Raw genomic sequence first — 72,089 nt, 5'->3', positions numbered from 1 at the left:
GGGTTTATATTTTATCTCCATGAGAATTTTATGAGTACAAAAGGAGGGACTGATGCCCTTGATATTCATGATCTTCCATGCGATAGCCTTCTTATGGTTCTTAAGAACCTTAAGAAGTTCGTCTTTCTCTTCTTTAGAAATGTGAGATGAAATAATTACTGGGAGTTGAGAGTCTTTTTCTAGAAAGGCGTATTCGAGATGGTTTAGTAGTTCTTTTAACTCTAAGGTTGGTGGTTCTTCGATTGATGGTTTTAATTTTTCGTTACATTCAGTTATCTCACATACTACTTTTGATGTTTCTAGAATGTTGTTGACAGTATTGAGATTATCGTTTTCTGAAATGGGTTTGGTAATAGTGTCAGTTAAGATTTGTGTTTCTAATGAGGTATTAAGGGAAGACTTCTGCATATAGTAACTCATGATAGAATCGATGATGTCTACACAGTATAACGTGTCATCGTGATGTTGCGGATGTTGCATAGATTTTCCTATGTCAAAAGTGATAGCCTCTTCGTTGACCCTGAGAGTGAGTTTGCCGGTGCAAACGTCAACGATAGCCTTTGCAGTGGCTAAGAAGGGTATTCCTAATATCAGAGGTACACTTTGTCTTCCTCCATATCTAGAATTACAAAATCTAGTGGGAAAACAATATTGTCAATTTTGACATGCATGTTTTCAACAATGTGCCAAGGGTATTTGACAGATCGGTCAGCTAACTGAATGCTCATGCGGGTGGGATTTGGTTCTCCTATCCCTAGTTATGGCAGCTTGTTTTGGAGAACAGCTGAACATTCTTCACTCAGGGTGACATGTGATAGCTCCTCCAGCTTCCTTTTGTTGGTCAGCATCTTTGAGAAAATTTTCATAATTCGGCATTTGAGCAATGGTTTTGACGAAAGGGATGTTGATGTGAAGTTGTTTGAAGAGTTCTAAAACTTACTATACTGAGCTTCCAATCTCTCTTGTTTCAGCCGTCCAGGGTATGGAATAGGCGGAACATAAGTTCTGACTAGTTGCTTAGGTTGTACCGTGTCTGTTGGAACTAGTATCTCTTGCGCTTTGTCAAAAACTTCCTTCTCCATGACTGGTTCTGATGTTGGTGAGGCAACAGTGGTTGTGCCACTTCTTAATGCGACAACATTGGCTGTCGCATTTGGATTGGTTATGGTGTTGCTTGGAAGAGTGCCAGGTGGTCTTTCAGACAATTGTCGGGCAATCAGTCCGATCTGAGTTTCTAGATTCTGTAATGATGCTTGTTGACTTTTAAGGTCAGCTTCATGTTTTAACAATACTCCGCTGATATCAATGGCTCTTGAGTCGGCCTTCTTCTCTGCTTCATTTGTTTTGGTCATGATTTGGATAAGCATTTCTTCGATTTTTGAGTAGTTCGGATTTTGATGGCTACTGGAACTTTGATCTTGGAATTGTAGTTTAGGCTGGAAGGATTGGTTCATCAGTCTCTTTTCGAATCCGGGTAGGGTTTGAGTGTTACCTCCGTCTTTCCAACTGAAATTCGGGTGGTTTCTCCAACCTGGATTGTAGTTGTTGCTGAAAGCGTTGTTTTGACGGACGATGAAGTCAACTTCTTCCATATCCATGATAACTTGTTTGCAGTCACTTGGCTTATGATTTCCTCCACAGGTGTCACACGTGATCTTGGTTTCTAATAGTTCGGTTTGAAATAGTTTGAATTTCTTAGAAAGGGCTTCAAGCTGTGTGGTGACAGGAGTGTTGGCATCGACGTGGTGCAATCTTTTATGCGTTGGTGTAGATGTTGGTGGGTTATAAGAGAAACTCTTCTTTTCTTCTTTCTCCGTGATTTCAAATGCTTCGTTAAATGATTTGGATCCCAAATCTCCATTGGCGACTTGGTCGATAGCCTATTTGTTTTGACTGGATTGTGCGTCAAAGAAAGTTTGTACATGTAACCATACGCTCAGTCCATGATGTGGGCATCTTCTAAACAGTTTTGAATTTTAAAGGTTACGCATATTCGTAATAATTGAGATATATGAGAAAGAGGGTCTTCGTCAAGGAGACCATGAAATTGAACTGAATTTCCCACCATATGAATTGTGCTTGATTTGATTTCGAAATTTTCAGTGATTTCAGGTGGAGCCACTCCATTTCCGTAGCCTTCGAGAGTTGGCTTGGCATACCGGCTCATGTTTGGTTCGTTGTTTTGGGCCGCCATCATTTCTTCGGTTTGATTTTATCTTGATGTCGTAGCGTCTACTTACTCGTCTTTGATTGTTTCAGAGGTTTCTGCAATCCGTTTACGTGATCGTCGACGAAAGAGTCGTTTCGGTTCAGAAATTGGAGAAACACGCACAGGTCCTAATGTAGAGGAAATACATGGGATTAAATCAAATTGAAACTTTTTAAATTAAGCTAAAGGTTAGTTGAAGTTAAACTAAAAGTTAGGCTAAGCTATTATAAAACTAAACTAATATATAAGTTAATTAAGCTAAAATAGAAATTAGGCTAGCCTTAAAAATATATAATTTAATAGTTAGTAAAAAAATTAAATAAAAGTTAAAAAAAATAATTTTGTACAGTTATAAACAATGATTAAATTAAAACATGGATCGTTCATAGAAACGTACTGTGTCCCTGGAAACGGCGCAAAAACTTGATGTGGGTGCGTTTGAGCGCTTAAAATGATAACTGGTTGGGGTTTTAGCTTTCGCACAAGCTCGTGTTTTAAATTTATAAAAGTGATTTCTACTAAAACTAAACACACACAAAATAGGCAAGTGTACCTATCGTATATGTAGAATAGTATTGGTAAGAACCAAGTATCGATCCGTTGACACAAATGTTTCTAATAATAAATCTTCGTCTTATTTTAATCGGAAGGTTTAATCATTTTGAGGTTGATTTTTAAACTTTTTATAAAATAGAAATACTTATATATAATATATAGGTGACAAGAAGAGAAATTCTAAGTGAGTAATTCAATTATATGAAGTTTACCATCTAAAATCAAGAATCCACTCCATTATTCCTTAATGATTATTAAATAAACATGTGATAAACTTGTCCTAATAATATATGATAGAATAGTCCATCATTTCTAAGTGAACGTATTCTATGACATAAAAGAAAGTAGCATGCGCATTTTAAAGTCCATCATTTCCTAATGCCATGCTACCACGAGAATGTCAATTTAAGTATACAAGCAGTTTGGTATAGTAGAACGATTAGGATTGACTTCGATTTCTCAATTACCAATTCTAACAACTTTGAGTGGTTGTAGTTAACTCACACAACCTCCCATTGGTTGATTTAATTAGGTTATTATTACACATTCCATTAACATATGATTTCTTTAACTAGCATGATAACCTAAGCAATCATGTTAACAATGTTATTTTAGAGTTATCAAAACTAGAGAAATAGATCATAACTTATATCTCATCATTTCTAAGTACAACATAAGGATCCATGTTTTTTCTTGAATAAGTTATCAAAGTATTCTTTTTACCATTTCTAGGTTCCAAGAACATGAGTTAACATGAATGATTATTAGTCATCAATCTTGATGTATTGGGTTAAAGTGATAAAACATTTATTCATCAAAGGATAATTGCAAAATAACCATGTACTATACCAAACTAAACCACATGTTTCACATAATCATCAAGTAAAACAAAGCTTCTTCATAGATTATAGATGGTAAATGGAGTTTAGCTCATAATGAGCATTGTTATAAACATTAAAAGGGATGATGATAACAAACACATGATTAAACTAGAACAATCTAACCAAATGTGGATGAATCTTCCTTCTTAATGATGATGATGATGGATGATAATGATGATGGATGATGATGATAACCTCCAAGCCTTCAAACTCCTCACAATATTTTCAATATGAGTGTAATGTGGGTGTTTTTATAAGAGAACCCCGTTTAGAGATTTTCTTCAAGCACATGTGCTTTTTAATGACATGTGCTAAATCTTTTTGTCTTATCTAAAAGGTGACCACGGCCCCGTGGTTGGTTGAGCACGGTCCCGTGCTTTTGTGTCCAGCATTGGTCTTTTCTTGTAGATTTTTGTCTTTTCTTGTGTTCAGAAGCATGGGGTGTGGTTCTTGGAGCGCGGGGGCGTGGTTAATGTTTTTCTTAGGTTTTCTTTCATTTTTCTTCGTCTTTTCACTTGTTTCTTTGTTTAAGGCTTGGGTTTACCTGAAATTGCATTTTAATGTGATAAGTAGCCTTCTGAGCTATATTATTTGATAGAAGTTGCAGTTTTTAGAGATTATTTGATACTAAAAAGATGTATAATTTTATGTACATCACGTACAATCACTATATTAAATTCATTGAGAATTTTCTCAATATAATGTGATTGAGTCATAACAAATCCTTTGTTAACCCGTTTGGTTCTTATGCCAAGAATAACATCCGCCTCCCCCATATCCTTCATTGAAAATTTTGATGACAACAACTTCTTTGTTTCATCTATATGATTTTGGTTGGTACCAAATATCAACATATCATCTACGTATAAGCAAATGATTACACCAGCTCCAGTAGCCTCAAATCTACTATAAACACACTTGTCACATTGATATAGTATAAACCCATTTGATAAAATAACTTCATCAAATTTTTGATGCCACTGTTTTGAAGCTTGTTTTAGCCCATATAATGATTTGATAAGCTTACTTACTTTGTTCTCATGATCGGGCATAACAAATCCCTCAAGCTGTTTCATGTAAACTTCCTCATCAAGATCGCCATTTAAAAACGCTGTTTAAATATCCATTTGATGGATAATAAAAATGTGAATAGCAACTAAAGCAACTAATAATCTAATTGTTGATATTCTAGTTGATGGTGCATAAGTATCAAAATAGTCTATTCCAGGTTTTTTTCTAAATCCTTGAATAACAACACGAGCTTTGAATTTATCAATTGTTCCATCAACTTTCATTTTCTTTTTAAAAATCCATTTGCTACCAAGTGGTTTACAACCTGGAGGCAAATCTGTTAATACAGAAGTATTATTTTCAAGGATAGATGAAATTTCATCATCTATAGCTTCTTTCCAAAAAGCTACGTCTCGAGACTCCATAGCCTCTCGATAGGTTCTTGGATCATCTTCAATACTATAAAAATAATAGTATTTCAAGCCAACCTCTTCTCTTGAACCTTCTACCAAATAGAGTTGATAGCCAGAAACAAAATTTTAGCAATTCGACCTCTTTTGCTTTTCCGAATTGGTTGATTTTTCGTATCTTTTGCATCATGCGATGTTCCTGAACTTTGTCCTTCATTAGTTTTAGGAATCAAATCCTTAGGTTTAAGAATTGAAGAAAATCTCATTTCATCGAAAATAACATCTCGAGACTCTATTACGGTATTAACCGAAATCGAATCGTTAGGTTACATAACATAGAACCTATGCGCTTTGGAATATTCTGCATAACCAATAAATATGCAATCAACTCCACGTTGACCCAAAGTTTTTAATTTAGGTTCAAGTAACTTCACAACAGCTCGACAACCCCATATTCGAAAATATGATAGATTTGGTTCTTTATTGAATCAGAGCTTGTAAGGGGTGATTTATTTTTCTTGTTTGAAACTCTAATAAGTACAAAACAAGATGTCAACAAGGCTTCTCCCCAAAAAAACCTTACCTAAACCAGAATAAGAAAGCATTGAGTTGATCATTTCCTCAAAACTCTATTTTTACGTTAAGCAATACCGTTTTGTTGAGGTGTGTATGGAGCACTTGTTTCATAAATAATACAAACTGATTGAAAATATTGACGGTCCATATACTCACCTCCTCGGTCGGTTCTTAGACATTTTATTGATCTACCTAATTGTAATTCAACCTCGGTATTATAAATTCTAAATTTATCCAAAGATTCATCTTGAAATTTAAAAGGTACACATAACAAAACTGAGTAGCATCATCAATAAAAGTAATAAAATATATTTTATTACCTAAGGAAGGTGTAAAATAAAAGTCACATAAATAACTATGTACTAGTTCTAGTATTTATGATTTCCTATTAACTTTTAGAAAAGGTTTTCTTGTAATTTTTGTGAGCATACAAGTCTTACAACTTTCTGTTTTTAAATCAAATGCTGGAATTAAACCATCTCTAGACATATCATACATTTTCCTATAATTAACATAACCTAAACAAGCATGCCATAAAATAGAATCATTAACCACTAGTGTGTTAGATGTTATAAAAATAGAATTCTCTACTGGAACTTTTTTATGATCAATATTTAATTTAAACATTCTATTTCTACTACAATAATAACCAAAACCAATAAACATGCCACATTTAGATAACACATATTTATTAGATTCATACACTTGCTAGTATCCTTCACAATAAACAAGTACCACTAACTAGATTCTTACGAAGTTTAGGTACATACACAACATCTACTAATTTAATAGTTTTCCCATAAGTAAAAGACATATTAACAACACCAACACCACATATAGGTTGACTCGAATGATCTCCCATATTGACAAAAGATCCATCATCTATCGGTGTAAATTTTTCGAACCAACACCGATCTTTACAGTAGTGACTTGTTGCACCCGAGTCAACCAACCATTCATTTTCATCATCCTGTACAAAAGGATTGAGGAATTAGTGAACAATAATAATTCTTGACTGAATTATTAAGATTAATAATTTACCTTCATTTTCCGAAGCCGGGTCTTTAGACCCGTTTCCAACCCCACTAGTTCCACCACCATTGTTGTAAATTTTGACTTGACAATCACGTTTTAGATGTCCCAGTTTGTGACATCTCCAGCAAACCAAATCCTTATATTTCTTATTCGGTTTATTGTGAGAAATAAACTTGTGTTTTGATCCCTTTTCCTTTGTTGGTACAAGTCTTTTTTATCTTCAACCATATGAACAGAAGGTTGTCCAGATTGTTCGGAGGGATGTCCAGATTTAACATATTCAATTTTCCCTTTACCATTGCCATTTTCTTGTAATCGAAGAGATTCTTCAATACGCAAATGACTTCCCAATTGAACCATAGACATCTCCTTTTTTTGATGTTTAAAGTATGTTTATAATCTTTCCATGAAAATGGTAATATATCAATTACACTAGAAACAGCAATGGACTCGTCCATATTCATATTATGTTTTGTAAATTGACCAAGGATACGAACAAGTTCATTATATTGTTCCATTACGGATAGAGAATCTACCATCTTATAATTATTATAATCACTTACTATGAAATTTTTAGAGGATGCGTCTTCTGCAATATACTTGAATTCAAGATCATTCCACAGTTCTATTGCACTTCCCACAAGTTGATAAATATCGAACAGAGAGTCCGACATACCGTTCCATATATGACCCCGACATATATAGTCGTCGTTTTCCCACTTGTTCCGCCTCCTGACTTGTTCCAGCGTGGAATTTTCATCAATTTCAGGAACATGAGTAGATAACACACACACCACCTTCAATGTTGTTAACAGAAAATGCATCTTTTTCTGCCAATGACGGAAATTGTTGCCATCAAATTCGTTCAATTTGTTGATATTGGATGTCATCTCTTTCACAGATTTAGCCATGAATACGAAATTGTTAATCAAGATTGTTAGAAATAAGAGTAGAAAAAGAAGATTGTAAAAGAATAGAGACTGGATTATTTAGTAAATCGTGTATGAAATCACTTTCCTTGATTAACAATTCGACCCTAATTGCCTGGGTTACATGAATTTGATTCTTGGGATAATCTACTAAAACAACTATGATTGAAGGCAATCAATCAGAGTCCAAAATTTGAAAACTGTATATTGTTTGTGTTACGAGAGTGTGCCAATATATGACCAAAACCATAAATGCAAAATTGTCGTTAGCAAACGGTTTTCTTTGTTTTTGATAACTACCAGAAGTAGTTATCCTTATCCAAATAATTATGTATTTCAAAAAAATAAAACCACGTTTCCAAAGGAATCTATAAGAAATATAATAACAATATGGTTTTATTAGATTAATATTAATTAATATATCTATATTACCTTAAATCAAAATCATATATATTAATTGAAATCAATATATTATAGAGCATTTAATATGTTAGTGATAGAATTTAAATTAGTCTTACATACAAGTGTGCACTCCGCACAAATCCGGTTGCATCAGATCATAATTTAAATTCTCATTGACACTCGTGTTTATTCCAGTTACATAAAATAGCAAGTGACACTAAAATCACTAACAAAATCTTCAAAAGTCTATGAAATTTCAATCACGTATATCGTACACGTTAGGTAATTATAGGAATTACAGCGCCGCACGCACAAATACCCGACATGACGATTGGTGAACACTAAGTTAAGTCTTAATCATGCTAAATTTAAACAAGTTGAGTATATAGCTTAAATAAAGAAACTGGTTCCTAGGTGCACCATCAAGTATTTAAATAAAGTCTTAATCATGCTAAATTTAAACTAGTTGAGTATTTAAACTAGTTAAGTCTAGTCTACCATCAAGTAAAAGAAACTGGTTCCTAGGTGTTGCATGCAAGCTAACCAAAGTGCATGAGCACATGCATTAACCAAATTCAAGACTTTCACGACTTAGTGATTAGTGTGAAAAAAGAGGGAGCTAACTTTATCCTAGGATGAAAGGGACTATAAAAGAGTATTATTCTAAATTTGGATTGAGAAAAGTCAACAATGAGAAATTATATACAAGCAATACCATTCTTACCCAACCCTCCCAACTTGTGACCCTTTCCTTTTCTCTGAATACAAACGAGGCATGCATGTATGTACCTTGATATATTAAAATAAACATGCACCAAAAATGTAAGAAACATAACAGGTAAAAACACTATTACCACCCTTGCACAAAGTGACTACCATATTAAGGCTGTATGTAGTGGGCGTGAGTTTGGGCGACTTTTGGACGCGAAGGGGCTAGAACACCCCCCCCCCCTGGCGATTTTTGGGCGAAAAGGGACGGGGGTGGATTGCTATTGTCGCCTAACTTGTGAGAAAATAATAATATTTTATTAATTTGACCGTTTGACAAGGGTCAACAATAAAAAATAATAATAATTAAAACAATATATTTATAAATCTATATAAACATAAACCTTCTTCTTCATTTCATATCCATTTCATATTCATCTCATATCTTTTTCTCCATTTCACATCTATATAAACATACACCTTCTTCAAAAAATCTAACAAAATGAATCCTACAAACAACCCGAACCAACCGAATTCCGTGGAACTCACAGCTACCCAGAGAGAAATCATCAAAAAACACAAAAAGTGTGTCGTGGAACTCAACGAGACCATGAGAGAAAGCAACAAACAACACGAAAAGATTGTCGCTATGTTGAAATTGCGGGAAATGAGTGAAGAATACGAATCCCTCAAAGCGGCCGGGTTACACGAAGAGGCCGCATTATTGCAACGACAACGAATTGAAAAAATGCGCGAATATTATGGATATTAGTTTTTTTTAGTTGTGTATTTTTTTAATTTTTAGTTATGTATTTTTTTGTATTTCTTTAGTTGGATATTATTGCAACTACAAAATATGGTTTAAAATGAATAATAATAATAATAATAATAATAATAATAATAATAATAATCATAACTAGGTAATAAACCCCCGCGTTGCGGCGGCGGGACACGAATTCAGTTGGTATCGGTTAAGTTTGTTACGACGCTAGGACTAAATAAAAATTAAGTTTCTAAACGCCTAAAAGAGTATGCAGACACATACAACTTACAATCAAAGTGACCCGAATTTGGTTGCCATCGATTAGGTTTGTGCCGGTGTATGCATTACGTCCTTAAAAAACTAATAGACGCCCAAAATAATATTGAAACTCGTATAACATTTGATACAAAAAATAACATATTTAAAATGGCGTTTATTCGGTCGATAAAAGAAGGGCATTGCAGTGGCAAATTGACCCGAAATCGGGTGGTATCGGCAACGTTTGTTACGGTACCAAAAATAAATCAAAAAACTAATTTCATCAAGTTAACATATTTAGGAAAAACACGGCCGTTGTGTCGGCTAGTTGGCATGAATTCGTTCGGTATCAAACAGATATGGAACTAAACCTAAGAACAATTATTATATTCCAAACAAAATACCAAAACATATTTTAAACAAAATAAAAAACATACTTTTATACATAAATAGATAATCAAACACATAAAAAGAATAACTAAAAAAAACTTGTAGTCAAGGGACCCGATTAAAAAAATAATCATTAATATAACAATGAAACAATACTTAAAGATAGAGATGGTCAAAAAAACCGGTTGGGGAACCGGTTTGCCGGTTTAAACCGGAAACCGGTTTTTACGAAAACCGGTTTTTTAAAAACCGGTTTGACCGGTTTACAAACCGCCGGTTCGTATTTCGGTTACAAGTTTTAGAGCCAAAACCGGTTAACAAACCGGTTAATGAAAAAACCGGTTTTTTTTAATAACCGGTTATGGAAAAACCGGTTAACCGGTTTTTTTATAAACCGGTTTTTGACCGTTGTGGAAAAACCGGTTAACCGGTTTCTCCATAACCGGTTAACCGGTTAAAAACCGGTTTTTGACCGTTGTATAACGGCTATATGGCCGTTTTTTTTTTGACCGTTTTTTTTTTTTACCATTTTACCCCCACAAACATCTATATATAGTTTAGGTTGGGTATTGGTTAGATCACACTCGATTATACAACTCCAAACGCTCTAAACGTTTATTTCATACGCGATTATTTTGTTATCTCACGCTCAATTATACCACATTACCACTCCATACGCTCTTATTTCGTAGTCGATTATCATGGCCTCCCAAAGTGCTGCTTCATCCGTCAACATGGGTGCCTCGAACACGGGAGAAACGGTCGTTCGGGTCATCCCCACGAAACGAAACCAAGATGTTTGGCAACATTTCGACCTATGCGAAATGTCTAACGGTAGCCAAAAAGCTCGATGCAAACATTGTTTGAAGTTTTATGGCAAAGATGCAAACTCCACTTTAAAAGCGCATGTACAAAGGCCCTTTTGCAAGGCCTTGAAGGACGAATCGGGAAGTAGTTCGCAGCCGGAGATGACGAATCAAGGAGCGGTGTTTACGTACGACCTTGAAGCGGTACGTCAAAAGTTTTCAAACTTTGTGATTCAACAAACACTTCCTTTCAACCACTTCGACAACCCTCAATTCACGGAGATGATGCAAAAGTATGTTCAACCACGCTACCAACACGTAAGTCGTTCGACCCTTAGAAGAGATTGTCTTAAAGCATGGAAAAACGCTAAATCCGAACTAATTTCATACTTTTCAAACTTACAAACTGGTGTAAACTTAACAACGGATGTGTGGTCGGTACCTCATGGTTCGCCCAACTCATACATTTGTGTGACGGCTCATTGGTTGACCCCGAGTCGTGGCAAATGATGAAACGAACCGTTGCGTTTCAATTGTTTGATTACCCGCACACGGGTAGAAATATTTTTAAACTCTTGGATAAAGTCATTCGACAATACAAGATTGAACATAAAATCTTTTCAATTTCGTTTGATAACGCGTCCAACAATACGGCCGCGGTTGGCCATTTAAAATTAAAGTATAAACCTATTTGTGATGGAGCGTTTTTTCATAGCCGATGCATTGCACATATTATCAACTTGGCCGTGCAAGATGGGTTAAACGTGATCGAAACGCAAAGAAACAATTTTAAAAGAATGTTACGAGATGTTTTTAGCAACAATAAAACATTTTCAAGATACAAAAAATTTTGTGTAGAAGCTAATTGTCAATGGTTGGGGCCAAATTGGGATTGTCCAACAAGATGGAACTCGACTTGTGATATGTTTGAGAAAGCCATCCAACAAAAAGAATCATTAATTGCGTTTCATCAAATTTTTTCAAGTAGGGGTAAATGTGCACCGTACGATCCTAGAAACTGGTTATTGATTGAGATCGTTACGGAGGTCCTTCAAATTTTTAAATCTTGCACAACTAGTTTATCCGGGGTTTACTATCCAACAAGCCCCATTGCTTTACCAAAAATTGCTGTCATGTGCACAAAGTTGAGTGAACTTCATTGTAGGGGTGCACCTTATTTTGATATGGGTGTAAAAATGAAAGAAAAATTTAGAAAATATTTTCAAGAACTACCCGCTGTTTTGACATGTGCTGCTGCGTTAAACCCTTGCATCAATGTTGGTGGTGTTGAAGCTTTAATAGAAAAAATTTGTGATGAGCTAGAGTTAAACGACGATCAAAACCCCTATTATAGCCAAACTTTAAAGAATGCTTTCAACACCACCTTGTCAAACATGTATGATGTTTACCTTACAAAATACGGGTCGTCTTCCCAAATTCATGACTCGTTAAGAGCTGTTGCCCAATCCCAATCCCAAACCGACCTTGAAATGGGGATGTACTACATGATTTGGGAAGACGCCGGTAAACGTCAAAAGGTAAACACCCCAAGCAGTGAACTTGGAAGGTATGGTGGTACCAACTTTGTGAAACACATGACTCCGGATGAATTTAGAAGTCTTGATTTGCTGGCTTGGTGGAGAGGTAAGGAGGATGAGTTTCCGATCTTCGCCGCCATGGCCAAAGATTTACTAACGGTCCAAGCTTCCACGGTAGCTTCGGAGTCTGCTTTTTCTGTTTCTGGCAGGGTTATATCGATTAGGAGGACTCGACTCACTCCACCAGCTATAGAGATGTCGATTTGCTACAAGGATTACTTGGACTCTTTAGATAGGGCACAACATCAACGCTCACTCGAGGGGGAAATGGAGTATGAGGCGGGCTTGTATGAAGACGAGGTCAATCAAGGACACACTCAACCAATGACCGATGAAGAAGCCGCGTACGACGATTACCTAAGGAATAGCTCGGGATCGGGTAGCGAAGAAAATTAGTTAAAGAAACAGCAAACATGGAGGCAAATAATGAGTAAGAAACAGCAAGTTGTTCATGTAATCGTGTCTAAGCATTCTTTAATGTTTGTATTTTTGAGTTACGAATATGCGATAACGATTTAATGTTTGTATTTTTAATGTAAAAATTATAAATGAAAGTTATGTGTTTTTAATCTTCCAAGCAAAGAACCTTAACAACGAAAGCAAAGAATGGCTTCGGTCAGTCCGTTTTGCCTTGTAGTTACCGGTTTGCCTTGTAGTTACCGGTTTGTTTATACTGTGAAAAAATAATGGTTATTTAAAAAAAAAAAAAAAAAAAAAAAAACCGGTTAACCTAAAAACCGGTTATTAAAAAACCGGTTAATAAAAAAACCGGTTTATTAACCGGTTCTAACCGGTTTCTAAACCGGTCCTAACCGGTTAGACCGGTTAGGGTTTTGACATACAAAAACCGGTTATTAACCGGTCCGGTTATTAACCGAACCGGTTTTTTTCCGGGCCAAAAAAAAACCGGTCCGGTTAATAACCGAATCGGTTTTTTTAAAAAAACCGATTTGTGCACCTCTACTTAAAGATAGCACACAATCAAACAACACATAAAAAAAACTTGTAGCCAAGGACTCAATTAAGAGGGAAGAAAAAAAGAAAAAAAAACACATTAATATAACAACTAAACACTTGAAAGAAATTCACAAGAAAATTGAAAGTTGATGATACAAAGGGGTGTCGAACTCGGCCACCAAAGAAATGCAGGAGTTAGCACAGATAGGTAAAGCCATCAGGCCAAACCTCCAACTTGGTTTAATTAATGAAATTAACTCTATAAAATGTCTCACACTTGATCCTAAAAGGTAAAAAACTCAATTGTGGCACCGACATTTACATATTAATCTATAGTATATAACTAGACGGGTGCCCGCGCGATGCAGCGGGTGTTTGAACCTGTTAATCACGTAACAAATATAAGTGTTTATGGTTCGGTTAAAACCTTTAAATCGTTTAAACCGGTCATTGGTTTGACTTCTTTTTTCTTTATCTTTTTTTACTTTCGGTTTGTTGGTCGGTTTCAAAATTTTCAAAACGTAGTGAACAGTTAGTTCGCGGTTTATACTGACAACCGGCCATAAGAAACCAGACCAGACTGTAAATGTTGAATGCATTTTAATGTTTTTTATTATTAATTATTATATATGTTTTGTAATATATATTAGATATAGTTAAAATTTAATTGAACATGATCTTTTTATTACAAATAACTTGACTATACAATTTCAAATTAACCTAATTGCAGTATGATTCATTTTGTAATCTTTGTTATTATTTCACGTCATAGATCTTCCATTAATATTTACCATTTATGTGGCTAAAATTATCATTTTTTATTTATGATCCTCTCAAGTATCATATTATGTTGGTGTTAGTTAAAACTGATGGTACATTTAAATTAACAATTATTTTAAACTAAATTTATTATTAAAGTTTAAACTGTGAAACCAAACTGGAACCGGGCCGCTAGTATCGATTTGGTTTCAACTTTCAATGGTTGAGTTTGGTTTTGGACGACAAAAAAATCAGTATTAAAAGTTGAACTCACGAGTTTAACTTAAAAACCATCAAAACCGACACTGAACACTCCTACGTAACATATTAATTTATTTAAAATGAAAAAAATTATAACAATATCATATCCAAATTAAAAAGAATAAAATGCTCGTTTTTATGATGTAATTTTTTTATAAAAATATTAACGTTTGAAAAGGCTATAGTCGTTTAAAAATCATGGGTGAGAAGTTAGTTTACAACTTAAATTAAAAACATAATATGGTTAAAGATGAGGGACCAAACTTGTAAATTGAATGGATTTGTGTTTAAAAAACAAGTTTACCCTTATAACACATGTACCTCATGTTTTAAGTGTTGTAAATTATTTAAAAATTTGTGTCTTAATTTGCCCTTATTTGGTGAATTATATATAGTATAGATATAGATAATAATAATAATAATAATAATAATAATAATAATAATAATAATGCGAGACGAGTTTGGGCCGGTCATGTTTAGTGGGCTTTTAGGGTTTTACCTCCTGTCATGTTTAGTGGGCTGTTAGGGTTTTACCTCGCATCTCCTTTTTTACAGCCTCTCTTTCATTTACACTACACTCATTCCTATTCCTCCACTTTTTAACACACACAGTTCTGACCACTCCTCTCCTCCTGCGTCTACAATGGCGGAAGAACTCCCTCTCTCTCTTAGAGTGTGAGGATGAGTCACTTTTGTTGATGTTTACATGACTCAACATGACTGCTAGGCTTGTAATGGATTTTATAATATGAATATAATATTAATTTTAATCAAGCATGTTTCTTTGTTACTTGTCATCTACATATTATTATATTATTTTATCATACGAGGCGAACCACTTATTGGATAAGCAGCTAGGAAGACAGCCGACCCATGCAGAAATCGTAGTTGAAATGGGCCTTTCAATTAAACGGATTCAATCTGCTGAACACGCTCCGAAACCCGCCAGATGAGTTGATGTTCCTGTAGGGTTCGATAACAACACCAGGCTCACCGTTTGTCCTTATCTTGTTTTTTTTTATAACGGGCTTATTGATTTTTAAAAATAATCTGACATATTGGTTTTTAGGACCTTATTGCACCAGAGGAGATATTAATGAACCAAAAAATGTCTGAGGATTTTGATAAGGAGTTGAATACATTAAATGAAAAAAACAAAAGGTGATCAGGTGGTGGTTCGGGCTAGAAGATTGTAAAACGCGAACATTGCAAGAGATCGGGTATGCAATGGGCGTTAGCCGTGAACGGGCCAGACAGATTGAACTGTGCGTTTCGCAAGTTAAGAAACATGGATAGAACCGATACTTTACGCCAATACTGCCTCAGTAAATTACACTTATTAGATGCAATGTGTGCAGGGAAATCTTGTCAAGTGATGGTGTTTTGCGTCGGGTTAAGTGATGGTTTTCTCTTGACTCAAACCATGACCTTGTTGCTAGATGAGCATATGCAGGTTATTGAAAGACTGGGCTCTGTTATTTCTCAGGATGTTTGGTTCGTTATTCATGCATACAAGCGAAATGATGTAATTTAGTTCCTTTTCACCCAATCAACTTCATTGAAAATATCACAGTTTATTTATTATAATGACAATGGTTTGCTTAATTTCATGTACCGAGTTAGTGTGAATTATTATTATATGTGAAATTTGAGCTTGGTTTAGAAAGGGACAACAAAGGATATGTATAAATGTCGAAAGCTACAAACATCCTCAAATTGTAATTCTGGTGGTATATAAACACCAATTTGAAGATAAACTTATGTCAACTGTTACAAGTTTGTTATAAATTGTGACGTGGTGAATATCATAAATTCTTCGAAGCTTTTCTCCTCTTGGAAAAAAGTTTTACATCGGACACATGCCATCACTCTCGAAAAGTGGACAGTTTGCTACACCAGGCTTATATATATATATATATATATATATATATATATATATATATATATATATATTCTATTTGTATAGGCTTCGGTTTATCATTAAAACAGAAACTTATATCTATTCTATAAGTTCACTAGAGTGCAAGTATCATTAAAACAGAAACTTATACAACCTGTTTACAACTCACCAACTTGTTTATGGCATGGATCGTGCTACATGATTTTAAGTGTATAGTGTTTTTTTGCACAAATATTTATAGGAGTCGTGCCCGGATTATCAATTCAACGTGTTTATAGAGAACTCATCAACACAAGACGATCGATAACTTAACGTGCAAGAAGGACGTGCAGATAATGAACATGCATATGCCATACACTTAAACTAATTAGATAGAATTGTTATATGTAAACACAATTTGTACTTTATTTATGTACTAGAAAGACACACGAACTGTGGGATATCTGTACTGTATATGATGTGTTTCTAACATCATATATCTACAGCACCACCACCTAATCTTTTCAACAGCCACGTAAAGCTCTAAACTCTTCTTTTTCTGTCCACCAAAATACCAACGTGTGCCGATTTGATTCCCTGCAGCGACCTCCACCAATTTTTTTGTTGTTTCCAGTTATCGTGATGCGACGGTACTGGATACGGGGATTGTCTCCCTTCAGCGGCGGTAATGTATTTGACTATTTGTAGTTGTTTCTGCTCGTAGTCGGTGTCTTCAGGTGGTGTGGCGCTACCCGAGATTCAGGTGCTTTATCTGTTTGTCAACCACACGACCATTTATATACGTCGTTTCCGTCTTTCCAGTCTCTTCCACTTGTAATTGCTTCCGCTGTCATGTGTGGTGGTTAGTGAAAATTTCGGGCGTTACTGAATATAACATCACGAAAATTTCGAGCCAAAAATGTCAAGATTCCAAAGTCAAGGGACCATTTCTGCCAATTTCCAAACTCCAAGGTCTAAAAGGAAAAATCTGATTCCTTGGCCGATCGCGATACGCGATGGCCTTAGAATCATACGCGATGACCTGTCTGACACCGTGTGACACGTGGCAGACGGTGGCACAGTGTGTCGCCACGTGTCACCACTAGGGATGAGCATGGTACCGGACCGGTACCGACCGGTCCCGATCCCGAAAATCCCGATCCGAAAATCCCTAATTCTTGATACCGGTACCGGTACCGGTACCGAAATATTCGGTTCGGTACCGGTACGGTACCGGTACCGGGATTATACCGGTACCGGAGGTAAAAAATCGGGAAATACCGGTACCGTACCGGTACCATACCGATCCCGAAATTTAAAACTTTGGTACCGAATTCGGTACCGGTACCAATCGGTACCGGTCCCGATTTTGCTCATCCCTAGTCACCACGTGGCAACACGTCCGCCACTTGCCGCCACGCGGCACAACGCCTGCCACGTGACGCAACATGGCAGGTCTACGTGGTGACTCAGGCAGCCTACGTCGCGATACGCGACGGGCTTGCAAGGGACGGGCTCCAAAATTTGCCTATAAATAGAAAGCCACGGGTTCAAACCCAAAGCACACCAAAACTGATATCCTATCTCTATCTCTCTAAACATCTCTATAAGATATATAAACCCGACCCTCGATCCACCTCGAAATCTGTGCCCCGATTCCTCGATTTCCGTGCCATACCTCGATATTTGTGCCACCACCCGACGACGTTCATTTCAAGAAGGTGATACTATCTTGACGCTCCGACGTTTCCTTTCAAGAAGTGTTGGTATCTCGTAAAGCGTGCCAAGGTGTGAAGAAAAGTGTCGGTGTCTCGATTTGCATATAAAGAAAAGGCGTAGGAGTTGAACAATGAGATAAATAAAGTAAAGCGGCGTCGAAGTGCTGCTCAGTTGGGTAGGGTTTGTTAATTCGACAAAGGTAGGCATAATGCCCGAATAAAATAATAATAAAATATTATAAAAGGCTTAATACCTTAAGTCGAGGTTATACTCGATACCTCGATCAATAAAAGAAAATATATAACAAAGAAAAGAAAGAAAAAGAAAAAGAAAAGAAATATAAATATATATATATATATATATGTATATATATAAATGTGTGATTATTCATTGTTATAAATATTATTTAAGCAATAATGAGTATTCTTAAATAATAACGAAAAGAAAGAAATACGTTTTCTATAAGAAACGTAGAGTTTTATAAATAAACTAAAGGTTTGTAATATTACTTTTTAACTAAAGGTTTTAAAGTAAAAAATAAATAATCGAGGTGGCGTTTATAAAACAAGACTAAAGGTCTTAAGCCGGATTATATATCCGACTAACAAATGGTTATACTCGTACTATAGGTGCGAGATAGAAACGGGAAAGACCCTCGGACGGTGATTGAAGGCGATCCAAATTAAAAAGGTGAATACGCCCCATTTTTACAAACTTGTTTTTAAACGAGTCAACATATTATATGAAAAACTTTACATGAGACTAAGTGTCTCTAAACACATTATAAATAAGAGTAAAATCCTAGCCCTCAGGCTGTAATATACGTTTGTCTGGATCCTTACATATGTGGTAAAATGTGGTGGGCACATCGCACCATGCTTGGTCACGACCTCCAGCCACGATGGGCCGGACTAAGTATGTTCGAGTGAGACTGACTATGTGTATATATATATGGTACCTAAGTATGTTGAAACGTTGCGGGTTTTTGCTGGGGTGACCTAGTGTAGAGACTCGAGTTTATAATGATGTTGTTTTAACTTAATTATTCCTAAGCCAAGATGGGCCGAGACTTACGTGGTCTCGAGGGGTAATTGAGTAAAGAAAATATTTTAGCGTCAGCATATTCACCAGCATTCGTTGTTGGCGTATTTTTAATATTTTGCAGGTAATCAGGAATAACGCTTGTAGAGACGAAGGGCTCAAGAATCCGATGGCTCGGATATTTTTTTTATAAATTAAATGGTGGTTTTGTATAATTATAAACAATTAAATTTATATGAGACATTCGTCTCATCTTTTGTGATGTATATTTATGATTTTAAATCCTAATATTTTATAAGTCTTCCGCTAAATAACCATAACTCTGATTTATTTACAAATATGGTACCAACTATTGGTCGCACGCTCAGGTCTAAGATGGGGGTGTGACAGGTTGGTATCAGAGCCATCGATCTTAGCGAATTAGGTATTATAAAATAATACCTAAGCTTCGATCCACGCATAGGAAAAATATTTTTCAATTACTTGGTTATTTGAATAGGGATAAGATTGGTTGGTAACCTTTTCTTTCCCTCTCCACATTCTAAACCATCTCTCAAAGATGTCTTTCGAGAAATTAATGAATTATTATGAAAACGAAGTAAGGAGAGGCAGAAAATACTACAAACTTCCAAAAGACAACATGAGCAAGGATTACTATGAGGCATTTTTCAATTCCGACGTGGAGCATGAGCAAACCAAACCATTGCACTATCCCGACACTGAGCAAAACCCAATCAACCTTCCTAATAGTAACTTAAACTATGTATATCAAGCACCAAGACACTCAAGCTACCACCCGACAAGCTTACCCATGTATCAACCATCCGAAATCCCCACATATCATCCTTCCGAGGTTCCTACCTACCAGCCATACAAGGTCCCACCATATTACCCATCTAGTATTCCGACATACCTACCACCGAATCCTCACCCTTCATACGCTTTCCTCTCCAACCGACCAATCAAGGAGGAACCAAGATCTCCCTCATCCGACTGGATGCAATGTCACTCAGATAGCGAAGGTGGCATACCGGAACTTCTACCATGGATGATGTTGACTCCCGCCCCAACAAAGAAAGGACATCTCACAAACCTAGAATGAGGGTGATGATGCCGTACGAGAATTTTCGGATGCCCGCAATATCAAAGGAGACTGCCAAAATAATGGAAGAAGAGGACCCGGAGGAAGAGGACCCAGAGGAAGAAAGGCCGGAGGAAGAGGACCCGGAAGAAGAGGAAATGGAAGAAGACCCAGAGGAAGAATACCCCGATAATCCAAATGAGGTAACGACACCGATGGAAGAACCATACTCTCATCAAAACCCAAATTATGGTTCGGTTGATCCCTACATACAATTTCTTCAAGAGCTCAAGGGCAAAGCATCATCAAGCTTCCCACCGTTCCAGGGCACGATCCCATCAATTGAAGATCAAGCGAATGTAATCCGGGAGCAGAACGAGGCTGCCGAAGCTTTCTTCAACTACCAATCCGATGTGACTGCATCACCATATCCGGACCCGAAAAACCATTTCGACGTTGTCATGATAGGGTACCGTGATCCACCACCTCGCTACGGATATCCAAATGACATCCCCAGTCACAGGAGGAGAATCTTGAACGAGCCTTGCATGAGACAGATGAATTAAGAAAGAAGATAGCTATTGATGGGAGGAAAAAGAAGAAGATAGGAGAGACGCTTCTTCGGAAATGCAATAAGCTAACCAAGGTGGTGAGAAAGTTCATGAGAGATTGAAGGGATGGTGATGAAGGATATGAAGAAGTTATGTGTGTGTAATCTTTGTGAAATATGTGTAATAAGGATAGGTTTATATATATATATATATAAAGTAAATGATATATATATATATAATATGTGGTATAAATAAAAATGTATATCATGTTATGATGTATGTTATGAAATAAATAAACTTGTGTTTATAGAAAACTAATTTTTTAAATTAGAGATAAAAGAAAAGATAAAAATGTCTCAATCAAGCAATAACCATGAGGCTTCTCAAAAAGAAGCCGACAAAAGAAAAGAGAAAGAAAAAGAGCCAGAAAATAAACAAGATGAAATAATCCCCGATAAGTATATGAATCAAATTCAAAGATTGATCAAAGATGCGGTTAGGGAAGAATCCGAGGCTAGATCCCAATCTAGGAAATCTAGAAAATCGCAATCTGTTAACTCTTCTCACAAATCTATCTCTAAACCTCGTTCTAGACCATCTCATCTAGAATAAAGTGTTCATGAGTCAAATGTCAATGGTGGAATTCGTCGAGAGTTTAAGAAATTGAAGATTGGAGGGTGTTCGTTCAAGGATTTTAAGTATTATGGACCGAAGGAAATTCATGGTGAGAAAGGAGCCATCACAACCGTGTGGTGGCTTGAAGAGATGGAGACAATTGTCATAACAAGCAAGTGTTCCGACCAAGAGAAGATTTAATATTCTGCCCTTATGTTCAAAGGGGAAGCGCTCGAGTGGTGGAATACGATGAACATGAGTAAAGGAAGGGAGATGATGTACAATCTAACTTGGGGAGAGTTTAAGGAGATGTTAATGGCAAAGTTTTGCCCGATGCATGAGACTGACCAAATTCAAACTAAATTTCTGAATCACAAAGTCATTGGAACAAATCTTCGTGAGTACAACACCAAATTTCATGAATATTGTCGCTTGGTTCCCCATCTGGTTAACCCCGAGTCCAGCAAAGTTACGCGCTATATTTGGGGATTACCACGAGAAATTCGAGACATGGTGAGGTCACATTTGCCACAAACCGCCGACTCCGAGATGGAATTGGCTGGTTATTTGATGGGCGGAATGATCCACAACAAAGAGGAAGATAAGAAGGTCGTAACAACGTACGACCCAAAGAAAGGAGGAAGCAGCTGTTTCAAAGGTAAGGGAACTAATCAACGCAAGTTTAGTTTCAACCCCAACATCCCTCAATGCAAAGTCTGTAAGAAACACCATAGGGGACGATGCCTTTTTACTCCATCGGTACGTGAATCATGTCATAGAACCAGCCACGCAACGGCCGATTGTTGGAAGAAAAAGATGACATGTTACAATTGCAAAGAAATGGGACATCTTAGCTTTGAATGCCCCAAAAACAAACTCGCGACTGATGGTGCGGGTGGAAGTGGTCAGAAGAATGAGCCCAAGAAGGGCAATGCAAGAGTCTTCGTGTAAGGCCCCGAACCCGGTGACCCTACTTTAGCGTTGGATTTACTCATAAACACAGTTCTAAATATCAGAGTTAATTAAAAACTTTACGCGGAATATAAAACTTTCATAAAACATTACATATCAATTCATAATCACGTCTTAAAACATTCCTCTTGTCTTTCAAAATCAAAACATAACTTATAAAACATATCAGATCTTCAGATGCCAGGCTTTAGTCTTCTGCCATGTGTCCTCCACTCAAGCCAGCTGTCTCATCCTACTCACCTGCGTGCATACTAAAAGTCAGCTACGCTGAGTGAGTTCTAGTTAATCATACAATACCATACAATACCTTATTACATACATACGTACTTAACCTCATAACTTTCTTTCATACACACATAAGTACTCATACCTTCATTCTTACTTACATACTTTCTTTCTTACTTACATACTTTCTTTACATTCATAATCATACGTTTTAAAGAGCCTTTCGCCCTATAACCTCACAGATATTATAAGGGTCTGGTCCCTAACATCACAGATATTATAAGGGTCTGGTCCCTAACATCACAGATATTATGAGGGTCTGGTCCCTATCCTCACAGATATTGTAAGGGTCTGGTCCCTAACATCACAGATATTATAAGGGTCTGGTCCCTAACATCACAGATATTATAAGGGTCTGGTCCCTAACATCACAGATATTATGAGGGTCTGGTCCCTATCCTCACAGATATTGTAAGGGTCTGGTCCCTAACATCACAGATATTATAAGGGTCTGGTCCCTAACATCACAGATATTATAAGGGTCTGGTCCCTAACATCACAGATATTATAAGGGTCTGGTCCCTAACATCACAGATATTATAAGGGTCTGGTCCCTAACATCACAGATATTATAAGGGTCTGGTCCCTTGTTTTCGAATATTAGTAGGGTTCGATTCCCTCTTCGTTACCATACAACCATACATCATACCTCGAGTATTATTAGGGCTCGGTACCCTTTTCGTAACCATACAACCATACAACCGTCATTTCCTTCGTTTATTAACTTTATTACGTTCATACACATAAACATACATATCATACTTACCATATTTATAACGTTACAACCTGACAGTACGTGCAATATCCGAAGATCGTTCACGTACCATCAAGCAATCATTCATACATATCACACATATCACATATGGCATACACTTATCACTTAGGATAAATGTATTAACAACACATCAAGTATGCACACAGCCCCGAAAACATAACAAGGAATGGGGCTAGAAACTCACCTGAATTCTGCTTCTTTTTCTGATAGATGTAAATCCCTTCTCTATCTGAGCTCGGCTGACTGTACAAGTTACACGTATCAATACTCGCCTGATCTAATCTGGCGGCCTAGTATTAGCTTACTTTAACTTATCGCTTTATAATTTATTTTCTAATCAAACTTGGCTTTAGGCGAAGTTAACCCTCGGGCGAACTTAGCTTCAGGCGAAGTTAATCCTTAGGCGAACTTGGCTTCAGGCGAAGTTAAACCTTAGGCGAGCTTGGCTTCAGGCGAAGTTAAACCTTAGGCGAACTTGGCTTCAGGCGAAGTTAAACCTTAGGCGAACTTGGCTTCAGGCGAAGTTATCCTTAGGCGAAGTTACGCTTGAAGGCGAAGTTACGCTTGAAGGCGAAGTTCATCAGGCGAACTTAATCTTGCAGGCGAAGTTATCGCGCTGCAGATCTGTTTGCCCATAAATCCTTCGTTTCTTAGCCAAATAACTCGATTTTGGTACCCACGGAATCGTATGATCGGCGCCTACAAATCCCAACCTTCAAATCGGCCTAAGATCGACGTTTTAGGGGTCCGATTTGGGCAGTTTGGGTTTCGGGTCCGGTTAACCCATCCAATCCTAACCATTTTCAGTAATATTAGCTTTGTTGGATTTGTTCTTACCTTACCAACTCAGATCTATCAACAAAATCTCGGGTCTCGGCTTCGAATCTTGGTCGGTTAGAATGTGTGTGTTTTGAGTGTGTGAAGAAATAGATGTAAAATGAGGATATTTTTGGGGTTTTTGGGGTATTTATATCCCTGAAATCCCATTCTCATTTAGCCCAAATCCATAACCAACGTCCATTACCCGACACTAGCCCGACCCATACCAACTCCTATTCTTTTATTTATTTCCTGATAACCCGAGTAAACTTTCTCTCTATTATTAAGTAATATAATTAATATTACTTGGAAATTTCGGGATGTTACAAGTCTTCCCTCCTTAAAGAGGTTTCGTCCCCGAAACCTAACTTATTTCCTATAAAAGGAAAACTTCTTATATTTACACGCTTTATTGAATCGCCTTCGCTTTCTGAGTTATCCCTCTTACTTCCGACTTTGCAGTCATCGAATGGTGGTCATGTGTTTTAGCTATTTAAGGTAGCTTGTCCATGAGACCTTCGATGTACCACAACTCATCTCATACCTCCAGGGGCTTCGATTAGTACTTTTAACACTTTTAGCTAAAACAACATTTCATCATAACATAATAATCATTCATAACCTACTCAATATATTACACGTCTCTGATAACCATAAGTTTTAAACCTTAACACACAACAAGTCCTTAAGCAAAAGCAACTTAATAACACCATTGCATGAACAATTATTCCTTCATCAAGCGTTCCTCTCTGCAGTTTCCCCAAGTCTTTATCCTTTCGCACCTTCCGCCCCTGATTCCTTGCAATCCCTAGCCATGTGGTCAGCTTTTCCGCATTTGTAGCACTTTGGACGATCAGGGCAGTCTCGAGAGTAATGCCCACCCTTTCCGCACCGATAGCACCTGTCTGTCCCAATCCTGCATTCCCCCGGGTGCACTCGCCCACACGTCTTACACGCATCCTTGTTCCCAACCTTGGCCTTCCTCTCATCAGTTGTTGTCACCATCTCGCCAGACCGCTTAGCAGAGGTAGCCCATTTCTTTTCCTTCTTTTCCCCCACCGTTCTTGCTCCCCCACAATCCCTAGCTAAGTGACCCGACTTACCACACTTATAACATTTCTGGTCCTCGGTGCAATCACGAGTTATGTGTCCCTTCTTCCCACATCGGTAGCACTGATTTGGACCAGCCTTGCATTCTCCTAAGTGCATCTTCCCGCACACTTTGCATGTTTCCCTTCCCGCGACCTTTGGTATCTTTTTCCCCGCGTACTCCACGACATCTACAGATCCATTGGTTCCTTTCGCTCCTCCCTTATCATCATCACCCTTCTTACCGTCTTCTCCTGCCTTCTCAGTGGCCCTTGCATGGTTTTCGGCAGACTTGTCAGTACGAAATTTCTTCTCTGCAGCAGCTACAGCGTAAGAAATGGCAAATTGAGTAACAGGATCCAGCTGATACCCTTCATTGCTGCTTGGTCCTTGCAAAGTTTCACTTTTATCCTTTTTCGTGGTAGTAACTAGTTCTTCAGAAGGTTCTCGGACAACGCGTATTCCAAGAGGACGTCCAGTGTGACCTCCCTTACCAACAAACCTTTTTGCTCCAGCCATTAGTATTCTAAGGGAAAACACAAACATCATCACTCAACGAACTATCTAGTACAAGGATAGCAAGGCTAACAGGTAATAACAGTGGCCAGCTGTGACTAGCTGATCACATTGCTTTCCGTGTCCTATACACTTCCCTTTATGAGTCTATTTGTGCTGGTTCTACTTAAGCAGTTAGTCAAATCAAACAATCAATTATTCCTATCCCTATCGCTCACATATCTTTTCTTTCTCATTAACATATATCATTTAATCATACACTTTACCTTTACTGATCTTGCTTGAGCGACACATGGCATTCTTGGACTGGCATCTTCTTTCTTTTCTTACTTAAATCTCATTCTATGTTCGAGTCTAAGCATGTAGGATGCTTAAATCTCTCGAACTTATGCTCTGATACCAACTTGTAAGGCCCCGAACCCGGTGACCCTACTTTAGCGTCGGATTTACTCATAAACACAGTTCTAAATATCAGAGTTAATTAAAAACTTTACGCGGAATATAAAACTTTCATAAAACATTACATATCAATTCATAATCACGTCTTAAAACATTCCTCTTGTCTTTCAAAATCAAAACATAACTTATAAAACATATCAGATCTTCAGATGCCAGGCTTTAGTCTTCTGCCATGTGTCCTCCACTCAAACCAGCTGTCTCATCCTACTCACCTGCGTGCATACTAAAAGTCAGCTACGCTGAGTGAGTTCTAGTTAATCATACAATACCATACAATACCTTATTACATACATACGTACTTAACCTCATAACTTTCTTTCATACACACATAAGTACTCATACCTTCATTCTTACTTACATACTTTCTTTCTTACTTACATACTTTCTTTACATTCATAATCATACGTTTTAAAGAGCCTTTCGCCCTATAACCTCACAGATATTATAAGGGTCTGGTCCCTAACATCACAGATATTATAATGGTCTGGTCCCTAACATCACAGATATTATGAGGGTCTGGTCCCTATCCTCACAGATATTGTAAGGGTCTGGTCCCTAACATCACAGATATTATAAGGGTCTGGTCCCTAACATCACAGATATTATAAGGGTCTGGTCCCTAACATCACAGATATTATGAGGGTCTGGTCCCTATCCTCACAGATATTGTAAGGGTCTGGTCCCTAACATCACAGATATTATAAGGGTCTGGTCCCTAACATCACAGATATTATAAGGGTCTGGTCCCTAACATCACAGATATTATAAGGGTCTGGTCCCTAACATCACAGATATTATAAGGGTCTGGTCCCTAACATCACAGATATTATAAGGGTCTGGTCCCTAACATCACAGATATTATAAGGGTCTGGTCCCTTGTTTTCGAATATTAGTAGGGTTCGATTCCCTCTTCGTTACCATACAACCATACATCATACCTCGAGTATTATTAGGGCTCGGTACCCTTTTCGTAACCATACAACCATACAACCGTCATTTCCTTCGTTTATTAACTTTATTACGTTCATACACATAAACATACATATCATACTTACCATATTTATAACGTTACAACCTGACAGTACGTGCAATATCCGAAGATCGTTCACGTACCATCAAGCAATCATGTCATAGAACCAGCCATAGGGGACGATGCCTTTTTACTCCATGCAAAGTCTGTAAGAAACACCATAGGGGACGATGCCTTTTTACTCCATCGGTATGTGAATCATGTCATAGAACCAGCCACGCAACGGCCGATTGTTGGAAGAAAAAGATGACATGTTACAATTGCAAAGAAATGGGACATCTTAGCTTTGAATGCCCCAAAAACAAACTCGCGACTGATGGTGCGGGTGGAAGTGGTCAGAAGAATGAGCCCAAGAAGGGCAATGCAAGAGTCTTCGTGTAAGGCCCCGAACCCGGTGACCCTACTTTAGCGTTGGATTTACTCATAAACACAGTTCTAAATATCAGAGTTAATTAAAAACTTTACGCGGAATATAAAACTTTCATAAAACATTACATATCAATTCATAATCACGTCTTAAAACATTCCTCTTGTCTTTCAAAATCAAAACATAACTTATAAAACATATCAGATCTTCAGATGCCAGGCTTTAGTCTTCTGCCATGTGTCCTCCACTCAAGCCAGCTGTCTCATCCTACTCACCTGCGTGCATACTAAAAGTCAGCTACGCTGAGTGAGTTCTAGTTAATCATACAATACCATACAATACCTTATTACATACATACGTACTTAACCTCATAACTTTCTTTCATACACACATAAGTACTCATACCTTCATTCTTACTTACATACTTTCTTTCTTACTTACATACTTTCTTTACATTCATAATCATACGTTTTAAAGAGCCTTTCGCCCTATAACCTCACAGATATTATAAGGGTCTGGTCCCTAACATCACAGATATTATAAGGGTCTGGTCCCTAACATCACAGATATTATGAGGGTCTGGTCCCTATCCTCACAGATATTGTAAGGGTCTGGTCCCTAACATCACAGATATTATAAGGGTCTGGTCCCTAACATCACAGATATTATAAGGGTCTGGTCCCTAACATCACAGATATTATGAGGGTCTGGTCCCTATCCTCACAGATATTGTAAGGGTCTGGTCCCTAACATCACAGATATTATAAGGGTCTGGTCCCTAACATCACAGATATTATAAGGGTCTGGTCCCTAACATCACAGATATTATAAGGGTCTGGTCCCTAACATCACAGATATTATAAGGGTCTGGTCCCTAACATCACAGATATTATAAGGGTCTGGTCCCTTGTTTTCGAATATTAGTAGGGTTCGATTCCCTCTTCGTTACCATACAACCATACATCATACCTCTAGTATTATTAGGGCTCGGTACCCTTTTCGTAACCATACAACCATACAACCGTCATTTCCTTCGTTTATTAACTTTATTACGTTCATACACATAAACATACATATCATACTTACCATATTTATAACGTTACAACCTGACAGTACGTGCAATATCCGAAGATCGTTCACGTACCATCAAGCAATCATTCATACATATCACACATATCACATATGGCATACACTTATCACTTAGGATAAATGTATTAACAACACATCAAGTATGCACACAGCCCCGAAAACATAACAAGGAATGGGGCTAGAAACTCACCTGAATTCTGCTTCTTTTTCTGATAGATGTAAATCCCTTCTCTATCTGAGCTCGGCTGACTGTACAAGTTACACGTATCAATACTCGCCTGATCTAATCTGGTGGCCTAGTATTAGCTTACTTTAACTTATCGCTTTATAATTTATTTTCTAATCAAACTTGGCTTTAGGCGAAGTTAACCCTCGGGCGAACTTAGCTTCAGGCGAAGTTAACCCTCGGGCGAACTTAGCTTCAGGCGAAGTTAATCCTTAGGCGAACTTGGCTTCAGGCGAAGTTAAACCTTAGGCGAACTTGGCTTCAGGCGAAGTTAAACCTTAGGCGAACTTGGCTTCAGGCGAAGTTAAACCTTAGGCGAACTTGGCTTCAGGCGAAGTTATCCTTAGGCGAAGTTACGCTTGAAGGCGAAGTTACGCTTGAAGGCGAAGTTCATCAGGCGAACTTAATCTTGCAGGCGAAGTTATCGCGCTGCAGATCTGTTTGCCCATAAATCCTTCGTTTCTTAGCCAAATAACTCTATTTTGGTACCCACGGAATCGTATGATCGGCACCTACAAATCCCAACCTTCAAATCGGCCTAAGATCTACGTTTTAGGGGTCCGATTTGGGCAGTTTGGGTTTCGGGTCCGGTTAACCCATCCAATCCTAACCATTTTCAGTAATATTAGCTTTGTTGGATTTGTTCTTACCTTACCAACTCAGATCTATCAACAAAATCTCGGGTCTCGGCTTCGAATCTTGGTCGGTTAGAATGTGTGTGTTTTGAGTGTGTGAAGAAATAGATGTAAAATGAGGATATTTTTAGGGTTTTGGGGGTATTTATATCCCTGAAATCCCATTCTCATTTAACCCAAATCCATAACCAACGTCCATTACCCGACACTAGCCCGACCCATACCAACTCCTATTCTTTTATTTATTTCCTGATAACCCGAGTAAACTTTCTCTCTATTATTAAGTAATATAATTAATATTACTTGGAAATTTCGGGATGTTACACTTCGTCCTTGACACAAAGAAAGCGGCCGACATGCCGGAAACCATTACCGGTACGTTCCTAGTTAATAACACTTATGCTAGATTCTTGTTTGATTCGGGTGCCAAATGTTTTATAGATTATAACTTTTGTTGTCTATTAAACGAACCTTTAATCAAACTTAACAAAACTCTAAGCGTCGAGACCGCTAGTGGTGAAATCATTAAAATCTCCGAAGCTCTAGAAAACGGAAAAATCTTATTAGCCGGTTACATTTTGCCTATTCAATTGCTACTTATGACTCTTGCGGGTTTTGATATTGTATTGGGTATGGATTGGTTATCCGATAACCATGCTCGTATCCTTTGCAATAGCAAGACCATTGAACTTCGAGCCCCTGATAAACGAACAATTCCAATTGAAGGGGATAAAGACGCTAACCAAGTTAGCCCAATCCCCATGATAAGGGCTAACAAATGTTTAAATCAAGGATGCTTAGCATTATGGCCTACGTCACTAAAGAATCTAAACCTAAGAAAATCAAAGACGTTCCCATTGTTTCCGATTTTGTTGATGTCTTTCCCGACGAACTCCCTGGAATCCCTCCCGATCGTGAAGTAGAGTTTAGGATCGATCTCATTCCTGGTATTGCTCCGATCGCCAAGGCACCATATCGTTTAGCACCAACCGAGATGAAGGAACTAAAGAAACAACTCGACGAACTTCTTGAGAAAGGCTTCATACGACCAAGTACATCACCATGGGGAGCGCCGATACTTTTCGTTAAAAAGAAAGATGGATCAATGCGCATGTGTATCGATTATCGAGCTCTCAGTAAAGTCACAATCAAGAATCGTTATACACTCCCTCGAATCGATGATCTATTTGACCAACTTAAAGGTGCTAGTTTCTTTTCTAAAATCGATCTTCGTTCCGGCTATCACCAACTCAAAGTTCAATCCGAAGATATCCCGAAAACTGCATTCCGAACAAGGTATGGACATTATGAGTTCACGGTCATGCCATTTGGACTTACTAATGCTCTAGTTGCGTTCATGGACATGATGAATCGAATTTGTAAGCCTTACTTGGATAAATTCGTGATCGTATTCATTGACGACATATTAATTTATTCTAAGTCTAAGGATGATCATGAGAACCATCTCCGAAATTTGCTTGAAATTCTTAGAACCGAGAAGTCGTACGCCAAGTTCTCAAAATGCGAGTTCTGGTTGCACGAGGTAAAATTTCTTGGTCACATCATCAACGTCAACGGTATTCAAGTCGATCCCGATAAGATTGAAGCCATCTCTAAGTGGGAAATTCCAAAAATGCCAACTGAGATCCGAAGTTTCTTAGGTTTGGCCGGCAATTACCGTAGGTTAGAGATGGTCAAAAAAACCGGTTGGGGAACCGGTTTGCCGGTTTAAACCGGAAACCGGTTTTTACGAAAACCGGTTTTTTAAAAACCGGTTTGACCGGTTTACAAACCGCCGGTTCGTATTTCGGTTACAAGTTTTAGATCCAAAACCGGTTAACAAACCGGTTAATGAAAAAACCGGTTTTTTTAATAACCGGTTATGGAAAAACCGGTTAACCGGTTTTTTTATAAACCGGTTTTTGACCGTTGTGGTAAAACCGGTTAACCGGTCTCTCCATAACCGGTTAACCGGTTAAAAACCAGTATTTGACCGTGGTATAACGGCTATATGGCCGTTTTTTTTTTTGACCGTTTTTTTTTTTTTTTTACCATTTTACCCCCACAAACATCTATATATAGTTTAGGTTGGGTATTGGTTAGATCACACTCGATTATACAACTCCAAACGCTCTAAACGTTTATTTCATACGCGATTATTTTGTTATCTCACGCTCAATTATACCACATTACCACTCCATACGCTCTTATTTCGTAGTCGATTATCATGGCCTCCCAAAGTGCTGCTTCATCCGTCAACATGGGTGCCTCGAACACGGGAGAAACGGTCGTTCGGGTCATCCCCACGAAACGAAACCAAGATGTTTGGCAACATTTCGACCTATGCGAAATGTCTAACGGTAGCCAAAAAGCTCGATGCAAACATTGTTTGAAGTTTTATGGCAAAGATGCAAACTCCACTTTAAAAGCGCATGTACAAAGGCCCTTTTGCAAGGCCTTGAAGGACGAATCGGGAAGTAGTTCGCAGCCGGAGATGACGAATCAAGTAGCGGTGTTTACGTACGACCTTGAAGCGGTACGTCAAAAGTTTTCAAACTTTGTGATTCAACAAACACTTCCTTTCAACCACTTCGACAACCCTCAATTCACGGAGATGATGCAAAAGTATGTTCAACCACGCTACCAACACGTAAGTCGTTCGACCCTTAGAAGAGATTGTCTTAAAGCATGGAAAAACGCTAAATCCGAACTAATTTCATACTTTTCAAACTTACAAACTGGTGTAAACTTAACAACGGATGTGTGGTCGGTACCTCATGGTTCGCCCGACTCATACATTTGTGTGACGGCTCATTGGGTTGACCCCGAGTCGTGGCAAATGATGAAACGAACCGTTGCGTTTCAATTGTTTGATTACCCGCACACGGGTAGAAATATTTTTAAACTCTTGGATAAAGTCATTCGACAATACAAGATTGAACATAAAATCTTTTCAATTTCGTTTGATAACGCGTCCAACAATACGGCCGCGGTTGGCCATTTAAAATTAAAGTATAAACCTATTTGTGATGGAGCGTTTTTTCATAGCCGATGCATTGCACATATTATCAACTTGGCCGTGCAAGATGGGTTAAACGTGATTGAAACGCAAAGAAACAATTTTAAAAGAATGTTACGAGATGTTTTTAGCAACAATAAAACATTTTCAAGATACAAAAAATTTTGTGTAGAAGCTAATTGTCAATGGTTGGGGCAAATTGGGATTGTCCAACAAGATGGAACTCGACTTGTGATATGTTTGAGAAAGCCATCCAACAAAAAGAATCATTAATTGCGTTTCATCAAATTTTGTCAAGTAGGGGTAAATGTGCACCGTACGATCCTAGAAACTGGTTATTGATTGAGATCGTTACGGAGGTCCTTCAAATTTTTAAATCTTGCACAACTAGTTTATCCGGGGTTTACTATCCAACAAGCCCCATTGCTTTACCAAAAATTGCTGTCATGTGCACAAAGTTGAGTGAACTTCATTGTAGGGGTGCACCTTATTTTGATATGGGTGTAAAAATGAAAGAAAAATTTAGAAAATATTTTCAAGAACTACCCGCTGTTTTGACATGTGCTGCTGCGTTAAACCCTTGCATCAATGTTGGTGGTGTTGAAGCTTTAATAGAAAAAATTTGTGATGAGCTAGAGTTAAACGACGATCAAAACCCCTATTATAGCCAAACTTTAAAGAATGCTTTCAACACCACCTTGTCAAACATGTATGATGTTTACCTTACAAAATACGGGTCGTCTTCCCAAATTCATGACTCGTTAAGAGCTGTTGCCCAATCCCAATCCCAAACCGACCTTGAAATGGGGATGTACTACATGATTTGGGAAGACGCCGGTAAACGTCAAAAGGTAAACACCCCAAGCAGTGAACTTGGAAGGTATGGTGGTACCAACTTTGTGAAACACATGACTCCGGATGAATTTAGAAGTCTTGATTTGCTGGCTTGGTGGAGAGGTAAGGAGGATGAGTTTCCGATCCTCGCCGCCATGGCCAAAGATTTACTAACGGTCCAAGCTTCCACGGTAGCTTCGGAGTCTGCTTTTTCTGTTTCTGGCAGGGTTATATCAATTAGGAGGACTCGACTCACTCCACCAGCTATAGAGATGTCGATTTGCTACAAGGATTACTTGGACTCTTTAGATAGGGCACAACATCAACGCTCACTCGAGGGGGAAATGGAGTATGAGGCGGGCTTGTATGAAGACGAGGTCAATCAAGGACACACTCAACCAATGACCGATGAAGAAGCCGCGTACGACGATTACCTAAGGAATAGCTCGGGATCGGGTAGCGAAGAAAATTAGTTAAAGAAACAGCAAACATGGAGGCAAATAATGAGTAAGAAACAGCAAGTTGTTCATGTAATCGTGTCTAAGCATTCTTTAATGTTTGTATTTTTGAGTTACGAATATGCGATAACGATTTAATGTTTGTATTTTTAATGTAAAAACTATAAATGAAAGTTATGTGTTTTTAATCTTCCAAGCAAAGAACCCTAACAACGAAAGCAAAGAATGGCTTCGGTCAGTCCGTTTTGCCTTGTAGTTACCGGTTTGTTTATACTGTGAAAAAATAATGGTTATTTAAAAAAAAAAAAAAAAAAAAAAAGAAACCGGTTAACCTAAAAACCGGTTATTAAAAAACCGGTTAATAAAAAAACCGGTTTATTAACCGGTTCTAACCGGTTTCTAAACCGGTCCTAACCGGTTAGACCGGTTAGGGTTTTGACATACAAAAACCGGTTATTAACCGGTCCGATTATTAACCGAACCGGTTTTTTTAAAAAAACCGATTTGTGCACCTCTACCGTAGGTTCATTGAAAACTTTTCCCGAATTGCTGTTCCCTTAACATCTTTGACGCGTAAGAATATCAAGTACGAATGGGGAGCAAACAACAAGAGGCATTTGATATAGTTAAACAAAAATTCACCCAAGCACCTATACTGGCCCTGCCAGAAGGTACTAAGGATTTTGTAGTATTTAGTGACGCGTCTCATTCCGGTTTGGGATGCGTACTAATGCAACGCAAGAAAGTAATAGCTTATGCCTCTCGTCAACTCAAAGTGCATGAAGAGAACTACACAACTCACGATCTAGAATTAGGCGCCATAATCTTCGCATTAAAGATATGGAGACACTATCTCTATGGAGTCAAGTTTATCGTGTACACTGATCAAAAAAGTTTGAAACACATATTCGAGCAAAAAAGCTTAACATGTGTCAACGACGATGGATGGAAACTCTTAATGACTACGACTGCGAGATCGTTTACCATGAAGGCAAGGCCAACGTCGTGGCCGATGCTTTAAGTCGTAAGGAGCATGAAAAGCCAAAAAGATTTCGAACGTTAAGAATAGAACTTCAAATATATCTCACCGAACAAATCAAATCCGCTCAAACTCAAGCAATCAATGAAAACAAGATCTCCGATGAGAGACGTAACGGAACCATTGACTCGTTAGTCAAAGGTGACGATGGTATCCTTAGAATGGGAAACCGGATTTGGGTACCCATCGTTGGGGACTTGCGTGAAAAGATTATGAATGAAGCCCATAAGTCCAAATACATGATGCACCCCGGTAGTGACGAATGTATCAAAATCTCAAACCTAACTACTGGTGGAATGGGATGAAAAAGGACATCGCTTCGCATGTGGCGAAATGTTTAACTTGTTTGAAAGAAAGCCTTCGGGACTGCTTCAACAACCCGAACTTCCCGTATGGAAGTGGGAGTTAATAACCATGGATTTCGTAACCAAACTCCCAAAGACGAGTCGACAACATAATGCTATTTGGGTTATCGTCGATAGATTAACCAAATCCGCTCATTTCATACCTATCAATGAGTCGTACTCAATGGATAGATTAGCGCGTATTTATGTGAACAACATCGTTGCTTTGCACGGAGTACCGCTATCTATAATCACTGATCGAAACAGCCGTTTCACGTCTCATTTCTGGGATAGCTTCCAACAAGCGCTTGGTTCGAAATTAAACCTTAGCACGGCCTATCATCCTCAAACCGATGGTCAAAGCGAAAGGACAATTCAAACGTTGAAAGATATGTTCCGCGCTTGTGTGATAGATTTAGGTGGAAGTTGGGATGATCACTTACCCCTAATGGAATTCTCGTATAACAATAGTTATCACACAAGTATTCAAGCCCCACCATTCGAGGCGTTATATGGTCGAAAATGTAGATCGCTCGTGTGTTGGTCTGAAACTGGAAACAATCAATTGTCTGGACCCGAGATAGTCCAAGAAACCACCGAAAAAGTTCTTCAAATCCGAGAACTACTTAAGACGGCACGTGATCGCCAGAAGAGTTACGCTGATATCGGTCAAAAGCCGTTAAAATTCAAAGTTGGTGACAAAGTTCTATTGAAAGTTTCGCCATGGAAAGGCGTCATTCGCTTCGGCAAGAAAGGAAAGCTAAGTCCACTATTCGTTGGACCCTTCGAGGTACTTGAACGAATTGATACACTGGCATACCGTTTGAGACTGCCCGAGGAAATGCAAGGGATACACGATGTATTCCACATCTCAAATCTGCGAAAATGTTTAGCCGACGAATCTTTAGCAATGCCTTTAAAAGATGTAGAAATAAACGAAACTTTAAAATTCATCGAAAAACCAATACAAATAGAAAATGCAAAAACAAAGAAACTCAAAAGACGAACCTTGAAAATTGTAAAAGTAAAATGGGACTCTCGAAGGGGACCCGAGTATACATGGGAACTCGAATCGGAAATGAAGAAGAAATACCCCCACTTATTCTCATGAAGCAATCTAGAGGACGAGATTTATTTCAAGGTGGGGAGGATGTAACATCACGAAAATTTCGAGCCAAAAATATCAAGATTCCAAAGTCAAGGGACCATTTCTGCCAATTTCTAAACTCCAAGGTCTAAAAGGAAAAATCTGATTACTTGGCCAATCGCGATACGCGACGTCCTTAGAATCAAGGTCATCGCGTATCGCAATGACCTGTCTTTCACACACGTGGCACACGGTGCACAGTGTGTCGCCATGCGACGGGCTTGCTAGGGAGGCCGTCACGTATCGCGACGGGATCCAAAATTTGCCTATAAATAGAAGGCCACGGGTTCAAACCCAAAGCACACCAAAAACTGATACCCTCTCTCTCTCTCTCTAAACATCTCTATAAGATATATAAACCCGACCCTTGATCCTCCTTGAAATCCGTGCCCCGATTCCTTGATTTTTTGTGTCATACCTCGATATTCATGCCACCACCCGACGACGTTCATTTCAAGAAGGTGATACTATCTTGACGCTCCGACGTTTCCTTTCAAGAAGTGTTGGTGCTTCGTAAAGCGTGCCAAGGTGTGAAGAAAAGTGTTGGTGTCTCGATTTGCGTGTAAAGAAAAGGCGTAGGAGTTGAACATGGAGATAAAGAAAGTAAAGCGGCGTCGAAGTGCTACTCAATTGGATAGGGTTTGTTAAGTCGACAAAGGTAGGCATAATGCCTGAATAAAATAATAATAAAATATTATAAAAGGCTTAATACCTTAAGTCGAGGTTATACTCGATACCTCGATCAATAAAATAAAATATATAACAAAGAAATGAAAGAAAAAGAAAAGAAATATAAATATATATATATATATATGTATATATATAGATGTGTGATTATTCTTTGCTATAAATATTATTTAAGCAATAATGAGTATTCTTAAATAATAACGAAAAAAAGAAATACGTTTCTTATAGAAGAAGAAACGTAGAGTTTTATAAATAAACTAAAGGTTTATAATATTACTTTTTAACTAAAGGTTTTAAAGTAAAGAATAAATAATCGAGGTGGCGTTTATAAAACAAGACTAAAGGTATTAAGCCGGATTATATATCCGACTAACAAATGGTTATACTCGTACTATAGGTGCGAGATAGCAACGGGAAAGACCCTCGGACGGTGATTGAAGCTGATCCAAATTAAAAAAGGTGAATACGCCCCATTTTTACAAACTTGTTTTTAAACGAGTCAACATATTATACAAAAAACTTTACATGAGACTAAGTGTCTCTAAAACCATTATAAATAAGAGTAAAAGTCTAGCCCTCAGGCTGTAATATACGTTTGTCTGGATCCTTACATATGTGGTAAAATGCAGTGGGCACATCGCACCACGCTTGGTCACGACCTCCAGCCACGATGGGCCGGACCTAAGTATGTTCGAGTGAGATTGACTATGTGTATATATATGGTACCTAAGTATGTCGAAAAGTTGCTGTGTTTTGCTGGGGTGACCTAGTGTAGAGACTCGAGTTTATAATGATGTTGTTTTAACTTAATTATTCCTAAGCCAAGATGGGCTGAGACTTACGTGGTCTCGAGGGGTAATTGAGTAAAGAAAATTTTTAGCGTCAGCATATTCACCAACATTCGTTGCTGACGTATTTTTAATATTTTGCAGGTAATCAGGAATAGCACTTGTAGAGACGAAGGGCTCAAGAATCCGATGGCTCGGATATTTTGTTTTATAAATTAAATGGTGGTTTTGTAAAACAATAAACAAATAAACTTATATGAGACATTCGTCTCATCTTTTGTGATGTAAATATTTATGATTTTAAATACTTATATTTTATAAGTATTCCGCTAAATAACCGTAACTCTGATTTATTTACAAATGTGGTACCAACTGTTGGTCGCACGCCCAGGCCTAAGATGGGGGTGTGACACTGAAGACAGAGACAGTGGTTGGGCACGTATTTGTATCTTGCCAGAAACCCTACCGGAGATGGCAACAGTACTGGTAAGGTACTTGTACCTCAAGCTTCAGTGTTTATACTATTTATATAATATTATAAAGGAAAGAAAACGGAACTATAGTTTTGTGGCACGTGTCACCTAACATCCAATAACAAGGTCTAAACCATGAATAGTAACTTTTGAGTGTGGCCGGAAGTTTACTTTTTAATATCTTACAATACTAATAAAAGAAAATGTTGAAGCTTAGGTGTCAAGCATACATTTCTTCTAATTTCTAATCTCTTATCTCATTCATTCTAGCTATTTATGGGTCATGGGCCAAAACCATTTTGTCATGTGGTTATAACATAGTGCAGATTTTATTCATTTTTGAATTAAGTTTCATTTTCATACATAAGTTTTGACCAATTATGCAACTTTAGTACTTTTTTTTAAAAAATATTTTGGCGTTTCCATCAAAACCCCGCTATTTTAGTACTTTTTGTTAACCACCCATTTGTTTTTTTTTCATTAAATCTACATTAAATTAATTTATAAGTATTTTGAGATTCACAATTAAAATAAATGATCTAATTTATTTTTATTATTTGACAAATCTCGTCTAATACACGGGTTCAAAAGCTAGTATATATATATATATATATATATTATATATATAATTAAGACTTGGCATGACATTATTATATATATATAAAAGATAAGTTTGGTGCCGCTAACCAAGTGGCGGCACCAAACTTGTCCGTACCATTTTGTTTTTCTTTATAAGTATTGGTAGTATAGCGAACGTAACGAAAACTAACCTAACGTCAATTTTTGTTTACGTAACGGAAACAGATTGAATTCGTGTAAATTCACTGTATCAACGCCGGGACTGACAATGCTAGGGTTTTGATACCATTTGGTTTTTTTGTTTTAGTTCTGGTACCATAACGAACGTAACGAAAACCGACCGGATGCCAATTTTCTTTTTATTTTTTGTTTTAGTTCTAATACCGTAACGAACTAAAAAGAAACCGACCAAATTCGCGATGTCACTACCTTTTGTTTTAGTTCCAATACCACCGTAACGAAACCGACCAACCGCCATTTTTGTTTTAGTTCCGGTATCGTAAGAAAACCGACTGAATTCGCGCCAGCTTATCATCTCAACGCTCGAGACTGACAACGCTTGAGTTTTACCACCATCCAGATTTTACCAACCTACCCGGCGCAAAGCGCCGGGTAAATTCCTAGTTTGATAACAAACTAGAATTTCCCCTTCGCGCGTTGCGCGGCGAATTATGTTTCGTCTTTCATGATAAACAATATCGGTTTAGCTTGTAACTACTGTTATGAAACCAACATACATTTAAACTGGAAATATAAAAAAGAACACTACTGTTAGTTAAAATAATACCAATACTAATGCCCGTATTTTCTGAATTTTTTTTCCCATGCATGAAGTTTATGCAGATTTAACTAAATTATCCTGAAACTGCAAAATAACCGAAGTTGTAAAATACCTAAAAAAATAAAATCCTAAGTTTCGAAAAAAAGACTAAACCAAACATGCAAGTAAGTTTCGAAAAAAATTACAAGTATATGTAGTGATGGAGATTTGAACTTGAGTCAATGAAAAGAAAGAAGAAACTTTAACCAACTTAATTTAGCCATTTCATCAAAAAGTGTTGTTACTTTAGATTCCAGCCTTTAAAAATATATACCAACAATGAAACTTAAAATATTCCAAAAAACTCTGTGACGCCGCCGCCAAGAGTCACATTTACTATGTATAGATAATTTATATAATGATAGAAACTGAGGGATACATATAGATCACAAATTTATGCGACTCCTGGACTATTATACAATGACAGTAAAATACAACAATGCCGTCGCCAACCTCATGTCCTAACTGTTGCCGCTTTGGTTCCATCGCTATCGGCATATTTCTAGGGGTGGATCTACCCTCATTGGACGTATAACATTGACAAACCATTTTATGAATTATATATGCATCCAACATTAGGGGTGAGCATAAAACCGAATTAACCGAATCGAAACCGAATAATCGAAAAAAACCGAACCGAAGCATTAACCGACGGTTAATTTTTTAGTTTTTCGAAAAACCGATTTTTTGGTTTAGGTTAAAAAAAACGAACCGAACCGATTAATCGAACCTATATTTTCTACGTGTTTTTTTAAGGTGTTATGACCAGAAGCAAAACACCAAAAGAATCTATCATTAATGGTGATGAAGATTATGAAGATGATCAAGATTTGGTCTAAACTTTGAAGATAAATAAGACAATGGATAAAGATTCAGGAAACATTTAGTTTTTTTATTAAGAACGTTGTTAAATTTTAAACTCTACTACTCAAACAACTTTGTATTTGTTTGGTTCCACATAACACATGCATATATTTGTATTTTGAATTCAATATGTATGAGGTACTCTATTTTTTTGAATTCTATTTTTTTGTAATGTCTACTCACAATAAAAAAACCGAAAATAACCTAAACTGAACCGAAAATAACCGAAAACCGAATAACCGAATAACCGAAAACCGATTGGTTGGTATTCTAAAATAATCGATAGCTTAGGTTTAGATTTGGGTTTCACCCAATAACCGAACCAAACCAAACCGTGCTCGATCCTATCCAACATCCATGTGAAATCGTATTTTTTCCCAACACTATTTACTCCTTGGTTTCGCAACCCTTTTTAAGCAGGCCGCGAGCATCCCTGGCTCCATTTCTCTCGACCAAGTACTTAGCCCATATGGTATTGAATAAAGATCCAATTAAACTTTTTTTTTTCTGAACATATAACTTTTTCCACCTTATCCAATTATTTAATTACTTCTATAAAGTATCAATAAGTTTAATTATAAATTGAATGTGGTTTAATGGTAAAACGCTCACTTTACTAGTGAAAGGTAGGGGGTTCAAACCTTATAATCACTAATTTATATGGGAGATATGAGGGATGACCCTGGCTTGCCAGGGTTTGAGTCCTAATCTCACCCGGTTATATCAGCTCCTCACTGTCGTGCCGTTTGGCGGGTGTGGGGGTCGGGTTTTATCCGAGAAATCCGTCAATTGTTGGACCGCTAGGGGCTCCGTCTGTCCAGACTCGTGGCCGGCTCGGGCTACCTTTAGCCAATAGGGATCGCGTACGATGCATCCGGCGTTACTTAGTTGGTTGTTTAAAAAAATAATATTTTAATTAAAATTCTTTTAATTCCAAAAGACAATAAGTTTATATCTTATTAATCAGACTAGTGGAAATGCGTTCAAAAAAAGAGAAGTAATTATAAATTGTGCAAATAATTTTTGAGACTTTTTTTCATTTTTGTTAAATGTCATAAATATATATGATTTCTGTAAATCTGAAAAGAATTAATATAGTTAAATATGATATTTTATTTAAACAGGCTAGGTGCTTGTAAAGAATTAATTTAGTCAAGTCTGATTTTTGGTTTCAAATATGGTCTCTACGAGTATTTTGGTGATATGGATGACGTTTTCGCTTCGAATAGTCTCCTTGAGTAGTTTGTCATACTACTTGTCCGCCGAGGGAATTTACTCGTCACAAGGAGGGGGGGGGGGCATTTTTGGGATCTAGAACAATGTGGGGACCATTAGAAGCGTGTTTAAGTTATTATTATGTTTAGGTCTGTAAGCGAACCGGACGTCCGATCGTCTGTTTGGCAAGAATAAACGAACCGGACATGGATAAAAAATTTCCCTCGGTAAGCTTAACAGACAATGGCCAAGTCCGTTTGATAGTGTTCGTGAACGTCCGGTAACATTTGTCCGATTACGTCCGGTAACGCTCGTCCGGTATCGTAAGTGTTTAAATATATCAAGTATTGTAATTTAATTGTGAAATTTCTAGTGTTATTAATTAAACTTATATTACTGCATATGTTTGATGTCTGTTATAATGATTCACTTTATGTTAATATATAATATTTGAATGTTATATGGTGTAATTCCAAATTTGTAGGTGAAGTTGTTTATATTTATTTTTGGAATTAATATGTAACCGTTTATATTTGTCCAATAATATCTGTTGTCCATTAATGCTCACATGTTTGTTTGTCCATTAGTGTCTGTTTACAATATTAACGGACACGGACAAACTCAATTTTTTAATGGACGGACACGAACAAACTCAATTTTTTTAATCGACGGACACGAACATAAATTTTTGTTCGGTAAGTGTTCTTGAACTGACCGTTTGTTCATCAAAAGCTTAACGGACGGATACGTACATGCTCTCGTCCGGTTCGATCCGTGTACACTCCTATTTATGTTATTACATAGTATTTTCAACCCATTGGATTGGGTATCGTAGCCCAAAGCCCAAAACATGTGACTGTTGTGTTTACAAATCGGTTTATACACTTTTAGAAGTACAAGCATACGTAACCCAACTTTTATAAACTCATGCGAATATATAATTCCCACAAAAGCTAAAAACTTTAGCCTTGACCAATGATCAAAAAAACTTTTATTTTAATCCTTGTTTTATTTTAATGATTTTACATGAATTTAAGGCCCTATATGATTTTTGGAGCTTTTACAATGTTTTATCATTTAAATTACAATGGTAAATTAAACGAAGGGAGAACCCAAACATGTTAGCCGAAAGTTCAGCACATCATTTTACAAAAAATAAGCTCAAGTGAAGAAAAATCATTTCCAAACTTAGCGGGCCATTTAAATTAAGCTTTGTGCTTTAAAATAACTTACTGAGCCCAGTTGGTCCAATAACCCCAATTAAAGTGATACAGTTGACCCCAGAAGCACAACCTATCCTCAAAGTTTTTATTAGGGGTTTTTATAAATTTATATGATAGGTTTAAGAGTGGTTGTGAGTGAAAAAGAGAGAAAAAATATTGTTTTTTTTAAATATTTTTTAATATTTGTTGAAATTGGTTGTGAGTTGAGGACAGAGAAACTATAATGATAAAGGTATAAACGTTGAGTATTTGATTGAACAGATTAGAAAAATGTAGATGTATTTGGTGTAACTATAGAGATACAGATGAGATCGGGCTGTGAACGCTCTAAACATGTTAATAAAGCTTACATCAGTAACTAAAATGACCAAAACTTAGCTTATTGGGCCTAAGGCCGACCAATATCCTATTTGCGAATTGTTTTGGGTCAACCAAAACCAAACTGGCCCAATAAGCCCAAAATTCACTTTGAACTTAAAACCAAGTTATGACCCAAATTACAGTATGTTAGTTGTATAGCTGGCAAATTTTCATTTTAAGCATGTTTTAGAGAATGCAGTTACAAAAGCTTAGTGCTACCATGGCTTGAAGGGTAGATTTAATGTTCTTGACGAAGGAATCTGAAGAAACACGGATCTGCTCCCCACTAATGGGTCCTAGATCCGGTGAATCAACATGGTAGGATATGGTTAACTGCTAACACGATACGATATGAACCTAGTTGCCCAAAGTCCAGTGACGAAGACCTGCAAAAGAGACATCGTGAGCTCGTTACGGGAAGGACAAGAGGGGGGGTCTTCCCGTAACCACCCTCCGGCGTGAGAATAAGTACTGTTCTGTAGAAGATAAGCACTTAAGTAAATTGAGAGAATACAGTGGGAGTGAATGAATACCTCATGATGATCGAGAGGGTATTTATAGCCGAAGGGTGTGGGAAGGTGATTGGGCCAGCTGTCCTTTAAGAAGATGATCTTATAACCGCCTGGACACGTGTCCTCATATGATAGGCTCAGTTTATACGTTGCATGTGCATGTATAACAACCTAAACACGTGTCCCTCTGATATTGGTTGAGAGGTAATATTAGCCATGTGCATGGTTATAACGACCTTGCCAGGTGTCCCTGGTTAATTGGCCGAAGTATCACGTATTGCCCAAGAAATCATCTTGGCAAATCTTCTCGAAGGTAATTGGTTATTGATAGCTGTCCCGAAGCATTACCTCGTGGTTATTTACGCGGAAGGGTATTCCTTCTTGCAGATGACTCTTAAGGGTGCTAGGATGCTTCCGCATGTGCTATGAGAGTGTTTCTTCTTCAGATGATTATGCGGATGGTTCATATGTCCCGCGGGTGCCTTGTGAGGGACTTCTGATTGACCCGCGGGTATTTCTTAGAGGTATTTGGGTCTTTTTGGTACCCTACCTCTATAAGCCCCCCCAGTCCAGTATTTTTTCCATGTGAAGTATTTTATGCGGGTGAAATTCTGGACTTAATGTGGATTTGGGGGTTTTTGGCTCTGCAAGTTGGTGAGAAATATCTTTTGTTGTTGTGGATAATCATGAAAAAGGACAAGTTGACCACTCGCAGGCGCGTGTGCAGGTGACAGGACGTTTATAACGGCTGTCACTGTACCCTACTGTACAACTTTTTCCCTTTTTCGAATTTCCCGCGTGACGTGGCGATTATTTACCGGACGGTTTTTTCTCTCTCCCCTGTTCGCATCCCATCGCATTAATTGCGGTGGGTATAAATAGAGGAAGTTAACTTCTTTTTGAATTTTTATCGCCTTTGAATTCTACATATTAACTTGCTTTCTTTTTCTGAATCTTTCAATCTTTCATTCGATTCCTTTTGAATTAATCCAAATATTTGTAATGGAAACTATTCAATCTGAGGTTGATGAGATAGAAGTCCATTGGGAGCAAGAGGAATACCAAAAACTCATTACGACTTATGGTATTTCGCCGGAGTGGGAAGCGGAATTCCCGTCTGCCGGTTCTATCGCTAGCTTCCCACCTCCCGGGAAAATGGCGTTGTATGCTGATTACTTCGTTCATGGGAACTTCGCCTTCCAATCACGAAATTTTTTCTACCCGTGGTGAAAGCCTATGGAATCCACGTATCTCAACTTCACCCCCGTGCCGTCATGCGAATTCGTCACTTCGAGTTCGTATATATGGCACATGAGATAGTGCCCCGACTGGATCGGTTTGCTATCTTTTATAAGATGGCAAACTGGAATGGATGGTTTACTTGCCATAGATTTCCTGATAGAGTTATTGGCAATGTAACTGAAGAAACTTCCATGGACGGGAAGAAAAACTTCTTCTGGGTCTCTGAGGACGTAGTGCCCGAGACTATGATCCGTCGCGCTGTCAATGACGCTCTCATTGACATTACTCCTGCTGCTCATGAAAAGTGCGACTGGTTCCACAAGTTAACTTCTCATCTACACCGATGCGGGAACTTCCTAAAGACACCCTTGTGTGGGTGAGTATGAGCCGCTTGTGGCCTTCTCCTTTTATGGAACATGTTTTTATTAAGCTAGATGGCCGTGAGTTCCACTACTTTTGTTGGTGCATTTTGTGACCGTCGCTATGCAATTCTGATCAGCGGAAACGAAGTACGAAGTTAGAACAACTTCGCCATAGGCGAAGTTATAACAACTTCGCCGTAGGCGAAGTTGTAACAACTTCTGCCATAGGCGAAGTTAGAATAACTTCGCCATAGGCGAAGTTATAACAACTTCGCCTACTGAAGCCCAGGCCCGAGAATGTTTTATATATATATACGTGTGTCTTGTTTAGGTTTAGTAATCCAGAAATTAGTGTGTGTTTTGAGCAGTTTGTTTGGAGAGAGTAAGAGACAAGGAGAGTCGTGTGAGACGACCCGAGGTAGAGCTCACCTCGGGTCAGTCGTGTTTTCTGTTTGGTTACGGTATGTAACGTGTTTTGATTATTATATAAGAATCTGTAGATTTGATTATCCCGTTCTTGTATTTGTTCGTGTATTTGTTCGTGTACGTGTTTGTGTTCTTCATCTTTACACCAATAAACGAGTCTAGGAGGATTCCGCACTCCTAGACCTCGTGCGGATCTCGTATCGATCGGCGACGCCCCGGGGGGACTTACATGTGGTATCAGAGCCTTAGGCTCTTATGCTATGGTTCGAGATCGGCGTGTTGGTGTTTCTGGCACGAATCTGATGCGTTCTTGGCTGAACAGCGCCGCAGGCGAAGTTATGGGATTCAGGTGAAGTTGCCGTACACGATTATTGTGAGACCGGAGATGTTGTTCCGTCAACGAGTGAAACTTGTTATCTCTGGGTCTTACGTGTGAACAAATACGTGTCAACTCTGGATATGGAGTTGAGTTTGTGAATGGGATATTGATTGAAACTAGATATTGACACATATTTGGGTGTTTGTGGGCAATGAAATTGTTGTTGTTCGAGGTTGACCAACTGAAGAAAGTCAAATTGAACTGAAGGTTTTTTTCATTACTGGATTGCGGTCAGAGCATATTATTTATGTTATTTTCAAGGCGTTCGAGAATTGGATCCTGAAACGTGATGCTTATTTATTAGAGTGAAAATTCTGGAACAAGTTGGATTTAATCGGGAACTAAAGTGTTTATGTTCTTGATCGTTATCCCTGGTGATTGAAGATGCTTCGGATTAATTAATGGTCATGTGTTAGATTCTGTCAAGGTGGTTTTGTGATGAAATTGATCACTTGATGTTGAGTAGTTGAAGATTAAACCTTATCGTATGCCGACGAGTTGGTGAAGTTGTGGAGGAAGCCCAACTTCACGTGTTGGTGAAGTCAGATGGACTCACGTGATTGGTTGAGATGATCTATTGGCACGAGGATGCATGCATTTCAAAGACCTCAATCGTTATAGTCGGAGAAGCTTACACTGAAGGGAAGATCTGATATGGAAGACGCTGGGTGATTGGTAGATTTGTGAAGCTACATGACAGATTCAGACACGGCTGGTTGACTGCAAACAGAAGATCATCAGTTAAGAGGGGGACTGTTGGTGCATGTCATGTAACAGATGATTTTTTGTGTTTGTTAGAATTGAGAGCAACGGTCAAAGGGGAGACTGTTGATGCATTTTGTGACCGTCGCTATGCAGTTCTGATCAGCGGAAACGAAGTACGAAGTTAGAACAACTTCGCCATAGGCGAAGTTATAACAACTTTGCCGTAGGCGAAGTTGTAACAACTTCTGCCATAGGCGAAGTTAGAATAACTTCGCCATAGGAGAAGTTATAACAACTTCGCCTACTGAAGCCCAGGCCCGAGAATGTTTTATATATATATACGTGTGTCTTGTTTAGGTTTAGTAATCCAGAAATTAGTGTGTGTTTTGAGCAGTTTGTTTGGAGAGAGTAAGAGACAAGGAGAGTCGTGTGAGACGACCCGGGGTAGAGCTCACCTCGGGTCAGTCGTGTTTTCTGTTTGGTTACGGTATGTAACGTGTTTTGATTATTATATAAGAATCTGCAGATTTGATTATCCCGTTCTTGTATTTGTTCGTGTACGTGTTTGTGTTCTTCATCTTTACACCAATAAACGAGTCTAGGAGGATTCCGCACTCCTAGACCTCGTGCGGATCTCGTATCGATCGGCGACGCCCCGGGGGGGACTTACAACTTTGTTTTCTGCCTTTCCTCTTTTTGGGATTTTATTGTTAATGTTTTCATTTGCTTTCAGGTTTTGGGAACGCCCTAGACGACGGTAAGGGCTGTGTGGGTAGGACTGTTCGCGACGCGAAGGATACGCCCATCCTCGAATGGACTGCTAAATACTTCCTCTTCCCAGTCAAAGTGTGCGCCGAACCAGTCGTTTCGGAGACTATCTTTGACTCAGGTGCGTATATCCTGAATCCTCCGCCTCTTAATGCGCTGACCTCCAACGGGAAAATCGTCATTCTAAGTGACGATTCTACCATCGTTGAGGAGGAAAGCTCAGATGATGCTTCTGAGATTTCATCTGTCTCTCATTTAATGGCAGAACTTTATCGGAAGATGCCCTTCCACGTATCTCAGGCGAGTGACGCGCGTACTAGTTCTGCGGGCTCTGGGAAGGGGCTAAAAACGAATAAACGCCGGACTCATCGTCCGAGGAAACTACCGCCACCCAGTCTTGCGGAGCGTCTGGGGACAGTGATCGGTGAGTAATTACTTGTTCACTTTGTTGTTTTTTGATAATGGGTTCTGACTATGATTTTCTTATGCAGATCCGTCCATTACTGAAGGTTATGCGGTTGGTAAGCGACCTGCGCCAACGCCGGAAGTTGAAAAACAACCGTCGCCTCCTCCGGAGAGGGAGGCGGATAGACCTGTTACCCCTTCTGCTGCAACGACTGTGGAGGGGTCAAACGTTCAGCCGGTGACTACTGGATCCCTGGATTATCTTTTCCAGGGTGGGGATATCACCGGTTCTCAACATGATAACCCTGAAGTTACCACTGAGGGCTTCAGGGTTAATGAATCTCCTTTGCGGTCCACCTCCCAATTCTATTCGACTCCCTCTCCTTTCACATCGGGCGGGGAAGGAGATTTCTTTTTTGGGTCGTATGCCCCTGAGGTTGGGGGAGGTTCCTCGCAAGGTGCCCCACAACAAACTTCCTCTTCCCCTGTTCGCCACGGAACTTCGAGTTCTCAAGTTTTTGGGAACGTCCAGTTGGGGGGAGACTTTGATTTGTTTGTCCCGCCTTGGGATATCGTCAACGGGTCTCGGGTTTCTAACCCCAAGACCTGTATAAGTTTTGTTGAACATTGTATGCCACCCGCTGAAATGTCATACCAGCAAACTCGCTCCCGTCAAGATCTACATACTGACTTATCTATTTCTAAGACTAACAGCTTAGCCTGTAGTCAAGAAATCTTGCGGGAGTGGCGAACAATGGGTGGGAAGCTGGGTGCGGCTTCCGAGGCCGTGAAGGTTCCGGAGAGAGAAGCTGAAGAGCAGCGAAAAGCAGCGGTCGCTACAAAATGGAAACAAGTCGATGGTGAAGCTGCGCTTAAGCTGGAAAAAGACCGAAGTGCTGTTACTGCTAAGAGTTGGAAGGAGGCCTGTGAATGGTCTAATGCCACTCTTGAAGCTTCCCGAGCTAAAACTCAAAAGAGAAAGGACGAATTGGCGAGTGTACAGGACGAGGTGTCTCGTCAAAACGCCCGGATTCAAGAGCTCGAGGAAGCGTTAAGATTGCAGGGGAGCGGTCCGAACTTAAAGATAAGACTGTTGTTGAAATGTAGTCTGCATATGACTCCCTTTTGCAATCTCAAACTGAAACAAGCAACCGTGCCTCCGCCGAGTTACAAGAACTTCGTGATAGAGCGGAGCGTGCTGAGCGGGAAAGACAGTATTTCCTCAACCGTGGTCTAGACTCGGTAAGATTCCCTCATATGCTGCTTTGTCTGTGCATTTTGAGTTTTGTGCTAATATGTCCCTTACGATTTTGTTGTTAGGTCATCCGTCATGTCAAGAAAAGCACAGAGCTTACTGACTGCTTCGTGAACTTGACTACTGCTGCGAAAGCGTTTGGCCGAATGGAAGGTTTTATTGAAGGGTTGGCGTTTGCCCAATCCGGACAACCTATTGAGAGCCACCCGCTTCATGGCTTGACACGAAGCAGGAGTTAGACCTGCGGGTCCAAGATTATGATGACCTGGTCTTTCCGCTACAAAATATGCTTCCGGAGTTCGCCTTGACTGAAGATGGCGTGAAGCAGTTGCGAGTCTACATTGACGATGAATCTGAGGACGACGAGTCCGAAGATGATTCTCTAAAAGCTCCGGAAGGCACCTCGGCCCCTAACCCATAGGATAGGTGTAATAGCTAGAACTGAACTTGTAATTGTTTTTCATATTTTTGTAATCATCATTTTGAATATCAATGAAAAGAACTTCATGTGTATAATATCTTTAGTGATATATGTTTCTTTAAATTTGAACTTGTGTAAGTTGAATAGATAATATTGGTGACGTGGCGGAGAGAGAGTTTTATGCGGTGGTTGACAAGACGTGTAAAGCGCCCGTTTGACAGCCTGTAAGCACTTTTTCGAATCTCCCACCTGACGTATCAGTCATCCTGTGGCCCGCATTTTCTCTTTCCTCTGTCAGTCAGACGGTCGCATTAATTGCGATGAGTATAAATAGGCCTTGATCTCTTCAATCCATTCTTATCACTTACATATTTTCTCCTTTACTCATATCAAAGAACTTTTGCCTTTTTGCATCCATTTCCATATTTTACACATAATGGTTGCCCAGAAGAAAAATCCCCCTGCTATTAATGGGGTCGGGTGCGAAATCAAGGAAAAGGACTTTGACGATGTTAAAAACGTACATGGTTTCCCTTCGGAGTGGGAGGCCGAACGTCCGTCAAAAGGAGCCATTGCAACGGCGCCTCCAATTAGGAAGATGGCCGTGTACTTGGACCATTTCACCACCGGAAACTTCTGATTGTCCGTGACCAAGTTCGTGCAATCGGTCTTGACGGCGTATGGAACTCATTTATCCCAAGTTCACCCTTTTGGGATGCTCAGAATTCGCTACTTCGAGTTCTGCTGCCAAGCACATAACCATGATCCTTCCGTCGACATGTTTGCCGTATTATACAAGATGACTTATCGTGAAGGCTGGTACATTTTTGCCACCACCGGCAAAGGATCTATTGGATTCGAATGGCTTCGCAGCATTCATGGTTGGAAATCGATATTTTCAGGATCCAGGAAGATGTTATCCCATTTGCAATGACCCATCGGAGGCCAAAGGACAAATTATCGGAGGTCCCAGCTTCTGAATACGAAGGGCGTGCTTGGTACCTTACTTTGACCAAGACTCCGACACCCATGCGTCCTATTCATGAGGGGGCGATGGTGCACGCTAGGATGAGTCGTCTGTGGCCATTCCCTACCCTGGAACCGTATTATGAGAATCCTGATGGAAGTAAGTTTTTACTTGTCTTCTTCCAGGTTTCCAGTTTATTTTGTTTAACATTCTTTTATTGCAGGTGAGGGTTCGATCCTTTCGACTCTTGTGGACAATATGGGTGGCATGATGGTACGCCGCCCAATTACACAACATAATGTACTGTTCTTGGACCGCACGGAGAATAACTTTCTTTTTTCCACTACCCTTACTCCGGAGCCTATTGTCTCCGAGGCAATGTATGCCCAAGGTGAGGAGTTTGTCAAAAAATGCGAAGGTATTTTTCAACCCCGCCCTGTAACCGCCGTTACCTCAAGCGGAGTGATAGTTCTTCTTTCGTCCAGCGAAGAGTCATCACTCTGTGAAGGGGGGTTATCGATTGGTGCTACTAACCCTTCACCTTCGACTGTAGGTTTGACCCGCAAGCAAGATTTGAAGGCCATCACCGATCCGTCAACAGGTGAGGAAGGTGGTCCTCAATTCGTAGAGGGCGAACCTCAGGCTGCGGATGCGGGTACTTCAAAGGCTGTTGACAAGCGGAAAGCACAACCTTCCGATGCTGCATCTAAGAAGAAGAAGAAGAAGAAGAAGAAGAAGAAGGAGAAGACCAAAGTCCTTGACTTGGGTGATCATCTCCGAGAGCTATCTGCCCGAGACATTTCCAAAGGTAAGTTTCGAACCGTTATGACTATATTTTGGACTTGTCACTTTTTGATGGTTTAAAAAGTTTTGCTTTGGAAACTTTCAGATCTCAAGGATTCAACTGCTGCACAGCTTCCGACTCCACCAACCTCACCATTAAACACTATTCAAGAGCCGATCAACTTATCGGACACTTCTTCTGTCAGGGAGACAGAGGTTGGTGGGGCTGATCAGTTCCGCACGTCTCCACCCCGTCAAGAGCATTTCTTCCGGAACCAGGGTGGGGTCAGTGTATTTACTTATGGGGGGCAGGCTTCCTCATCTCAAGTGGAGGAAGATACTGCTCCGCATACCCCTCACTAGTCTTTGCGCCGAAATTCGGTGTTAAACGATGCAGACGTCTGTCACGAGTATATCTAAGAAAGTCTCCCTCCTGCTGAGAGGGAGCGACAACGTCGCCGCATTCGCCAAGAGCTTTTGGACTCGAACTCTTATCATATGGCAAACACTGTTTCCACCAATCAAGAGATTCGTCGTGATTGGTTGGCCATGAACGAGGAGATGGAAGAAACTGAGCGCAACTTGTTTGATGCTAAGAAGGAAGCTCTTAAAGTGTTAACCGACGCCCGGGATAGTCATCGGGCCAAGGAGGCGGAGAAAGCCGAACGCCTTGTCGCTGAGGAAGCTAAGGTTGTTCTCCAGAAACAATTCGATGAACAAGCTAAGCTGATAAAGACTCTTCAAGCTGACTCAGCGGCCAAGGACAAGCGCCTATCCGACCTTAATGCCAAGAGCCGGGACCAAGCCTTGGAGTGTGCTGGTCATAAGATGGGTTTTATCCGAGCTAAGGCGGATAAGAAGTTGCTTCTATCGACAGCAATTCCCACGGTATCAAGTCTTTTGTCAACATAATTAGTTCTGATATGTATGTGCTCACACATGATTTTTTTTAACTTAACAGGTTATCACTGACGTTCGGAACAGTGACGATCTTGGGAACTGTGTTGCGGTACTCCTCCGCGCTTCCGAGCAAGCAGGCCGACAGATGGGCTTCGAGAAGGATACAAGTTTGGTTCTGAGGGCCGGGTTCCGGAGGAGTATGTCTTGGCTGGTAAAGACACTGCTTCTATCCTTATTGAGAAAACGAAGGATTTTTACACTCTGAAATTCTCCCTTTCCGATCATATATCGGAACTTGCGAACAAGGAGGATGCCATAGATCAATTAAAAGAGCTATTGGACCTAGACGAGGAGGAAGAAGAGGGTGAAGCCAATAATACCGCGGATGATGAGGATGTCACTCCATAAATGTATATGTCTTTGTTGTAGATATTTCTTTTGCTTGTAATCTCATTTGACTATCTAATAAGAAGTCTTGTTTCCTTACGGTGCACTTTGTCTTATGTACTATACTATAAGTGTCTGTCCGGAACTTCGTTTTTATCAATAAAACATTACAACTTATCAAAATAACGTGGAACTCACTTGATTTTTTCATACATTGGGCATAAGCCTTCTTACAATAAAAGAAATTGCATAACTTGCTAGACTATGTGGGCACGCAGGCCAAAAAATAAAGGACGAATAAGTGTACTATATATAGCATTTCTTCAGTTGTGCAGCGTTCCAAGTCCGAGGGATCTCAGTCCCGTCCAATTTTTCTAACTTGTAGGCACCTTTAGATAGCACTTGTTTGACTTTATAAGGTCCTTCCCAAGTCGGGGCTAACTTGCCCGGAGGTTCCTGTCCGGAAGCCTCGTTGTTGCGGAAAACAAAGTCTCCCGCATCGAACTCGCATTTATGAACCCGCGAGTTATAGTATTTCTGAAGCTGTCACTTATAATTGTGCTCGCGGATTGATGCTAGCTCTCGTCTTTTTTCAAGTAAATCGAGATTCATCCTGAGTTCGTGATCATTATCATCAATTAACAGAATTCTTGCGGATGGAATCCCAATTTCTGCGGGTATCATGGCTTCAGTGCCATAGGTTAGGCTAAAGGGTGTCTCCGAGTTACTGGAGTTCTTTTGGGTGCGGAAGGCCCATAATACATGGGGCAATTCGTCCACCCACCCTATTCCTTTAGTTCCTAACCTTGCCTTGATCCCTTCTTTGATAGTTCAGTTGGTCCTTTCGACCTGACCGTTTGCTTGCGGATGAGCTACGGATGTGAAAGTTTGAACGACTTGAAGTTCTTTCAACCATTCCTGTAGTCCGCTGTCAGCAAATTGGGTCCCGTTGTCACTTACCAATTCCTGCGGGAGACCAAACCGGCAAATGATGAATTCCCAAAGGAATTTCATAATACTGGATGCCGTTATTGATGCAACCGGTTTGGCTTCTACCCACTTGGTGAAGTAATCAATGGCCACTATCAAGTATTTGACTCGTCCCGGGGCTTCTGGGAAAGGTCCCATAATATCGATAGCCCACTTTTGGAACGACCAAGCAGATGTTACCGGAATCAGTTCATTTTTTGGACGTAGGGTGTTGGGGGCATGTCGCTGGCATTAATCACACTTTCTGATTTCGTGCACAGCGTCCATATGCATGCCGGGCCAATAGTACCCTGCGTTCATGATCTTTGCAATTGTCATCCTTGGTCCCGCATGTAGCCCGCAAATGCCTTCGTGAATTTCTCGAATGAGGTAATTTGCGTCTTCCGCATCTACACAACGTAACAACGGACCAAGAAATGATCTCCGGTATAAGATACCATCAGTCATCTGGTAATTCAAAGCTTTGTGCTTGATCTTCCGAGCCTCAGCCTTTCCCGCTGGAAGTGCTCCGGAGGATAAGTAAGCTTTAATGGGCGTCATCAAAGATTCAACGCCTGTTTGGATCACCAGGGGTTGGTTTTGTGGGACGAATGGATGATCTAGAACTTCCACACGAATGTCTTTGGCAAAATACTCAAAATTCGTTGAAGCCAACTTGCTAAGAGCGTCCGCCGATTTGTTTTCACTCCTCTTAATGTGAATAGCATTGAAAGAGGGGAATTGGCGAATCAAGACCCTCGCTTGTGACAAATAAGAAGCCATGACATCATTTTTAGCTTCATATGTTCCATTTATTTGTCCCACAAATAGCTGAGAATCCACCCGTGCTTCCAAATGTTTCACCCCAAGCTTTTTCGCTATCTGCAGGCCTGCCAAGAAGGCTTCATATTCCGCCTCGTTGTTGGTACTCTTAAAGTCCAACTTGATGGCGTATGTGGATTCATACCCTTCAGGTTTGACCAGCCTTAGGCCTGCACCTGACCCTTCACTGCTCGAAGCTCCATCCGTGAACAATGACCAAACTTGTCCTTGTTCCGGAGGTGCTTTGGGTTGTTGTTCGATCAAACATTCTTGTTCTTTGTGCTGCGGGACTTCTGTGATGAAGTCTGCCAGCACTTGCCCTTTGATTGCCGGTCTTGGTTTATACTCGATTGAGTGTTCACCCAATTCGATGGCCCACTTTGCCAGTTGCCCGGACAATTCAGGCTTACTCAACACATTCTTGAGTTTATATCCGGTTAAGACATTAATGGGATGACCATGGAAATATTTGTGGAGCCAACGGGCTGCGTATACCAATGCCAAGACCAACTTTTCCAACATCGAGTATCTTGTTTCCGGGTCTGACAATGTTCTACTGACGTAATAGATTGGAGTTTGAACGTTCTTCCTATCTGTCAGTAAAACAGCCCCCACGGCAATGTCAGACGCCGACAAATACAGTGTCAATGGTTCACCTGCGTGAGGAGCAGTTAACGTGGGTAATTCCATTAAACACTTCTTGACTTCCTGGAATGCTTGTTCGGCTTCCGGAGTCCATCTGAATTGTAACTTTTTGAGGCAGTTCCTCAATGTTGAGATGAACGGGTAAAATTTAGCAACGTGGTTTGCTAAAAACCTGTTTAATGCTACTAATCTTCCGTTAAGTGTTTAAACTTCTTTGAGGGATACGGGAGATGGCATACGGGCTACTGCTTGTATCTTATCCGGATTAGCCTTGAAACCCGTGCCTGTAACGATTACCCCAAGGAACTTTCCTTCCTCCATCCCAAAGGAACACTTTGCTGGATTGAGTTTCATGTTGATACTTCTCAATGTTTCGAAGGTTTCCTCTATGTCCCTCAACATTTGATCCTCTTCGGTGCTCTTGATCACCAAATCGTCCATATATTTCGACTTATTTGGCCTTTGAACGCTTGATCAATTAGTCTTTGGTATGTGGCGCTCGCATTTTTTAACCCGGAAGCATCATTCTGTAACACAATGTTCCTTGGTCAGTGCGGAACGCTGTTTTGTCCTCGTCACCAGCTGCCATATGAATCTGGTGATAACCTTTGTAGGCATCGAGGAAGCACTTGAACTTGAATGGGGCCACATCGTCTACCTTCAAATCGATCTCCGGAAGTGGGTAACAATCTTTCGGACATGCTTTGTTTAGATCTTTATAATCTATACACATCCTCCATGTTCCATTGCTTTTAGGGACAATCACTGGGTTGGCCACCCATGTTTAGTACTTGATTTCCCGTATAATCCCTGCATGAAAAAGATCTTGTACCTGCTCATCATGGCTTTTGTTTGTTCTGGGCCCATCTTCCACGTGGATTCACCTTCAACTTGTGTTCTGAAATGTTCCGCGGGACACCTGTCATGTCCGCGGGCTGCCACGCGAAAATGTCAATGTTTTATGTTAGCAATTGCTTCAAGAAGGTTCGGACGATTTCAGAAATAGCTGGACCAATTACTACGGTTTGATCGGGAAATTTCTTGTTAAGGACCCATTTCTCTGGTTCAGTCCTCTGATTTTGCTTTGAAACTTTGCTTGGCCTCGAACTTTCGGTTGTGAAGCAATGTCGATTAACATGAATTATTGCGATACCAGTACGGGTCGGAACCCCTACTGCTCCGTGAGTTGTGGACGGATGGGCGTTGAAGTGTCCGATTGCCTCTCGTCCAAGAATAATATCATGTTTGGAGGTTGCCGGTAGAACTAGAAATTCGACTTCCTCACCAAACCTAAGTGTGACGGGGAAAGTAATGACACCGCGCGGGTGCATTATCTCCCCACCAAACCTAGAGACAGGTGCTTGAATAAGCCGCAATCTTTCTTTATCATCTTCCTCTAACTGTTCGAAGCATTGTTCGTACATAATGTCGGACGTACTACCAGTGTCAAAGAACACATACTGCGATCGATAATGTCCGAAAAGAGCCGTAATTATCAGAGGATTCTTGTTGCATGGTCCTTCTCTGATGCGTGGAAAAATGACTGGCTCATTCTTCCATTCCTCATCTTCAAACTCTTTCCTCTTACCACTGATGTGTTTACCTCCTTAAATCATGTGGACGTTTAGATCTTTTATTTTTCTTTTGGCCGGGCCCTGGTTATCCTTTGCGAGAGGTTTACCAAGCCCTGGTCGTACACCTTTGACCAAATGATCTAACTTCCCGTTCTTTACAGTCGCCTCTATTTCATTTCTTAGGGCCACACACTTGTTTGTGTTGTGCCCTATATCGTTGTGGTACGTGCAATGTTTCTTGCTATCGAGGAATGATTTCCTCGGTAACGGCTGAGGCTTGCGGAAGGACAAATTTTCAGTTGTGAGGATCTCTGAATGAGTTTGTGACAACTGAGTCCAACTTTTGTTGGAAGACCATGCTGGAAAATTACGTCTGTTCTTGTTACCAATCAACGATCTTGCATCGAACTGTTTTGGTTGTTCTGTGGTCGGTTGTAGCCTTGACCAGTTCGTTTCTTTGGCTTGTCTATTTGGTCTCGGAGTCTGAAACTCAACTTTTGGTAATTGCTTCTGGGTGCTGGACCCTAGTGTTTTTTCAGTTCTTGCAAACAACTTGGCTGCTGTCATGATTTCATCCCAGGATTCGGGCATTCCGTCTTTTCCAATTAGTGTGCGGATGAGGGCATCACTATGGACATTCTTGCGGAATGCCCCCCCCCCCCCCGCAGCATATCCTCGCTAACCCCTCCGATGTTAAGGCTCTCGTTGTTAAAACGAGTAATGAAATCCTCGATGGATTCATTATTTCGCCTTTCAACATCCATTACATCCGACGGGTCGTGTGTATGCTTTCTTTGTTGGCTGAAGTGTTGAGAGAATTTTGCTACGAAATCCTACCAACTTTTGATGTGTCCGCAAGGTAACTTCTCAAACCACTCTCACGCTGCCCCCGTGAATGTCAGTGCACATGTGACACCAATATGGAAGAGTCCAACCACTGACTCCTCCTACTGCTTCAAATCTCAGCAGATGATCACTAGGATCCGTAATTTCACTGTATGTTCCAACAGATGTTGGAATTTTTGCGTTTATCGGGAATGGGGATGTCGCGATGGCCGGAATGAACTTTGATTTTTCTGCGAATGACTCCAGACGGTATGGTTTAAGAAAATCATGCTCAGCACTGCTATAGTATTCCACATGGCGAACCACCGATCGCGGGTGACTAGCCCCTCCGTATGAAGGGAGACGGCTATCTCCGCTATAATAGCTACCGTCCGGATGATAGGTTGAATCGTGTCCATCTAGTTTGTCCTCATAGGATAGTACCAGCATATTTATGCAGGGACGAGGACGTAACCTCCGGATCTCACCTAGGCTTTGTTCTTGTGGTTGGCTATACTGAATGTGACTTCCTCGTATAGGTGGAGAAACTGACATCTTGGGAGAATCATCGTACGTCAGGATACGAGCATGGAAACGCTCATTTCGTACCCTATGTTCGTATTCAGCAACCAGACTCTCTTGTTGAATGCGGAGCCATTCATCTAGAGATAAGATTCCTCCGGATCCAGAGTTATGATGCCTAACTCTCCTTGGAGCTGAATCACCAGATCTTTCGTCCAGACCCAATTCTGAGTGAGTGCGAGTAGCATCTCTCACAGTTTGGTCTGGATCTCTGAGATCGGAACCTCTTGGAGCTGCAACATGCCCCAAATCAGTAGCTGGTGTAACAACATTTCCAGTGTTTACTGGAGTAACACCTTCTTGCTGAGCAAACAATCCCAGAGCTGTCGAACCCCCAAGGAAAAACCTCCCGGGTTGACGACATCGGTTCTTGTGGCAGGAGTTGAAATTCAAGCAAACATCGACGTTGTTCCTTCACGTATTTCAGGGTTAGGACCACGTGAAGATTGTGCCGGGTTCTCCGTCGGCCCTTTAGGTAACTGACTCATATCGTAAAGAGGACGGAAAAATTTGTTGCTATTCTAACACAAGCACGGATGCCGCCAATGAAGAAACACGGATCTGCTCCCCACTAATGGGTCCTAGATCCGGTGAATCAACATTGTTGGGTGTGGATTTTTATCTTCGGAATTGAGCTTAACTTAAGGATGTTGACTTGAGCAGCTATTCTGAGGAAGGTACGTTGACTAATTCAATTGTCCTATATTATCTAACTGTTTTGCAGATAAGATCACGTGTTAAATATGCTTATGAGAATGTGGATTACAAAGGAATGCTATTTGAACTTCGTCAACTAAAAACGTGGGCAGTAACGGCTTGGTTGAAGAAGTAGTGTAGGGTTTCCGGATATTTCGGGATAACAGTTGTAATTTTCCTATTATAAATAGAGCTGATAATGTCGATAGAAAACACACTTTCACTTGTCTAACTTACTAGCAATCACTGTAACACTAGCTCACGATCACTTATCAGCTCCAACCTTTGTAATCACCATTTTTCGTTATTAATAAAATTGACGGTGATAGTTTTCACCATCCGGGGGTTTTTTGTGCCGGCGTTTATAATAATCACGCGTATTTCGACCAAAAGTTAGGCTCATAATCTTTAACTGAAGCTATTCGACTAAAGATTAAGTTGTAAACTCTTGACCGAAACGAAGACTATTATATTCAAGGGTTTTTTCCCTCATGATCATATCCTTGTGTTCAATCTTTTTACCATTTAGCACCTAGCCTCACGCACTAATTTGATCAAAAGTTAGTCCGTTAATTTTTGACCGTAACAACTTGGCGCCCACCGTAGGGCAAACGGTGCTTCGATCATTATTCACTCTCAAACTAAACCCTACTCTCAATATCCACAAAATGTCTTCCCAACCAAAGATTGTTTCTTCTTCTACCGCAGCTTCGGAATCCTCTGGGAGGCCACCCATGCCTCCTCCTCCTGCTGGTGTTATCCCGAAGAAGCCTGACAATGCTCAAAAGAAGACTTCTACTCCTGTGTTCTTGGGATCGAAACCATCTTACCAAGATCCCATCATGGTGTCCAACAACGACCTTCTGTCTCTGTACAGGCGGCTACAGGAACAGATGGATAGCCAGAACAAGACCAACCAGATGCTCGTGAGGGAACTGGAAGATTTCAAGAAGTCCAAGAAGCCGGTGGAAGAATTCACACCACTAATCCCGAGATCTCTGGATTTCACTCCTCCAGGATCCTCAGGATTGATGCATCCAGAGCCAACCACGGCGTACAACTTTGGACCCCCCATCTTTCCAGCATTTGGGGTCTGCGGGATTGCACTTATCTGGATCTCAAGTGTACCCGTATTCATCATCTGCTGGGCCTTTTCAACATGCAGGATCTTCAGGATTGTAACAGCCATGAGGACCCTCCGGATTGTAACAACAGTCTGGATCCTCAGGATTGTTCCAACAGTCTGGATCCTCAGGATTGTTCCAACAGTGCGGATCCTCAGGATTGTTCCATCAGGCTGGTCCTTATCCGCAGGTGGTATCTTCAGGATTAACTCAAACTCAGCAGTCCTCTGGATCCTCTGATGTGCACCAGGGAGACTTTATCCCAATGCAGGCTAACGCTCCAACTGCTCTGCTTACCTATCCTGGGAATACCATGTTTGGAAATACGAGCTACAATGCCCAGACCGCTCCTCAGAATGTTAATCAGGGTAACTCTTTCAATACGATTCCATTTAATGCTAATCAAGGATTTTTGCAGGATGCAGGCATAAGTCCGGGCTTAGCCCGAGATATGCAGAAACTTAAGGACATGATATCGAATTTTCCCGGCGTAATCCGTCCCATAGCTGAAATTCCCACTGATAGTCACAGGATATCCCGGTTTGTGCCATCGATTAGCGACGTGCAGATCCCAAAACGATTTCAAACTCCAAATATGAAGTTGTATGATGGCTCGACGGATCCCGAGGAACACGTCGCACAATATAGAGAATGTATGAAGGTCAATCCAATCCCTATGGAAATCAAAGAGGCATGTCTTTCAAGGGGTTTGGGTCCACCTTGACCGGAGCAGCCATGAAATGGCTACTGAGTATTCCTCCTAACACTATCAACTCTTTTTCTCATTTAGTTAACCTTTTTAATAACCAGCTTTCTTGCAGTAGAACTTTTGAGAAAATGACAGGTGATCTTTATAGGGTTACCCAGAATCCTGGGGAATCCTTAAGAGATTTTATTACCAGGTTTAGCAAGGAGTCATTGGAAATCCCGAATCTAAACCCAGCTTCAGCAGTGGAAGCTCTTAAGTTGGGGTTAGAATAAGGCTCCACTTTCTATGATGATCTCATTATGACTCCATGTAGGTCATTAGACGAGGCAAGAAGCAGAGCTCTGAGGTTTCTCAGGCTAGAAGACGACAAGAAAAACTCTAAGGTCGATATCCCTAAATATGACCAGACGAACAGGAAATCCGAATCCCCGGGAAAGTCATATCGAGCGAAGCCTTACTACAAGTCTGATAACCCCAGGATTAATGCAGTAGATGAGGAAAATGATGAAGAATATCCCAAGATATCTGAATATTGCTTTTCTGTTGATATTAGTGGACTAATGTGTGCCATGCAGGATTTAGGTGAGAAAGCCAGGTAGCCAAGGAAAGTGGAGAAGCCAGGATCCTGGAAAGACAAATCAAAATGGTGTGCTTTCCATGAAGACTTTGGGCACTTGACTGATGATTGCATTGCACTCAGAAGGGAGATCAGCTATCTTCTCAGCAAGGGCCACTTGAAAGAGCTACTTGGCAAGAAGAAGGGAAGATAGCAGGATCCTGAGAAAATTCCTGAAAAGCCGACTCCTCCACCAACAGATGCAAGGACAATCACGTTCATATCCGGAGGATCCGACATCTGTGGAACCTCTTATTCTGCTGCAAAGAGAAACGCCGATCAAAGATAGTTAGAAGTAGCTGACAGACCAACAAAGACATCTATTCTCACCAAAGAGAGGGTTATAACCTTCGATGAAAGTGATAGAGTTGATGTTCAGGATCCTCATCATGATAGTTTGGTAATAACTTTATATGTGGCTAACCATTATGTTCGCAGGATCCTCATAGATGGCGGAAGCTCTATCAACATTATTCAATTAGACGTGCTGAAAAAGATGAATATTCCTGAGGATGAGATCGTCCCCAGTTCCTCAGAATTCGTTGGATTCGGTGGAGAAACTAAGAACACTATTGGGAAGATTAAGCTCCCAGTATATGTCGAAGGGGTAAATAAAATGCAAAAATTTTGTGTTATTGACTGTTTATCTTGTTGCAATATTATATTAGGTAGGCCCTAGATACACGAGATGAAAGCAGTCCCATCAACTTATCACCAATGTGTAAAACTCCCAAGTCTGTGGGGGGTTATCAAAATCATTAGTGACCAACAAGACGCCAAGAATTGCTACACCTCTTCCATGAAGTGTACTGCCAAACCCAGCAGGCGTAGCAATTACAGAAGCCAGCACGAGGCGTAATGGAGGCCAGGGAAAAAGAAATTAAATAAGTACCTCTTTATCCCGAGGATCCTGAAGTCAAAGTGCTGATAGGAACTAGCATTCATGAGGATATCGAATCAAAATTGCTCGATTTCCTCAAATCAAGGCTGTCAACTTTTGCATGGAAACATGAAGATATGACAGGTATTTCCAAAAATATTATAACACATAAACTTGGAATCGATAATTCTTTCAGGCCAATCCATCAAAAAAGAAGAAAATTTGCACCTGAAAGAAATATAATTATTCAAGAAGAAGTAGAAAGACTCTTGAAGGCAAAAATGATTAGGGAAATTCAATATCCCCGATGGTTAGAAAACGTGGTAGTTGTACAGAAAAAGAATGGCAAATGGAGAGTTTGTGTAGATTTCACAGACTTGAATAAGGCTTTCCCTAAAGATCCATTCCCTCTACCGCACATCGATTCAATGGTGGATGCTAAAGCCGGCCACGAGATGCTGACATTAATGGACGCATCCTCAGGATTTCAGCAAATCCAGATGGAGCCCTCAGATCAAGAAGATACGGCCTTCATGACTCCCACAGGTATTTATTGTTATATTGCTATGCTCTTTGGACTTAGAAATGCAGGTGCAACCTATCAGAGGTTAGTTAACATGATGTTCAAATAGCAACTGGGGGACACAATGGAGGTCTATATTGATGATATGGTGGTGAAGTCCAAAAAAGCTGAGGATCACCTTCAAGATCTCAAGACAGCATTTGATATCCTCGAAAAATACAACATGAAGCTGAATCCTTCGAAGTGCCATTTCAGAGTGAAGGATGGCAAATTCTTGGGATACATGGTCACCAAAAGGGGGATAGAGGCGAGTCCAGAGCATATACAAGCTAACCTGAATCTGAAATCCCCAGAATCAGTCAAGGATGTTCAAAGGCTAACCGGTAGGATAGCAGCGCTCAACAGATTCATATCCAAATCCTCAGAAAAATGCAAAGAATTTTATGATATCCTGAAGAAAAACAAGAGGTTCGAGTGGACCAGTAAGCCTGAGGAAGCTTTAGCATCCTTAAAAGCTTATCTTTCTTCTGCTCCTCTACTGGTAAAACCCGAGGAAGGTGAATCTCTATCTCTATATCTTGCTGTATCAAATAATGTTATAAGTGCAGTTTTGGCTAAGGATCTCGAAGGTCAACAACATCCAATATATTATGTAAGTAAAAGTCTTTTGGATGCTGAAACCAGGTATTCTTATCTTGAGAAATTAATTTTAGCACTTATTATGACATCCACTAAACTTAGACATTATTTTGAAACTCACCCTATATGTGTTAAAACTAACTATCCTATTAAGTCTGTTTTGAGAAACCAGAAATGTCAGGTAGAATGGCAAAATGGGCAGTAAAGCTAAGTGCATATGATATAACATATGAACCTAGGACTGCTATCAAATCCCAGGCATTAGCAGACTTTGTGGCTGATTTCACCAGTGAACTTAAAGAAAAGGCAGACTTGGAAGTCCAACAAATTGAAGAAACCAAAGATAAGTGGACTCTATACACTAATGGTGCTTCAAATGTTAGAGGAATAGGTCTCGGGATTCTGTTGAAATCGCCACAGGGGGACATTATACCTCAATCCATATCCTGCGGATTTCAAGCCACAAATAATGAGGCAGAATATGAAGCTTTGATAGCAGGATTACAACTAGCAATCGACATGAAAATCAGGTTTATTCAAGTACATGTTGATTCATTGTTATTAACTAATCACTTTAATGGTTCATATACTGTTAGAGGAGAAAGACTAATGAAATATCTAGAGCTAGTCAAAAAACTAGCAAAGTGTTTCGAAATGTTTGATATTTCGCAGGTACCTAGGGAAGAGAATGTTGAAGCAGACGCCCTAGCATATTTAGCTTCATCCTTCAGGATACCAGAAGGTGTCAAGATCCCTATCATACATATCCTAAGCCCAGCAATAGAAGAACAAGGTGTCAATGAAATATCAAAAGATGGTAGAGATATGGGAGTCACGAATCCTGAGGATAATGAAAGTTCTTGTATTATCCCAATCAAGGAATATATTCAAGATGGAATTATCCCCAAGGATGAAAACCCAAGAGCTTTTCGCACAAAGGTAATCCCATATACTATAATGAATGATATATTATACAGAAAATCTCTTGCAGGACCATATCTTAGGTGCTTGGAGAAGGCAGAAGCTCAAGAAGTTCTTCAAGATATCCATGATGGAGATTGTGGGAATCACACTGGGGGGCAGAGCACTATTCTCCAAAATCCTGAGGACGGGATATTTCTGGCCAACGATGAAGAGGGATGCTATGAATTATTCTCAGAAATGTGATGCATGCCAGAGACATAGCAACATTTTGCACCAGCCAGCAGAACCATTATATCCTATTATATCCCCTTGGCCTTTCATGAAGTGGGGAATGGATATCGTGGGGAAATTACCAAGAGCCCCAGGAGGAAAAGTCTTTATGCTGGCCATGACAGATTATTTCTCGAAGTGGATCGAAGCGGAAGCCTTTGTTCAAGTTAGAGAAAAAGAAGTCATCTCATTCATCAAGCGTAATATCCTGACAAGATTTGGGATCCCGGCAGAGATAGTATGTGACAATGGTTCGCAATTCATCGGCAAGAGAACAACCAACTTCTGTGCCAGTTGGGGAATCAAGATGACCACATCAACACCTGTCCACCCTCAAGCTAATGGACAGGCCGAATCAAGCAACAAAATCATCATCAATAACCTGAAGAAAAAGTTGGGGTCTAAGAAAGGAAAATTGGCCGAAAAACTTCCTTTCATTCTTTGGGCAGATAGAACCACTTCGAAAAATGCTACTGGTCAGACTCCTTTCTCATTAGTGTTTGGAGTTGAAGCAGTTATCCCCACAAAAATGGCTATCCCTACGGCCAGAGTCACTCATCAAAATCCTGAAGATAACACCCAAAGTCTACTTGAAGATCTAGATGCGGTGGAAGAACTCAGGGATTTGGCAAAAATCAGAATGGCTTCTTATCAACAGAAGATAGCAAAGTCCTACAACAAGATTATAAGAGTTCGAAGGTTTCAAGAAGGCGATTTGGTTCTCCGAAAAGCTTTTCAGAATACTACCAATCCTACGGATGGCAAGCTCGCACCAAAGTGGGAAGGTCCCTACCTGATCGATTCGGAAGCAGGAAAGGGGGCATACAAACTATCTACTTTGGATGGTGACCTACTACCAAGGGCTTGGAATGCTATTCATCTCAAAAAATATTTCTTGTAAGACTTCTATCACGAGGATAACTGTTATACTAAACAGTTAAGGTATGTACTCAAACTTAAACTTTTATTCATTTATTATTATTATTATTCTTCAAACAAGGTGCTGACTTAAGCATCGGAGGGGTGTTAGCAAGGCAAACACCCACCCCTCACTTAGAGTTGACTGTTTTGTAGGGCCTTGTCGCCATCTTATCCTTAAGGTATAATAGGTTTTCACCACTTCCAAGAGTTAAGGGATCTTCATCTCTTCTTAAGTCGCCTGTAGAGCACGTATATTCAGCCTTAGTTTGAGAGGCGGGGCCAGCACATGAAATATAGTGACTTGTTACCTCGTTATCCTCGGCTAATGGTTTGGATCTTGAGGTTCAAGGGATCTTCATCTCTTCTTAAGACGCCTGTAGCGCATGATTTATTCGGCCTTAGTTTGAGAGGCGGGCCAGCACATGAAATATAGTGACTTGTTACCTCGTTATCCTCGGCTAATGGTTTGAATCATAAGTTTATGGTAGACGTACCATAATCTAAGGTTAAAGAGGTTTACATCTCTTCTAAAGGGCCTTGACGCCAGTTCATTCTTAAGGTTTAAGAGATTTACATCTCTTCTAAAGGGCCTTGTCGCCAGAATTTCTAAGAATATTTTCAGAATAATGCTAATATTACGATTATATTGTTATATTCCCAGGATTAGAGGAATATCCCAAACGATGATCTTATTTCAAAGATAAGACAGTCTGAACAATTTTCAGGTTTACTGATACACGGTTCTGGTATGATTTACTATTTTCAACTATTTTAACTTTCCTATTTGTTTAAAGTTTATGGCTTGATATTGGGTTATTGGTAAAACATAAACTATTACTAACAGGTTTTTCGTGAAACTTATATTTTTCTAAAAACCAGAAAAAGAGAAAACACACCAATATAAGTCATAAAAAGCAGTATTAATATTATTATGCAGGAAAAGATAGTCTGGGTTTCACTCAAAACAGAGCCCATCCACCCGAACTATCATGATTGTTCTAAGTGCAGAAAGTAAAAGACAGTTTGGGCTTCGTCCTGAACCAGGATCCCTCCACCCAAACCATTATCCTAAGCATACCATATTATCCATACATAACCAAAATAAAAATTGTTCAGAACAACCATTCAAAACACATAAAAACCACCTGGAAACCAGGTTCAAGCCTGTCCTCCCTCAGCATCATTACCTTCCTTATTCTCCAACTCCTTTGTCTCCCCAGCCTTAATCTCTTTCGCACCTTCGCCAGTCCCATCATCCTTGATCACTTCGGAAGTCCCAGCCGTCGCATCCTCTTCAATACTCTCCCCCCTTAGCACCTTGAGCTTTTTCTTCCAAGCTCCAGAATTCCAAGACTCCATCACATGACCCTTCGCTTGTACCTCCTCAAACATCTTGATCATAGACTCCAGAATGCTGGCAGCTGCACACTTCTTAGCATCTTCAAGAAACTCATTTTTCTCTGACTCAAATGAGGCTTTGAGATCCGAAATCTCTTTGTCCTTCTTTTTGAGCAGTAAGTCCTTGATGCTAATGGCTTTCAGGAGATCGGCGAGCTTGGCTTCGGCTTCTTTCTTGGACAATTCAGCATCTTGGGACATATGACGGTAACTTTCAGTTTTTTGTTATTCCCAGATTAATGCTAGTTTTTCTGCAGATTACTATTTTCAGGATAAGCAAAAATTACTTACTGTTCCGAGAAAGTTAGCAAGAGCTTGAAGCTTCTCCACAGCATCAGTAGTGGTCATATCAGCAAAAGGGTCGGTCTCAGCTGAAGTTGTAGCTTTCCTCTTCTTCTGTGCAGCACTTTTCTGGCGGGTCGTTGGAATTCTCACCGAAGGGGAAAGTGTCTTCGAATGTTCTTGCTTCACCACAGGCCTATCCTCGATCAAATCATCCAAGTCCACCAAGCTAAAAGACTTTGGCTTCGTCATCCCTACACAACGATTTATCAAGTTATTTTCAAAATAACAAAATCCCTAGAAAACCTAAAATCCTCAAAACACTTACCAGAGGTCATACTCTCAGCAGGTTTCTCAGCAACCACGCTTGTTTCTCCTGTTTCTTCCTCTAACCAAAATTCCCTTTCCTCTGCCGGAATCTTGAACAATGCCTTAAGCCTTTTCTTTGTATCCTTCCTAAGCTTTATCAAATCTTCAAACACAACTGTCAAAAAACAAACCCTATCAGAATAAATCATTTACGAAAATAACCTTTATCCTACAAATCTCCTACCCTTATGAACCCATTTAGTAGGCAAGCTAAACCCATCAGGAATAGAATCCCGGCGAATGAAAAAGAAGTGTTTTTTCCAATCGGGGTCGCTACCCGACACCTTGGGAATCATGTAAGGACGGCTGGACTTAGATTGAAGACAATAGCGAAAGGATCCATGGGTTCGAAGGTTATAAGTTGCTGCAATCTCAGGCACACCAATAGATAGCCCAAGGGTTTTGTTTAGACGGTTGACTGTTTCCAAAACCCTCCACACCATTGGCATGACTTGTGAATACGAGAATCCGGTTACGTCGAAGAATTCTTGGATAAGCGGGAGAAACGGATATGAAAGACCGATCGAAAAGGGATAGTAAAAGAAGCAGGTCCAAGTTTTGGAAGAAAAGTCGGCTTTGACTTTGGGATCGAATGGCCTAATGACGGCTCCGGCAGGTAATAAGCCCGATTCTTTTAGAAGCCTAATATCTGAATCTTTGAACAGGCATTGATCTTCATCCGTCGCCAGAATGATACCTTGGTCAACGAAATCTTATGAGGTCGCGAAATGGAAAGGATTGAGTGCGCGAGGGGTTCTTTTCCTCATTTTTTATCAAGATCGAAAGAAGAATTTCAAGAAATTAAGAAGACGGAGACGAAAGCTAACCTGGATTTGATATCGGTGGAAGAGGATTAAAGTGGAGAAGTTGGGAAATGGCTTTAATTATAACCTAGAAGGACGGTTGTAGAGTCTCCTCGATTCCCGCGCACGTCATTTCACATTTCAGAGATATCATTACTTTTGAAATTAAAATTTTTACAGCTGTCACGCAGTAAAAATTGGGGGCAATTGTTGGGTGTGGATTTTTATCTTCAGAATTGAGCTTAACTTAAGGATGTTGACTTGAGCAGCTATTCTGAGGAAGGTACATTGACTAATTCAATTGTCCTATATTATCTAACTGTTTTGCAGATAAGATCATGTGTTAAATATGCTTATGAGAACATGAATTACAACGGAATGCTATTTGAACTTCGTCAACTAAAAACGTGGGCAGTAACGGCTTGGTTGAAGAAGTAGTGTAGGGTTTCCGGATATTTCGGGATAACAGTTGTAATTTTCCTATTATAAATAGAGCTGATAATATCGATTGAAAACACACTTTCACTTATCTAACTTACTAGCAATCACTGTAACACTAACTCACGATCACTTATCAGCTCCAACCTTTGTAATCACCATTTTTCGTTATTAATAAAATTGACGGTGATAGTTTTCACCGTCCGGGGGTTTTTTGTGCCGGCGTTTATAATAATCACGCGTATTTCGACCAAAAGTTAGGCTCATAATCTTTAACCGAAGCTATTCGACTAAAGATTAAGTTGTAAACTCTTGACCGAAACGAAGACTATTATATTCAAGGGTTTTTTCCCTCGTGATCATATCCTTGTGTTCAATCTTTTTACCATTTAGCACCTAGCCTCACGCACTAATTTGATCAAAAGTTAGTTCGTTAATTTTTGACCGAAACAAACATGGTAGGATATGGTTAACTGCTAACACGATACGATATGAACCTAGTTGCCCAAAGTCCAGTGACGAACTCGTTACGGGAAGGACAAGAGGGGGGGTCTTCCCGTAACCACCCTCCGGCGTGAGAATAAGTACTGTTCTGTAGAAGATAAGCACTTAAGTAAATTGAGAGAATATAGTGGGAGTGAATGAATACCTCATGATGATCGATAGGGTATTTATATCTGAAGGGTGTGGGAAGGTGATTGGGCCAGCTGTCCTTTAAGAAGATGCTCTTATAACCGCCTGGACACGTATCCTCATATGATAGGCTCAGTTTATACGTTGCATGTGCATGTATAAAAACCTAGACACGTGTCCCTCTGATATTGGTTGAGGGGTAATATTAGCCATGTGCATGGTTATGACGGCCTTGCCAGGTGTCACTGGTTAATTGGCCGAAGTATCACGTATTGCCCAAGAAAGCATCTTGGCAAATCTTTTAGAAGGGAATTGGTTATTGACAGCTGTCCCGAAGCATTACTTCGTGGTTATTTACGCGGAAGGGTATTCCTTTTTGCGGATGACTCTTGAGGGTGCTAGGATGCTTCCGCATGTGCTATGAGAGTGTTTCTTCTTCAAATGATTATGCGGATGGTTCATATGTCTCGCGGGTGCCTTATGAGGGACTTCTGATTGACCCGCGGGTATTCCTTAGGGGTATTTGAGTTTTTTTTGTACCCTACCTCTATAGAACCTTAAAGGCTCGTGTAATCTTTGTGCTTGATATCATAGACAATTTTCCACTCTACTTATTATCAAGACGCGTTTTTAAATAATGCTACCTCCATCTGTTGTAATGCCTTAGACCAAGACGTTGGTCATTAGAAAACTTATTTCCTTGATCTCATAGACCCTTAATACAAAAACACTACAATTTTAATTACTTTTAATTAGTTTTTTATTTACAAGTGGCATGTTTTAATATTTAATATGTCGCGTGGTGACGCGACCTAAGTTTTTGAGGGTCACACATACTATTTAATTATTATTGCTTCGACACAGACAACTTTTCCAACAAAAAGAGCCTAGTACAACCCGATTAGTATGTGAATTCGTTAATCATTTGTTGGAGACAGAGAAAAAGAAAGACTAACATCAATATTGGGACAAGAAGATTCTTTCTAGTACCAAAGTGAATGGAACTGTACTTTTGAAGGGTCATGACTCATGAGACAGTTGGATCATAAATTTTTTGAAAATCAATTTTGTGGTCAACACAATTATCTATTCAAACAGTGTTGAATACTTGAATGTATTTTACAAGCCAAAACCTTACCATTGTAACTATTAGGATTTAAACTTGGTACCTCTCGATAGCTTAGGCTGAGGGGTGTGGAGCGCGAGAGGGGGCGCGTGAGCCCATCCGCTCGCGCCCCGGGGCGCGAGCACCACACCACCGAGGCGCGAGAGGGGCGCGAGAGGGGCGCGAGCACGGCTTTCAAGGCAGGCGCAAGAGGCCTCGCGGCTGGGAATAGCGTGAAGAGAGCTTGGGAATGTTAAATATAGCCGTTGGGCTCATAATTGTTCTTCTTTTCTTCTCCTGCTCGCGCCCCCTGCTCGCGCCCCTCCACACCAGGGCCAGGGGCGCGAGCGGGGGCTCCAACACCCATCTTATCAAGTTTCTCTCTCTGCCACACGTCACAATATTATTGGCTGGAGCCCCCACTCGCGCCCCCTCTCGCGCCCCCCACACCCCTCAGCCTTACTTAAAGGGGTTTTTCACAGTGATGAGTTTCCTTTTAGATAATGTTTTAGGGTGGGTCAGGCCTGCAATATCAGTATGGATGATTGACATCAGGCTCACTGGGTACCGAGTTACACACTAATATTTGCTCAATATAAAAATTCACATCCAGTAATGAGTTAATCCCAATTAACCGCAAGACACTACTCCATCACCTGGCAAGACTTCTAGAAAACTGAAAGACACATTAACAAAAGTACCTAAAACCCGAAGTGGGTCAAACAAAATCACTATGAAAGTCATATAAATGGTAGTCTTTGTCAACTCCATTAAGAAGATAACGGCTTACTCTAAATTCATTTAATCTATGTTATAATTATAAAGTTTATTCAATATTTTATTCTTTAACAAAACAATGTATTTCTTTTATTTTTCTAATATATCTAAACAGAACAAGATACTTATAATTTAACACAATAACTTATAAATGGAATATTTAATATTCAAATATTTTTGAAAACTAACTATAACGTTGTCAAGTCGTGAGTCCATAACTAGTTCTCTAGTTATATCAGTGAATCGGTAAGGCGGTAGGTTTGATAACCAATGAAAACATCGGTGTTTTTTTGTAATAAACATGTGATTACTTGGAATTCTGTGGCCAATACAAAATTGTTTACGAAAATAAGATGGGCTTTCATTTTAGAATTTGTTGAGTGTAAGGATACGCAGTTTCAATATCTTAATTTGTCCGATCATATCATGTTCCTTTTAGAGTCACAATGAATACAATGAATAGAAGGTTGTATTTTACATATCCTAAGTCGTGTTTCAATATCTTGTTCAAGAATCAAGATGTTCACTTATTATAAAATACATGTTT

At 39.7% G+C, this 72,089-nt stretch overlaps 2 protein-coding genes across 2 annotated transcripts; both read right to left on the bottom strand.

Annotated features, from left to right (window-relative positions):
- Positions 1-54,239: 54,239 nt before the first annotated feature.
- LOC143587659 (uncharacterized) lies at positions 54,240-54,770 on the bottom strand. The gene has a single exon (XM_077068892.1). It carries the CDS (start codon positions 54,768-54,770, stop codon positions 54,240-54,242), a length of 531 nt encoding a protein of 176 aa, XP_076925007.1.
- Positions 54,771-64,908: 10,138 nt separating this feature from the next.
- On the bottom strand, positions 64,909-67,336 carry LOC143587658 (uncharacterized). Its single transcript, XM_077068891.1, has 2 exons — positions 66,182-67,336; positions 64,909-66,045 (listed from the first exon to the last, which is right to left on the bottom strand). The coding sequence occupies exon 1, from the start codon at positions 67,334-67,336 to the stop codon at positions 66,896-66,898; it is 441 nt and encodes a 146-aa protein (XP_076925006.1). The 3' UTR covers positions 64,909-66,045; positions 66,182-66,895.
- Positions 67,337-72,089: the final 4,753 nt, after the last annotated feature.

This window comes from Bidens hawaiensis, unplaced genomic scaffold, assembly GCF_021521415.1.
Source record: "Bidens hawaiensis isolate Kalapana, Puna unplaced genomic scaffold, B.hawaiensis_p1.1 tig00035823_1, whole genome shotgun sequence".
Classification (NCBI taxonomy): Eukaryota; Viridiplantae; Streptophyta; class Magnoliopsida; order Asterales; family Asteraceae; genus Bidens; species Bidens hawaiensis.
This window is presented reverse-complemented; position numbering and strand designations above follow the sequence as displayed.

Excerpts from the sequence above, each read along its gene's own strand:
- LOC143587659 (XM_077068892.1), bottom strand. The coding sequence starts at position 54,770 with ATGGCTTCTTATTTGTCACAAGCGAGGGTCTTGATTCGCCAATTCCCC.
- LOC143587658 (XM_077068891.1), bottom strand. The coding sequence starts at position 67,336 with ATGTCCCAAGATGCTGAATTGTCCAAGAAAGAAGCCGAAGCCAAGCTC.